General features: G+C 37.3%; 2 protein-coding genes across 4 annotated transcripts; one reads left to right on the top strand and one right to left on the bottom strand.

Annotated features, from left to right (window-relative positions):
- Window positions 1-44,874: 44,874 nt before the first annotated feature.
- LOC107783385 (floral homeotic protein APETALA 2) lies at window positions 44,875-48,459 on the bottom strand. Of its 3 annotated transcripts, XR_012707619.1 has the most exons (7): window positions 47,686-48,459; window positions 47,414-47,439; window positions 47,296-47,326; window positions 47,112-47,199; window positions 46,578-46,723; window positions 45,885-46,100; window positions 44,875-45,431 (listed from the first exon to the last, which is right to left on the bottom strand). XR_012707619.1 is itself a non-coding variant. In XM_075249563.1 (6 exons), the coding sequence occupies exons 1-6, from the start codon at window positions 48,228-48,230 to the stop codon at window positions 45,207-45,209; spliced, it is 1,131 nt and encodes a 376-aa protein (XP_075105664.1). In that variant the 5' UTR covers window positions 48,231-48,459; the 3' UTR covers window positions 44,875-45,206. The 3 variants fall into 3 exon arrangements, 2 of the variants coding, with proteins under 2 accessions (XP_075105664.1, XP_075105665.1); XM_075249563.1 differs by lacking the exon at window positions 46,578-46,723; XM_075249564.1 differs by lacking the exons at window positions 44,875-45,431; window positions 45,885-46,100 and having other exon boundaries at window positions 46,443-46,723.
- Window positions 48,460-53,378: 4,919 nt separating this feature from the next.
- On the top strand, window positions 53,379-56,453 carry LOC142176482 (uncharacterized). Its single transcript, XM_075244356.1, has 8 exons — window positions 53,379-53,567; window positions 53,670-53,878; window positions 53,979-54,345; window positions 54,505-54,571; window positions 54,891-54,921; window positions 55,420-55,540; window positions 55,697-56,234; window positions 56,344-56,453. The coding sequence occupies exons 1-8, from the start codon at window positions 53,379-53,381 to the stop codon at window positions 56,451-56,453; spliced, it is 1,632 nt and encodes a 543-aa protein (XP_075100457.1).
- Window positions 56,454-72,089: the final 15,636 nt, after the last annotated feature.

Below are 72,089 nucleotides of genomic sequence, written 5' to 3'. Positions count from 1 at the left end.
ACATTTGGTCGAGCATGGTTGTCCCTCACTAAATTGCCATTGGCAAGAGTTTCTTTGGCACTGTTGTTGCATGGTACTAACTCCTTGGATATCCCATTACCATTTAAACCAGTTGCATCACCTCCAGCATCTCCATCAGTTACCATTTAAACCTTTCCTTGTCATTATACTGTTATTTAACATATTTAACCATATAAGTTTTTGCCATTTGATGACCTTTGAATCTTCTATTCTAGGTAATTTGGAGCCAAGAAAGGTTCGTGGGCCTACTTTACTAAAAGATATTTGGAAACTTCCTCCGGGGAAGGTAGTTGATGTGCCGTTTAATAATCGTAACCAAGCTATTGGGGAAAAGGTTTAAAGCTTGCTAGCTTTCTAGGAATCATTGCGAGAACTCCAGAACTAACATCTTTACATGTAGATGATTGGAGAAATTTTGACAAGGAGGAAAAGAAGAAATTGGTGGATTTTGTGAGGGTATGGAGTTAATATTATTATTATTATTATTATTATTATTATTATTATTATTATTATTATTATTATTATTATTATTATTATTTTATTTTTGGGAAGAGCGTGCAAAAATTAGGTATTCACAAGTGTTCAATCTTTTATACATGATATTTTTTCTTTATTTTGGCTTTATTTTTTTTTTAAAGAAGTTCTCTATCCCAAGACGAGGAGAAGCCTATGTCCTAAAGTCACTAGAAAAGTAATGGAAAGATTACAAGTGTGTATTAAAAGGTGAGTATTTGCGAAAATATAAGACTAAAGACCTTTTACTGAAAAACAGACCAAGTCGCATACTGAGGGATCTATGGAGTGGTCTTGTCGCTTATTGGCTTTCAGATAAAGCTAAGGTATTAACAAATCTTTAAAACACCTCTAGTTGATTATTTTAAATGTTTTAGGTTTAGTTATGCTCAATTTGTATGTATAATTTATAAGATATCATTTTAATATTTCAACGACAGAGGCGTTCCCAAGCAAATAGAAATAATAGGGCCAATCAAAAGATGCCTCACACAGGAGGATCCAAAAGTATTGCTACCTTGATGGATGAGCAGGTAAACTTGTTCAAATTACTAACTATAATGTTTTAATTTTTTTTTCACGCATATCTTACATCAATTTTATTGTATTAGGCTGTAAATGGGATAGAGCCTACACGAGCACAAGTTTTCATATTAACTCATACAAAACGTAGGGATGGTAAACCACTGGATGATGATTCTATCAAAGCAATGGTAAGATTTCTTTTTTTTTCTTTTTTTTTCTTAATTGGGAAATAGTTAGAAAAAAATATAAAAGCGAATAAATGAATTCCAAATTGGATTTATGTATTTTATGGCCAAGAAATGATAAATGAAAGGACGAACAATAATGAAAGCTCTACTGACCAACCTCCTTGCGCTGTTGCTTGGGAAGGCGATGTATATTCTTAGGTGTTCGAAAATGACAAAAGTGGATATGTTCGTGGTTTAGGACTTGGTCCAACTTCTTCTGTTTTATGGGGTAGTAGATCTTCCTTAGAAAATATTGTTGGAGAAGATTCGTCTAATGAAGCTGTCCAAAGTTTAACACAAGAGATAACCGAGTTAAAAGATAAACACAATGAAGAAATGAATCTGATGAAATAAAATCAGGAGAAGATGTAATCTGAATTAGTCGAAATGCGACAATTGATGTGCAAATATGCTTTCAATGAATCTATGCCTCGAAATATCAATGGCAACTCAATTGAATAGGTAACTCGAAATATTAATGAAGTTTTAATCCTAAAAAAGTATTGTTATCTGATGTGTTAATATTTATCAGGTCTTTGCTGCAAATAGTGGTCATGAACGAGTACCAAAAATATCAAGGATACCTAATGTTGCTGAAAATACTTCAATGTCTTATGGTACTACTCATCTTTATCCTTCGGCAAGCTACTATTTGAGTTTTCTATTGTTTGATCAAACTTCTGCAGTTTTCTTCCTTCTTCAAACCTTATTCATCTTCACCTTTCTTCTTGACTCTAATATTCTTCTTCATCTCTGATTAAGTCATCCCTTGCGCTAGTTAGCTGAATCCGTGCGTGCCAGCTGAAATAGTAATAGTTAGCCTATTTGAAAGTTACTATAGTGTTGCATTCATTCTAGTTGAAAGAGTAGAGTTATAGGATTCTAGCTGAATTATACTTAATCTGATATCATTAGTTATCTGTCTTGATCGAAATAGTGTCTATATAGTGTGCTGAAAATATAGAGTTTAATGGTTTGGAACTTACCAAGGCATCGAGCAACTTTCTGTCCTCCAAAGTGATAGTTGGTGATGTTATGTCCTGCTACTGCTGCTCACCTGTTGTAAGTGTACCTATAGCTCCTGCTGTGATTGTATTCTGCTGCTGGTGTCCGGAATTGTTAGGTGTTATTGCTCGTTGACCATCAACATTAGTACCAGCTATAGTAAGTTGTTGCTGCTGCACATAGTGGCTTGAAACATCACCTTGAGTAATCTGATTATTGGGAGTTGCTGTTGTTTGAAATTTGCTTCCAGCTTCTGCATTTTTTATTGCAAGCAACCACCACAAAAATTGGATCTTGCCCATCTTACTTTGTTATTGTCACTGTCTTTGATCGAGCTTCATTTTTGTTTATTCCATCAAGCTGCTGCCTCGATAAAGGAATGAAATTTGGTGCCTTAGCATTAAGCTTACTGCTTGAACCTACTTTTGACGAGCTGCTAATTCTAGGTAGTGTAGGTGAACCAACTGATAACCTCTCTTCCTCTTCACTTTCTTGATCATCTTCCTCAATTGAATCTCCTGCAAACTCACCAGCCCAGTTTTCTTCACCGTCATCTTCACATTGCTGGGACCAAAGCTTGGATTTAAGTACCATCTCCCTAAAATTTTCCTTGATTATTTCTTTGTTGTTTCCTGTGGACAGAACAAATTGCTCACCACCATGTTCTCCACAAGACTCCAATGACTGTGTTGGAACTTCAAAAACAGAGGTGTTTAATATAACCATAGGTTGTTTCACCATATTATTATTCAACATCATTGCATTTTGAATATCCTTAATAATTTGTTAGACATGAGGAGTAGAAAAATGCAGTGTTGGAACATTAGAGTTGTGAGCATATTTGCCCGTTAGCTCTTCCACCAGAATTTTCTTTGAAACATTTGATTGAGCATGGTTGTCCCTTGCTAAATTGCCACTGTCCAGAGGTTCTTTGGCACTGTTATTGCATGGTACTAAATCCTTGGATATCCCATTACCATTTAAACCAATTGCATCACCTCCAGCATCTCCATCAGTTACCATTTAAACTTTTCCTTGTCATTATACTGTCATACCTGAAGAAATGACTTGAGAATAGCTAAATTTCTAAGCTATAGAGCACTAGATTCATGCAGTAAGATTTGCTTTAGCAGAAAATCTATTGCAATTGAAAATTTTGGGTGAAGAATGCTCAAAAGGCTGATTTGATATGTTTGCTTGTATGATATGCATTTACAGATATACTAAAATACTTCATAGATGACACTATACATACTTTTGGGACATTAATGAAGCAGATTCTTGCAATTTTGCTTGTGTCCCTTTCTGGTTATGGACTTTTAGTTTCATAACCTCGCAAACTATTATCAGTTTTGTCGTTTGGCAACATTTACTTCCTATTGACATAGTTATTTTATAATTTCAGATAGAACTGTCAAAACGGGCTAGCCCAACCCAAGCCTCGTGGGCTTTTAAATTTGGTGAGCTAGGGCGGGCTAACCCTCCATCTATATGGGCCTTAAAATAGTCAGCCCAGCCCTAAGAGGGTCGCGGGCTAGGGCGGGCCGGCCCTTCAATTTTTATAGGAAAAAATATTTCTTCAAATATTTAGATATTTTTTTGTGACATAATCTCTTAATCATATGAACGACTTTTGTTTATGTATAGTGTACAAGAATCTTTATATTTGACAAGGAAACTTGTAATTTAAATGCAAATTCTCTATATCTCTAGCTCTACTTTTTTTAATGTTACATGAATATTTTTTAGTACTTTTCTTTCACATTCCTTGGGTTCACGAATTGCTTCATAAGTTTATATGTTAAGGTTTTATAATTTAGATTTAACATTATATGTTGATTTCATCATTATAGTCCATAAATTTTTTAAAATTTATGAAATTTGTTAGTGTTGTCAATTTTCTTTGGGTATTAAAACTTGACCTTTTATTATACTAAAGAGCAACTTAATAATTAGTAACATATTAAAGTAACCAAACTGATCATGGGCCACTTAAAGTAATATTTTCTTTTGAAAAAAAATATTACTGGCCACTTAAAACTTTCTTAGTTCATTAAGCAAAAGAGAAACTAATCTTGTCATACTACATGCATATCAAAAATATAAATTCTAGTTGAAATGGAAGGATAAATGAGCAATCTAAGGTTGGAAAATGGGGATTATAGTTAATATTTTTTTAGTTTTTACTTTTTTGAAATATTTAAATTTGAATTTAATTAATTTTTGGCCCACAGGCCGGCCCAAGACCAGCCTCGGTCAAGCCTCAAGGGCCAACGGGCTGACTTGGGTCGGGCTTATAAGCCTCACTTTTAAATGGGCTAAAAAAATCCCAACCCAGCCCTATCCAAGTAATAGGCTGGGTTGGGCTGGCTTCATGGGCCAAGCCTATTTTGACGGCTCTAATTTCAGGTTATACAGCCTGATGTTCGATAATTTAGCGAGTGAAAGATTTCAATATGACGAAGAGTTTCAGAGATTATTTGAAGATTGTTATTCGTTATGATTAGTTATATAATGACATTAGCTATTTACTTCAAACAATATGAGTTATTTTTTAAGGTTTTATGATATTAATATTTTGGATTAGTACTTCCTTTTGTTTGTTAAGATTTAACGAGATATACTATAGTTTTATGAATTAATATCAATACGTTTTGTTAATTGCATTATTTTTTGGTCGAATGTAGTAGCTATTATTAATGGTGGCTAAACTTACCGTTATAGCTTGTGAAATTTAGTGCCAGTTTAATAGGATTAAGACGTTTATACAGGGATATTGTAACCATTATATTGCTATTAAAGATGATTTTTAGCGGCAATTTAATTGACTTTACTAGCCATTAAAATGGACGCTAAAGGGGCATACTAATACGTTTTTAGAAGAGATATTGTTTCCACTTTAATTGCCACAAAACAACTACCGCTAAAGGTATAGACTTTTAGCGACAAATATTTTGAATTTAGCGGCTATAAAAATGGACGTTAAAGGAGCATTATTAGTCATTTTTAGAATGGATTTAGCAGCCATAATAATTGCCACAAACAATTGTCGTTAAAACAGATGAGTTTTAGCGCCAATAAGTCATACCTTTTACCAGCTTTTGGCAAAAATACCACTAAAGGCTTTACCGACCCCGGCATCACCGGCTAAAGATCAATTGTCAGTAAATGATATAGCGGCTATTGTTATTGCCGCCAATGCTGTTTTTTATTGGCACTAAAGGTCCTTTTTGTAGTAGTGTAAACATAGTGCCCCTATCTGAAATGATGGAAACTGGGACACCATGTAGACGAACAATCTCCCGGATATAGATCTCTGCCAACCACTCTGAAGAATAGGTAGTACACACAAGAATGAAGTGCGCGGACTTGGTCAGCCTATCCACAATCACCCAAATAGCATCGAACTTCTTCAAAGTCCGTGGAAGCCCAACTACAAAGTCCAAGGTTATTCGCTCCCACTTCCACTATGGAATATCCACCTGCTGAAATAAGCCACCCAGTCTTTGATGCTCATATTTCACCTGCTGGCAATTGAGACACCGAGCTATAAATCCCACAATGTCCTTCTTCATTCTCCTCCACCAATAATGTTGTCTCAGATCCTGATACATTTTTGCAGCACCCGGATGAATGAAATACCGCGAACTGTGGGCCTCCTGTAGAATCAACTCCCGAAGCCCATCTACATTGGGCACACATATCCGGCCATGCATCCTTAATACTCAATCATCACCAATAATCACATCTCTGGCATTATCGTGCTGAATTCTATCCTTTAGGACAAGCAAGTGAGGATCATCATACTGGCGCTCTCTGATGCGATCAAATAAGGAAGACCGAGAAATTAACAAGCCAATACCCGAATAGGCTCCGAAATATCCAACCTCACAAATCGATTGGCCAAGGCCTGAACATCAACTGCAAGAGGTCTCTCCCCAACTGGAATACACGCCAGACTACCCATACTCACCGCCTTCATACTCAAGGCATCAGCCACCACATTGGCCTTTTTTGGATGGTACAAGATAGTGATATCATAGTCCTTTAGCAGCTCCAACCATCTCCGCTACCTCAAATTGAGATCCTTCTGTTTAAACAAGTGCTGGAGGCTACAATGATCAGTAAACACCTTACAAGACACACCATACAAATAATTCCTCCAAATCTTCAACGCGTGAACAATGGCGGCCAACTCCAAATCATGAACAAGGTAGTTCTTCTCATGGAGCTTTAACTGACGAGAAGCATAAGCAATAACTCTACCCTCCTGCATTAACACACACCCAATACCAACCCTCAAAGTATCACAATACACGGTATATGAACCTAAAGTTGATGGCAAAACTAATACTGGAGTTGTGGTCAAGGCAGTCTTGAGCTTCTGAAAGCTCTCCTCACACTCATCCGACCACCTGAATGGAGCACCCTTTTGAGTTAACTTGGTCAAAGGTGACACGATAGATGAAAATCCCTGAACAAACCGGCAGTAATAACCCACCAAACCAAGAAAACTGCAAATCTCTATGGCTGAGGATGGCCTGGGTCATCTCTGAACCGCCTTTTTCTTCTTTTGATCAATCTGAATACCCTCGCTGGACACCACGTGCCCCAAGAATGCCACTGAACTGAGCCAAAACTCACACTTGGAGAACTTTGCATAAAGCTTCTCCTCCCTCAATATCTGCAACACAACTCTCAAATGCTCTGCATGCTCCTCCTGACTACGCGAGTATACCAGAATATCATCAATAAAAACGATGACTGACGAGTCGAGATAAGGCCGAAACACACTGTTCATCAAATGCATGAATGCTGCTGGGGCATTGGTCAGCCCAAAAGACATCACCAGGAACTCATAATGACTATATTGGGTCCTGAAAGTTGTCTTAAGAATATTCGAGTCCCTGATCTTCAACTGGTGATAACCTGAACGAAGATCAATCTTGGAGAACACTCTCGCTCCGTGAAGTTGGTTAAACAAATCATCGATACGAGGTAAAGGATACTTGTTCTTAATTGTTACTTTGTTCAACTGCATGTAATCAATGCACATCCTCATCGTGCCATCCTTCTTCTTCACAAATAGAACAGGCGCACCCCAAGGCGACACACTAGGCCGAATAAATCCCTTATCAAGGAGTTCCTGAAGCTGCTCAATAACTCCTTCAACTCTGCTGGTGCCATACAATACGGTGGAATAGAAATGGGCTGAGTGCCCGGCACCAGATTAATACCAAAATTAATATCCCTGTCCGGTGGTATACCCGACAGGTCTGCAGGAAATACATCGGGAAAATCCCTCACAATAGGAACAGAATCAATACTGGTAGTCTTTGCACTGACATCCGTCATAAAAGCTAAGTTTGAAAGACAACCCTTCCCAACCATCTGTTGGGCCTTCAGAAATGAAATCACCATACTAGGGACAAAATTAGTAGAACCTCGCCACTCAATCCGTGGCACACCCAGCATAGCCAATGTCACTATCTTAGCATGACAACCCAATATAGCACGATACAGAGATAGTCAATCCATGCCCAATATCACATTAAAGTCCACCATACAGAGCAATAATAGGTCCACTCAGGTCTCCAGACCCCCAATAGTCACTACACACGACCGATATATGTGGTCCATAACTATAGTATCGCCTACTGGAGTAGATACATGAATAGACGAAGTAAGAGACTCATGGGATATATCCAAATAACGGGAAAAGTATGATGACACATATGAAAAAATGGAACCAGGATCAAATAATACAGAGACATCTCTATGACAGACTGAGACAATACCTGTAACCACAGCATCATAAGCAACAGCATCTAGTCTAGCTGGGAGTGCATAGAAATGAGCCTGACCACCACCTAATCGACCTCCCCCTCTGGGGCGATCCCTAACTGACTGACCCCCACCCCTAGCTGCCTAAGCGGGTGGTGAAGTAACTAGAGCTGAAGTCAAGGGCTAATCTCTCTGCTGAGACGGACCCTCAAGAAGATGAGGACACTGCCTCCTCATATGCCCCAAACTCTCCACACTCATAACAACTCCCCGGTGTTAGAGACGGTGACTGAAGGGAACCCCTAGCACCAGGATGACTAGCAGATGACCTGGCATAGAAGAGCCTTGAATCGATGAAGCACAGGACGAACTCTGAGCTGAGAGAGCATTGAGTGAGGAATGGCCCTGATGAGAATTGTGAGAACCATGACCCGATGATGGCCCACAATAACTTGGACGAGCTGACTAAGCTTTCCTGAATGGACGGCCTCTGCCGTGCTGAAACTGACCTCTCGAAGGAGCACTACCAAACTTCCAGATCCTCGAGGCCTCTTGGCCTCCCTTTCCTCCCGCTCCTAGTGACGAACTGACTCAATCTTGCGGGCAATGTCAACAACCTCCTCAAAAGTAGCATCTAACACCCTCTCCCAAGTCATGAGAATCCAAAGCTAATATGTGAGGCCGTCAACGAACCTCCTGATCCTCTATCGATCTGTGGGAACCAACCAGACTACATGATGAGCTAACTCAGAGAACCGCATCTCATATTGTGTCACAGTCATGTCTCCCTGACGCAACTACTCGAACTATCTACGCAGCTCCTCTCTGTAAGACTGTGGCACATACTTCTCTAGAAAGAGAACGGAGAACTGCTGCCAGGTAAGGGGCACTGCACCAATATGCCTACACCTCTCATAAGCCTCCCACCAAGTAAAGGCAACTCCAAAAAACTGAAAAAGTAGTAAATGCTACACCACTGATCTCCAGAATACCCATTGTACGAAGAATCCTCTGACACTTGTCCAACAAACCTGGGGCATCCTCACCCTCAGTACCACTGAAAGTCGGAGGCTGAAGTCTACCAAATCTCTCCAATCGACACTACTCGTCGTCAGGCATAATTGGTACCACATACTCCTGAGCTTGTGCAACCGGCTGGGCTAGAGGTGCCCCCGGTGTCTGAAGTCCCTACACAACCTGTCCAGGTATGCGAGCAACGGGGGTATGAGTACCTCCCCTGGCCTGAGAAGTAGCTGCGGCGGTAGTTGTCATTCCCCCTTTTTTCCCTCCCTTTTTTACGGGGAAGAAAGGTGTGGGTTTCGATATTTATGGGGGTAATAACTCATTTCCTATTAGGAATTGGGTATTTTGAAGAGTCGTCACCTAACGGATTATGGTGCGTTAGGGCACCTAGAGCGATTAACTCTTGGATTGGATAGTATTACCAGAGATTTAGGGTAAGGGCTCGAAATAACCTTGAGGGGAAGGTGTTAGGCACCCTAATCGGTCCACAACTGTGGGTCCTGGCCGAACTTATACTTATGAATTAGTCCTTTAATGAATAAGTACTTAAACAAATAATTACAAATAAAGCATGTTGGACATTGTGTGACTCAGACAATAAGACAAAGAATTTGAACAAGTTATAAAGAAAAGTAAAGTTTTAGGCAAAGGGATTTAGGGAAGGAGGGGTCCTAGGTTGGTTAGCCTACAGGATCACCCCACGCAATGCCCGGTAAACTCTCCTCAATGAGGGGCTACACGTGACATTAGCGTGTAGTCATCATATCCATATCTACCCATTCCCACCCCTTAGTGTTTATTAAAGCGAGTGTTGTTTAACGATTTCTATGTGTGTTGTTACACGTCCCTTCTTAATGGTCCTGGAGGAAATTGGGACTTCTACCTGTAAAAAGTTCTAGATAGACCCCTAAGGTTTAAAGGGAGAAAATACTAGGCGACAGGAAACAAATAGGACCTTAGCAAATAAAGCAAGAAAGAGCAAATAAGAGGCTTAGTTTTACCTCCACAGATAAGGCATGTAACAGCACGACTCAAACACAAATAAGGGCAATATTGTTAAACAGTATCCTAAGACACGATGTCTAGGTAAATATCAGAATGCATAATATATGCATTTTTATTTTATAAACTCAGAAGCAGGGGCCCTAATAAGTTTGCCTACTGATTTTAAAGTCTGTTAATCATTAATCAGTAAACACAAAGAGGCATTTTCTAGTTTATAAGGGTTGATTGCCTAAGGCTTGCCTAGGCATTGGATAGTGCACAGTTATTACCAGAACCAATAGAAGTTCAGAAGTCGATTTTGCCTAAGAGCATGATGCTCTAGGTGTTACAAAATACAGGGATTATTACTAGTTTTATTTAAAATAGGATAATAAAAAATGTGAGACTGTTTTTACCTCCTTCATAATCAGTAGTTTACATTAGGTGTGACTGGGCAAGTACAAACGAGATCCTAAACATTGTATCTAATATGCACATATAAGGTTCAAAATGGTTTATATGCAGAATTCCTAAAGCAGGATTTCTAAATGCACAGCAGGTTATAACATGATTTCAAGATATGCATAAGTAACACTTTATTTTAATGTTGTCATTTATCCTAGAAACAGGATTTCTAAGTGATAATAAGGATGTCAAAACGAGATGCTAAAAATAGTATACATGAAACCTAGGAGCATGGTGTCACACCTCCTTTTTCCGCCCCCGCGAAGGGTTGAAGGAGTTTTTTCCAATTAAAGGACAATCGAACAGGGTTTGTTATTTATTTCAGAGTCGCCAATTAGGATATTTAGGGTGTCCCAAGTCACCGGTTTTAATCCCGAATCGAGGAAAAGAATGACTCTAAATTACAGTCTGCGCACCAGATATCCGGATAAGGAATTCTGTTAACCCGGGAGAAGGTGTTAGGCATTCCCGAGTTCCGTGGTTCTAGCATGGTCGCTCAACTGTTATATCCGGCTTATTTATCTGATTTTAACAATTATGTACTTAGTGCAAATTATGATTATTTTACCGCTTCTATTATTATTGTTGTTATTTTTACAAAAGAATTGCAACATCGTGAAAACGTATCTCGAACCTCGTCACAATCAATGTACCCAAGGTAATCGACACGTCTCGACTCCGTTGAGATTTGGACTTGGGTTACATAAATGCACACCCCTATTCAAGGAAATAATCTTATTAAAGACGCGCCCTAGCGACTAACGTAGTGTTATTTTGGGCGAGGCCATGAAATTTTGCTAAACGGCTCGTCCCAGAATCTAAGCAACTTCACAAACACGTATAGAGGGCCCCGCAACTTGTGTATTTTTGTTTGGTGAGGCTCGTCTCATTTTTTGTTTGTGTTTTAAAGAATTGCAATGTCATGGAAATGCATTTTGAACCACGTCACAATCAATGTACTCGTGATTGGTAGACATATTTCGACTTCGTTGGGATTTGGAATTGGGTTACATAAATGCACACCCGTATTTAAGAAGGTAAGATTAATTAAGGTGCGTCCTAAAGAGACTAACGTATTGTTATTTTAGGAAGAGGCCGTAAAAATTCACTAAACGGCCAACTCCGAAGTCTAACCAATTATTGTATATGTTTATTGAGGGCCCTGTAATCTTTGCGTTTTATTCGGCGAGGCTCATCTCGTTTATTTTTAAAAGGACCATCCTAAAGTGGCTACATTCTTCTATTTTTGTCCGTCTCTAAAAATGAAAGAATCCTAATCAATTACTGGCTTAAAACTAAACCTAAGGAAAACCGCATTCGAATCTATTTCAAAAGAATGAAACCGAAACTACGCACTGTATGCCAAATAATGAACCAATGGTACGATATCGAACATGAATTAGGAAATGACCCAACTTCAACTTCTTTATCCTACAGAAGCTCCTATACCCATAGTTACAAATATCTTGAAAACTAATTCGAGTTTCAAATCCCTTACTATTACTCAATTTGTTAAACTGCCGATTTACGAGCTTGAATTGAATATTAACATGGCTATAATGAGAATTGAAAAGTCAAGATCTAGTTACACTAGCCTAAATGAACTGCCTATAATTATCCTTACTAATTGTATCTACTTAACAATAATTCCTGCCTTTCAAACCACAACTTTACTCTAAACTCTCTGAATTCGAGAACTCGAACTTTTATACTAATTCCGGTATCTAAAATTTGCAATGTTGAGAAAAAGTATCATCTTACTTCGATAACTTACATTCTTCCTATTCACATATTGAAAGTGTTTTTGATAATACTGAAAATCAACTTAACCAACGACCATCAATTCAAATCAGTCTCAACTAATACTCAACGGCCAAAATATTTATACATTTATACTTAACAGTTCCTCATTTCATCACAGTCCATCACATATTACAGGTTCACTTGGTCCAAATTACACAAATTATAGCAGATCCAAATTATTCAAATATCTATATTACCATAACCTATCTAACAACACATAAACATTCAAAATGATTAGGAAATAAAACGGCATAGAAACCAATGCCATAACAGTAGTGCTTGCACTTTATTCTTTCTTCCAAATAGGCTTTAATCAACTTGACATTTATACATCATTCAATGTTGAGATCAATACCTGATATTTGGAAAACAAAGAAGTAGAGGAAAATCAGTCAAAGCAGCAGCAGTGTAAGCAGCAACACAGCAAATTCAACAACACAGCAACAACCAGTAATAGACACCCCGTGGCAGATTTAAAGAAAACCAAGCAGAAAACTGAGCAGTAACCCAATGGAACAGTGCTCAACCAATAGAAAACTAGGAAAATACCAAGCTGAAATTCAACAGTACCAAAAGAACACATACAAATGCAAGAAACAGATAGTTTTCTGATTTGTCAAACACTCAAAGAAAAAGACAAGCTCAAGCTCTTTGATGTAAAGCTTAGCCTTATGAGGATCAACCAGCCTCAACACTCTTGTTTTTCTCTGGCTTATGAGGATCAAAAAACCACACCTCTTTTGTTCTAAATGAGCCTATTTATAGGCAAAAATAGGTAAGTATCGGGCTGCCTTGATACCTTTCGACCTTCTCTCTGCCCATACCCCTTAAACATACTAAAACTAATCAGAAAAATGCCCATGATATTCCTAACAGCCCCCCCATACCGCATGCTGTTTTCTTTTTAATCAAAGTTATGGGTATTTTAACCTATTTTAATCAACCTCCCCATGCCATTAAGTCTTGTTCCCCACTATTCTTAAACAATGTATCAGTTTAATGGTATTTTAATACCCTATTGACAGCCATTCAAATTAAGCCATTTTCAGACTCCTTTAAATCCAAAAATACCCTCTTAAAAGTCTCTGAAATTGCTGCCTTACCCCCTGTTTCAATCTGTATTAATCCCTTCAGCTATAACCAATTCAAACTTAGCCAACTAACAATTGGACCCTAACTATCCAACAAACTACAACCTATAACCAGTTCGCAACTGAATTCAGACAAATGGCTTAATCAGAATTAAACAAGGTGGATCAAATTATAACCATTCAAGACTGTAAAATTAATTGACGACATATATCGAATCGACTACGCGAATTACAACACATACAATCGAGAGCAAATAATTAAACTCGAACAAGTACAGAGGTGATTTCATATTGATAGACACGGGGATCCATTGACAAAACTTGAAAGATTACTAAAACCACCTTAAACAAACAACAACAAAAAAACAGATATAAACAAACAAATAGGAAAGGAAAAATTACCTCAGAAGCTTAAGAACAAAAAATGACCCATGCGCAAACTGGACTCGACCTCTTTGAGGTCGAACGGACTTTAATTGAAGTGTCCTCAACTGAGAACACCTCAATTAAGGTCTATTAGACCCCCAACTCTTCCTTTAAACTGGACAAACCCCTATGGTTTTGAGTTCTAGGGTTTACACGGTCCGATTTTGGGTTTGAAGGTCTCTACCTAGATTCGAACCAAACCAAGCTTGGTTTGGTTACGAGTGAGGCCAGGGGAGTGACTGGTGTGAATTTGGGGTCGGTTGGTGTAGATCAGTTTTTGGCTCGAACCTTCAAATGAAGATTCGAGACGTTCGGGGAAGATTCGAGGTAAGCTGAGTGTGGATTTGGAGAGAGAGGATCATGGTGGTTCAGGGGTGTTAGTTTCATGGCCAGCTACGTCGTTGCTGTCGGCTTTCAGGCAAAGGGGTGGGGTGGCGGCTACGGTTTTTTCATAGAAACCTGTCTCTGAGTGTGAGAGAGACGAAGGAGTGAGAGAGGGGGGGTTGGTTTGGGGGGCGTGGGGTGAGAGATTGTGGCTTTTATACGGGGAAGGGAATTGATCTTGGGCCGTTCGATCTGATGAGATCAATGGCCAAGATCAATACACTTAAAGGGAACGGTGTCGTTGGTTTTAGTTGGGGGTCGGTTCGAACCGGGCAACGGGTCGGGTACAGGGAACGGGTATGAAAGATGTGATCTTGGCCGTTGATTCATTTGAGATCAACGGCCCCCCTCAACTGTGCCAGAAACGGTGCCGTTCGGGCACCTCTGAGGAGACGGACCGGTTTAATACATTGGGTCAGCTCGTTTGGGCCTATTTTCATTTTAGTTTTTTGGCCAAAACCGAGTGTTCTTTATTATTTTCAACTCTCTTTCTTTTTCTACTTTTAATTAACAATCAATAAAATTCTAAAAATAATTTTTAAAACCAAAATTAGCCTACAAAAATGTTAATTAAACCTTAACAACAATTAACACACAAGGTCGAACATTTAAAAAAAAATACACAACGGCACACATAAATGACAAAATGCAACAAAATACATATTTTTTGTGATTTTCCTTCTTTTAAAATAAAACATGGTTTAATTAATTCCAAAATATACAATTAAATCTTGAGTGTGCATGCAACATGTATTTTTTGTATTTTTTTAATTAATCACAACAAGGGTAAACATTTACGGACAAAATAATTACCAAAATGTCACGCAAATTCTCAAAATTGTACACAGATGAAATTTGTTTTATTTTTGATTTCTTTTGGAGTAGTTTTCGTGAATCAAAAATCACGTGCTCACAGCTGCCCCTCTTTGTCCGAAAACATAAAGAGTTTTCGTGCAAAGATAAAGTGAGCGGATACGAGCGATTTTTGCCCGTTGGAATACTCCGTGTGAAGCATTTTTGAAAAGATTTAACCGGACCTTTGCTTCAAAGGTTTCCTACATATCCCTGGCTAAAGGGGAATCAGGTTAATGTAGTTCGGGAAGTTTTGGTAGCTGGAACTACCATGGAGCTTTGGATTTATTGTTACTACTATTGATGTTGCTGCCGCTACTTACTGACCTCCTTATTACACCATGCTGAAATAAAACAAGAAGCTAGACTAAACTATAGTCTATGCATTACCAAATCTTATTTAGATCTTCAGTCTTGCTCTTGTGTCTCTCGTTGCCTTGATGTCTCGTTGATTTGTGTTTTCTGCGGCTCGACTTGTGGTCTTCCTTCTGATTTCTGCTGGAATTCATGCTGGGGTATTTTTGTTGTAACCCTCCGCATTACTGGCTTCTGACTTGATCTCGAAATGCATTCCTCTATTATACAGGCGGGCTCCTGACTTCCAACTTGAATGTACTCCTCTATTATATGGGCAGGCTCCCAACTTCAATCACTTAAAATATAAAGACTGAAATGTATTCCTCTGTTCTCCAGGCGGGCTCCTGCAACCAAAGTAAACAAAAACAAACAAAATTTTTGCCCCAGTTTGCACTAGGAATATTTGTGAGTTGTTAGCCAAATTGTAAACCACTTCTACTATTAATGCAATGATAAGAGTAAACTAGAGACTAGACTAGGATGTGTGTCTCCTACGAGTAAAACCAAGACTCTGACTAGCAGATGCGTCTGCTATCCTAAAACCTGAATGAAACAAAGAAGTGCATCTCCTAAAGATGAATTTTAATGGTCAAGACTAGGAAGTGTGTTCCTTATGGGTGAAACTTCAATGACTCAACTTAGGAGGAAATGCGTCTCCTTGGGGTAAAGATAAACTTAGGAGGAAGTGCGTCTCCTATGGGTAAAATAAACTTAGGAGGAACTGCGTCTCCTATGGGTAAAAATAAACTTAGGAGGAAATGCCTCTCCTATGGGTAAAAATAAACTTAGGAGGAAATGCCTCTCCTATAGGTAAAAATAAACTTAGGAGGAAATGCGTCTCATATGGGTAAAAATAAACTTAGGAGGAAATGCGTCTCCTATGGGTAAAAATAAACTTAGGAGGAAATGCTTCTCCTATGGGTAAAACAAACTTATGAAGAAATGTCTCTCCTATATGTAAAAATAAACTTAGGAGGAAATGCCTCTCCTATGGGTAAAAATAAACTTAGGAGGAAATGCCTCTCCTATGGGTAAAATAAACTTAGGAGGAAGTGTCTCTCCTATGAGTAAAACCAAAAACTTATGAGGAAATGTGTCTCCTATGGGTAAAACAAACTTAGGAGGAAATGCCTCTCCTATGGGTAAAAATAAACTTATGAGGAAATGCCTCTCCTATGGGTAGAACAAACTTAGGAGGAAATGCCTCTCCTATGGGTAAAATAAACTTAGGAGGAAATGCCTCTCCTATGGGTAAAACAAACTTAGGAGGAAATGCCTCTCCTATGGGTAAAAATAAACTTAGGAGGAAATGCCTCTCCTATGGGTAAAACAAACTTAGGAGGAAATGCCTCTCCTATGGGTAAAAATAAACTTAGGAGGAAATGCCTCTCCTATGGGGTTATTGTTTTCAAGATTTGCAGTATCTTATGGGTAAAACAAACTTAGGAGGAAATGCCTCTCCTATGGGTAAAGTGTGATCTTCTCAAATAGCCTTTTGCGCAAGCAAAATTGGGGCATTACACCTGCAAAGTTCACCCTTCCAAGCTTTGATATTAACCTAGCTTCCATCCCTGTTTCAAACTTGTGAGATTAAACATGGTGGTTGGTTGCGTTACTCCTGCTGTAGATGTTATCAACCTTTTTCCTTCCGTCCTGAATTATCTTTCTTCAAAACTACTTCACTCAAAACTTGTGTTGTCTTCTATGCGAACTGCTGGGGGGATAACATTTTTCAAAAAATATGTCCTCTTACTCCTTCAAAGACTACTTCCCTTAAAACTGATGTTTCATTCCTCTGCAAACCGTTTCCTTTTGCAAAGCTGGTCTTCCTCTTTTCCCCTTTTTTTCTCTATTTATATTCTTCCTTCGAAGACTGCCTCCTTTAAAACTCGTGTTATCTTCTTCCTGACATTGCTTTCTTTAAAGCTTGTTTTGCCTTCTCCCGAAAAACTGCTGGGGATATCGCTTTTCACCAAACTTGTGTTAGACTTCGCGAAAATTTTCAAAATGAACAAAAATTATCTGCCCCAGTTTGATAATCTTCTTTGTGACCCTGTCTTTCTGCTATCAGTAATATTTCCTTTCCCTGCTTCAAATCAAAGAAAACTTTGTTAGTTTAAAACGGGGCGAGTTGTCGTGCCATTTCTGCTGGGGATGGTTCTTCTTTTCTCTTCCTTGCTTTGCTAAAAAACCTGCTGGGGATGATGTTTTTCGTTGGGGCTGATATTCCTGCTGGGGATGGTTCTTCTTTTCTCTTCCCCGCTCTGTGTTGTCCGATCATTGTGGAGCTTGGTCGAGAATCTATCGGAGTTGTCCCTGTGTCTTGCAAGTCTGCTGGGGATCCTCATAACCTTTTAACTGTTGCTTTTCTGTTTTCTCCAACTTCCCCTGGAAATTTGGTCTTCTTGGGATCTAGACCCATTTATCATTTGGTCTTGAGACCAACCTCTTTTCGCTTTGTCGCCTTATATTTGGGCCTGTCCTATTTGCATTTTGTTTTGCACCATTTTGGCAATTGGTAGTATGCTCTAAAAATTTTCCAAAACAAACTGCTGGGGAGGTAAAGTCTTTAAACCAAAAATGAAAAAGTGATGATTTCAAGAAAAAAAATAGAAAAAGAAGGCTTTCTGAACAAATGTTGGGGAAAAGGAAAGAAAAGAACTTATCTGAATGATATAACCGATTCCAACGATCATGTCGTGCATTCCGGATTAATCAACCCAGTCTATTTATATCAATCAACCCTTCGGACAGCCTCATGTTGCTGGGGATAAACAGGCACTCAACCCTTTGCCAAATGCGTATCCTTTCCGCCAATCTTGTCTTGTCACTTCATAGTGCCCTTCGAGGGGTTTTCACTAATAAGACTCTCTCATTTCTCTCAACTCACGTCGTCTTATGGTAGCTTTGAAGGTTTTCACCAATAAGACTCTCTCATTTTTCTCAACTCGCGTCGTCTTATGGTGCCTGTGAAGGTTTTCACCGATAAGACTCTCTCATTTCCTTTTATTTTTTCAGCTGGGGATTGGAGTGCTACCGATATGACTCTCTCTGCTGGGGATTCTTTTCGGTCATCAATTCATTTCCAGTTTATGATCCTCTTCTCTGCTGGGGATCAGAGTGTTATGCATGACTTGGCACTTCTCGGATACTGATCAAGAGGTCTTTTTTGGACATTAATATGGATTTTTGAGTATGACCAAAAGGAAAAGGGGTATCAAAAGCTCAAAATAATTTTGACGGGTAAAATAGTACAACTCTTGGAATCAAACTTTCTTTCCAAAATTAAAAACTCAACTTATGCCCCAGTTTTCTTGCTTGGGGATTTTTATTTTTTGTTACGCTATGACTGAGCCGTGAGGTGCCTACGTATCCTTCTTTGAGGAATCAGGTTAAACGTAGTTCCCAATTCTTTTATTTTTCTTGTGACTTTCTTTTGTCTTTATTATCATTATTTTCTCTTCTCTTTTTCTTTCATTTTAATTACTGATTCCAAAAGAGGGGTATGAAAGAATAAATAAGGCTCAAAAGGAGAAGCAAAGGTTAAAGTGTTTGGATAGAAAAAAGAATTGCCTCCGTCATTTCATTCTCCGATAAATGTCAAGTACAAACAAACAATGATTACAATTAAAAGAAATCACACATAATACCTCTTAACTGCGTCAGAATTGATAGCCATGTCGACGCATTTCCCTTCGATATCTGTTAAACATAAAGCGCCATTGGACAATACTCTGGTTACAATGAATGGCCCTTGCCAATTCGTGGCGAACTTACCCTTTGCCTCAGCCTGATGTGGGAGGATGCGTTTCAACACTTGCTGGCCCACTTTAAACTTCCGGGGACGTACCTTTTTGTTGTATGCTCTTGCCATTCTCTTTTAATATAACTGGCCATGACACACAGCTGTCAATCTCTTTTCATTGATCAAGTTCAACTGCTCCAACCGGGCTTTGACCCACTCGTCATCATCAATCTCAGCCTTAGCGACAATCCGAAGGGATGGAATTTCAACTTCCGCCTGTATTACTGCTTCAGTTCCATATACCAACAAATAAGGAGTTGCACCTACTGAAGTCCGAACAGTAGTGCGATAACCCAACAATGCAAACGGTAATTTCTCATGCCATTGTTTGGACCCTTCTACCATCTTCCTCAGTATCTTTTTGATGTTTTTGTTGGCTGCCTCAACTGCTCCATTCGCCTTGGGGCGATATGGTGTGGAATTACGGTGTGTAAACTTAAACTATTGACATACCTCTTTCATCAAATTGTTGTTAAGATTAGCACCATTATCCGTGATGATCACTTTTGGGACCCCAAATCTACAGATGATATGGGAGTGAACAAAATCCACTACTGCCTTCTTGGTTATCGACTTGAAAGTTTTAGCTTCAACCCACTTAGTAAAATAGTCGATGGTCACTAGAATGAACCTATGACAGTTGGTAGCTGCTGGCTCAATAGGTCCAATGACATCCATGCCCCATGCAACAAATGGCCATGGCGCTGACATTGTATGCAATTCTGTCGGCGGAGAATGAATCAAATCTCCGTGTATCTGACATTGATGGCATTTCCGCACGAAATTGATACAATCACGCTCCATAGTGAGCCAATAATACCCTTCTCGAAGAATCTTCTTTGCCAGTACATATCCTCTCATATGTGGCCCACAAACTCCAGCATGTACCTCTGTCATAACTGTCGTGGCTTGCCTGGCATCTATACATCTCAGCAATCCCAAATCTGGGGTTCTTTTGTACAGCACTCCTCCACTAAGGAAGAATCCACTTGACAATTGCCGAATGGCTCTTTTTTGATCTCCGGTGGCCTGATCCGGGTATAGCCCCATCCTGAGGTACTCCTTGACGTCATAAAACCATGGCTCGCCATCCACTTCTTCTTCTATCATGTTGCAATAAGCATGCTGATCACGAACCTGGATGTGCAACGGGTCAACATGAATTTTGTCTGGGTGGTGCAACATTGATGCTAAAGTGGCCAATGCATCGGCAACCTCATTGTGAACTCTTGGGATGTGTCTGAACTCCACTGATCAAAATTGCTTGCTCAGATCATACAAACATTGTCGATATGGTATGAGCTTCAAATCCCGTGTTTCCCATTCACCCTGAATCTGATGCACCAGGAGGTCCGAGTCCCCCAAAATCAAAACGTCCTGGACATCCATGTTTGCAGCTAGTCGCAGACCCAAAATGCATGCCTCATACTCAGCCATGTTGTTGGTACAATAGAAACACAGTTGAGCTGTAACAGGATAATGACGGCATGTTTCAGAAATAAGTACCGCTCCTATTCCAACTCCCTTCGCATTTGTGGCTCCATCAAAAAAAAGCTTCCAACTTGGTTCCTCGGGGAATTCCAACTCATCTATATGCATTACTTCCTCGTCAGGAAAATATGTCCTTAATGACTCGTATTTTTCATCAACAGGATTCTCAGCCAAGTGATCGGCCAGTGCTTGGGCTTTCATGGCCGTCCTCGTCACATAGACGATGTCAAATTCTGTGAGTAATATTTGCCATTTTGCTAACCTCCCTGTGGGAATAGGCTTCTGGAAAATATACTTTAGTGGATCCAAGCGTGAAATGAGATAAGTAGTATATGATGACAAATAATGCTTCAATTTCTGGGCCACCCAAGTTAGGGCGCAACATGTCTTCTCGAGTTGAGTGTACTTAACCTCATATGCTGTAAACTTCTTGCTGAGATAATAAATGGCTTGCTCCTTCCTTCCTGTAATGTCGTGTTTCCCTAACACGCAGCCAAACGAATTCTCCAGGACCGTTAGATAAAGAATTAACGGTTTCCCTGGCTCAGGTGGAACCAACATAGGTGGATTTGATAAATATCCTTTGATCTTGTCGAATGCCTCCTGGCATTCTGCCGTCCATTCTATCGCGGCATCTTTCTTCACTAGCCGAAAAATGGGTTCATAAGTTGCTGTGAGTTGAGCAATAAATCTATTGATGTAATTCAACCTTCCAAACAGACTCATTACTTCTGTCTTGTTCTTCGGCGGTGGCAAATCTTGGATAGATCTGATTTTTGACGGGTCCAACTCAATACCTCGCCGACTGACGATGAATCCTAATAGCTTTCCAGATGGAACTCCAAATGCACATTTGGTCGGGTTGAGCTTAATATCGTACTTTCGAAGCCTTTGAAAAAACTTCCTCAAGTCTGCTACGTGGTTTTCTTGATGCTTGGATTTTATGATCACATCGTCCACGTACACCTCAATTTCTTTGTGGATCATGTCATGAAACACAGTAGTCATTGCTCTCATGTACGTTGCCCCAGCATTCTTTAAACCGAATGGCATTACCCGGTAGCAATATGTTCCCCACGGCGTAATGAATGTCGTCTTTTCCGCTTCTTCTTCATCCATCAGAATCTGATGATACCCAGCATAGCAATCAACAAAAGATCCGATCTCATGTCTGGCATAATTGTCGATCAAGATATGGATGTTGGGTAAAGGAAAGTTTTCCTTTGGTCTTGCCCTATTCAGATTGCGGTAATCAACACACACCCTGATCTTCCCATCCTTCTTCGGCACCGGCACCACATTAGCCAACCAGTCAGGATATCGAGTGACACGAATAACCTTTGCTTGCAGCTGCTTGTTTACTTCTTCTTTAATCTTCACACTCATGTCTGTTTTGAACTTCCTCAATTTCTGCTTGACGGGAGGGCATGTCGGGTCAGTGGGCAATTTATGAACCACTAAATCCGTGTTTAATCCCGGCATGTCATCATATGACCATGCAAAAACATCTTTGAACTCAATAAGTGCTTTGATTAAGTCTTCCCTGATATTTGGTGCAATGTGGATGCTTACTTTAGTTTCTCGGATATCATCTGCATCCCCTAAATTGATGGCTTCTGTGTCATTTAGGTTGGGCTTGGATTTTTCTTCAAACTGGCTTAATTCTCTATTTATTTCTTCAAAGGCTTCGTCCTCATCGTATTCCGATTCATCATCATAATCAACTTCTTGTACAATTAGTTCGGAATTAGATTGATTTTTTATACTGAGTTGAAGATCCGTTGTGCATGCCATTTAATTAGAATCAGTATGAAGAGAACTGTTCAGAAAGAGAAAAGAAGAAAACAAAGTTAAAACAAAAAATAAAAAGCTTTTATTAAAATATGGGGTAATAGAGTTTCACACATTGCCGAATACAAAAAATAAAACCAGAAACTAGATTACAACTCTGGAATAATCCAGAAAACAAGAAAGGAAAAATCCAGAGCCTACTACCAAGACTCCTTCCGGGTAGGAAGAGGAGTAGTCGTCCAATTGTTGACATTGGCCCTAGGCCCCACAAACTGTATGTCTGCCTTACTGGAACCCTCTCCAGCTTCTGTCATGTTGACATCGGCGAACAGCCTTTCAAAGCCCTCATTCAAATCTCCATTTGGCCCGATCAGTGGCCCGAGAACTTTCGGGGCCAACAACTTTCTGAAACCTGCTCTGACAAATGATCTGGATAGGCGCGGGATTGGCTTAAGAAGGACCCAGATTCTTTTCTTCAACTTGCGGGCCCACTTTACATCTGCTGCGGTAGGCTTGAATCCCAACCCAAAAGTATCCAGGTTCTTGGGCAACGAAACTGGCTGGACCATTCCCTGCAGATCAATCCCTAAACCTTTTCCTGGTCCAAACCCGTTGTTCAACATCTCTGAGGCTATCATGAAGGTTGCAGCTGTGATTCTGGAAAGTGGAAGGCCCCCACCTTCAGGAATTTTGTCTACTGAGACTGCGTCAAAAACCTGATAAACCCATGGGCCCTTGTCATCGTCGGTTTCTATGAAGGGCACAATAGCATCACTGACGGCATGTGTACTGCCATCCCCGTGTACCACAATCTCTTGTCTATCCCATTCAAATTTGACCATTTGATGCAGCGTAGAAGATACTGCTTTAGCTGCGTGGATCCAGGGTCGTCCCAACAAAAGATTGTACGACACCGCCACATCTATCACTTGAAATTCCATGGTGAACTCGACTGGACCAATGGTTAATTCCAGTACGATATCACCCACTGTGTCAGTACCGCCCCCATCAAAACCTCGGACGCAGACGTTGTTCTTGTGGATCCTATCATCAGCAACCTTTAGTTTGTTCAGAGTGTCCAAAGGACAGATATTTTCACTTGATCCATTATAAATTAGTACTCGAGTGACCACCGAGTCTTCGCACTTCACAGTCAGGTTGAGTGCTCTGTTGTGTTCTGTGCCCTCTACCGGTAACTCATCGTCAGAGAATGTCACTCGGTTTACTTCGAAGATTTTGTGCGCTATTTTCTCCAAATGGTTCACTGAGAGCTTGTCCGGGACATGGGCTTCATTCAGAATCTTCATTAATGCCTGACAATGATCGCTTGAATGGATCAACAAGGATAGCAACGAAATCTGGGCCGGGGTCTTCCTTAACTGCTCTATAATTGAGTAGTCTTGCGCCTTCATCTTCTTCAAAAACTCCTCTGCTTCTTCTTCCATCACTAGCTTCTTTATTGTTACAGGATTGGCCCTTCTCAATTCTGCGGGAGCAAAACACCTTCCTGAACGGGTTAATCCCTTGGCCTCGCATATTTTTTCCACAACTTCCTTCCCCTTATGCATCACTGTCATTTGACTGTAGCTCCATGGCACAGCTTTCTCACTTGTTATCGGCAACTGCATTACTGGCCTGATAACAATTGGTTCTACGCGGGCCCCCTTCACTACCAACACTGGTGTGCTTGATACTCCCAGCAACACTACCCCGACTGACTCTAGCTTCTTCGCGGCAACAGATGAACCTTTCCCCACTACCACAAATGGCTTGTCATCTACCTTTCCCAACTGTACCACTGCCCTTTCATTGGTCAACTTTTCGTTTGGGCTGGCGTGAATCATCATTACCGTTTGTGAGGGCTTTTTGGGTCTCCCTCCTTTGTGCACTAGTTTGATCATGTGGGCCTTATGGTGCACCGGTAACGGGTTTTAATTGATGTTGGGTGCCTCTGGTGCTTGAAACTCGATCCCATTTGTGTCAATAAGATCTTGTATGATAGTCTTCAACTTCCAACACTTCTCAGTATCATGCCCAGGAGCCCCCGAACAATAGTCGCAACTCACTGAGTGGTCCAGATTTCTAGGAAGGGGATTTGGCAATTTGGGTTCAACAGGACTTAATATGCCTATCTACCTCAACTTGTGAATAGAGTAGTATAGGTTTCTCCCAACGGAGTGAATGTTCTCGGCCTCTGCATCCTTTCGTTCCTGAAAGCCTGATTTCCGAGGAAGCTTGGCCCTGAAGGATTCCTGTAGGTCCTTGGTGGTGGATATGTGTGTTGGGAGCCGGTGCACGCCATTGCGGGCGAGCCGGAGGCTGGCTGTAAGTTTGGGCGTGATGGACGGAGAAATGAGGCTCTAGTGGTGGATAATAGGGTTGTGGAGGGTTGTATGGAGTGGGTGGATAATTTGGGTAATGGGTTCTGGGTTGGTAGCGAGGAGAAGGACCTCTTGATCTGGACCAAGTACCTGCTTCGACTATTGCGACCTCCTCTCTCTTTTTTTCCTGAGCACACCCCCCGTGCCGCTTTGGATAGCCTGAGTTGTGGCCTTGATTGCCGAATAACTCATTATCTTGTTGGACCTAAGTCCCTCTTCAACCATGCTGCCCATTTTTACTACTTCATTAAAATATTTACCAACTGACGTCACTAGGTGACCAAAGTAAGTTGGCTCCAAAGTTTGTAAGAAGTAGTCCACTATTTCACCTTCCCTCATTGGCGGATCGACTCTTGCTGCTTGTTCCCTCCAACGGAATCCGAATTCCATGAAGCTCTCTCCAGGATTTTTCTCAAGTATTAACAGTGTGAGACGGTCCGGGATGATCTCAAGGTTATACTGGAAGTGACCTGCAAATGCTTGTGCTAGATCGTCCCAGGTATACCACCTGCTAGGATCCTACCTCGTGTACCATTCGAGTGCGGACCCGCTCAAACTTTGACCAAAATAAGCTATCAGGAGCTCATCCTTTCCACCTACTCCTCTCATCTTACTACAAAAACCTCGTAGATGTGCCATAGGATCACCATGTCCCTCGTACAGATCAAACTTGGGCATCTTAAAACCTGTCGGCAATTGAACATCGGGGAAAGGACACAAATCTTTATAGGCCACACTAACTTGGCTGCCCAATCTATGCATACTCCTGAAAGATTGCTCCAGGCTTTTCATTTTACGAAGCACTTCATCCTGCTCCGTATTCTTAGCCAGCCTCTTAGTTTCTGCCGGGAGTTGGAGGTGAGGGGTGTAAGTGTATGGCTCGGGTGCTTTAAAGGTTGGTTCAGGGGGATAATACTGGTTATCGTGAGCTTGAAACAACGGCTCGCGGAGGATCTTTGCAGTGTGGCTGGTGGAGGTGCCCCGAAAACAGGGACGATTGGCGGAGGGGGGTTTTGTTTGGGTGGTGGAGCTTGGGGATTATAGGAAGTTTCCCCTTGATAGTATTGGGCAATGGGGAAGCTCGTTGATGGACCAGTGGGAGGGTGTTCCGGAGTCCGAGCCGGCAAGAGGGTAGGAGTAGGGGGAAGGGTTGGTGACGTTTGTCCCCTAGCCCAGGCTAGGTGCATCCCTGCTATCTCCTATCGCAACATGTCTACCTCTTCTTTCATTACTTGCATCTCTGTCTTTTCCTCCTCAACACTTTTTTCTGAACCAGACATACTTTTCAGAATGGACCCTTTAGATCTTGTGTGGTAATGGTACTCTGCCAGAACGTTCTAACGAGCTAACTGTTTCGAAACCGGATAAACAACAAACTTGTTAGCGTTAGAGTTTAACACATATTGCAACTTCACGTTGGGGGATGCAATGTTCCTGGCAGTTTAACCATTTCTAACATGTCTTTGCTTCGACCGCATGCGTCATTCCGGCTTACTTTGTTTGTGCCTCGTTTAAGCGTTCCTGAAACTTCCTTTATTTCTCTTTTTATTTCTTTCTTTTCCTTTCTTTTATTCACTTTGCCTTTTCCTCTTTTTCTTTTTAGTGGTGGTCGAATATTATGTGGATTGCCTACGTATCATGTCCCCACATGAATCAGACCGTGTGTAGTTCTGCCACATAACTGTGAAAGCAAATTTTGGGAATCTTCCATTTTCTTTACTGACATATTATAATACAAACTAAACATTTTTTGGAAAGAACAAACCTAAGGTAAAACCAGATAATAATAAAAAAAGTAGTAACATGTTTTGATGAAAAGAGAATATACAGACAGACAACAGACTCTAAAACAAAATACTGACTCGAACTATAAATACATTAAGGCTCCAAAAGTTGGTGCCCGCGAGGCATCGTTCGGCCTTGCCGCGGGCTTAGGTGCGAGATCCCTTTCAAGTTGCTCCAGCTCGTACATTGTCCGCTTGACAAAAATCATTACTGCTGACATGAAAGTAAAGCGGGTCATTTCTTCACACTCTCGACATCTCCTGGTGATAGCACGCGCAATAATCAGAATCTTGTTTCTGGTTTGATATTTCTCTAGGTGTAGGCGTTCTATCTGATCCCTTCTAACCTTCAAAGCCCGAGAATCATGCAGATGTTGTTTCTGTAACTGTTGTATTTCACCTTCCATTGAGGCCATCAGATTACAGCAATGTTTACTCTCGGTTTCAAAAGCCTTGGCTTGTTTAGCCGCCTTGCTCTCTAGGGTGGCCACCTTCCTTTTTAGACCGACAATGGTTTTTTCATAATCTTTCCTTGCCTGTTACGGGTACTGTGTGCGCTCTTTCGTTCTCTTTGCCCATTGTACCTGGAGTTGTGATATGGTACCCTTAGATTTCTTTACATCATCCCGGCACTCACTGATTTCTTTTTTTTAGTCCGTAAATCAATCTTTCATCCGACCGACTCCTTTGCTGATTGTCAGCATCTATCCTCATTTGTAGGATCTGAGCCTTGAGAGCCTCATTTTCTTGGGCTAACCTGTTCTTCTCTCCCTCATCGGCAGCAGCTTGCACCTTGTTCTCAAATTTCAGATCCTTGATCTGTTGTTTCAGTTTGCCTAGCTCGGCTCGGTATTTGCGCTCTTTGGCCAACCAGTCTCACGGTTCTTGTGACGCCTCAACGAACTCTTGAATGTGAGGTTTTTTGGTCGGCCTTTCGTGCTCAAGTTCTCTCGTGTACCAAGCAAGGTATCCTGGCGCCACTTCGCCATTGGCCCAATCCTGCACGCAAGTATCTGCTTTTAAATATTGGCATTCACTCCAGATCTGACGAACTCTTGCTTCAGGGAATTGTCCGTCAAGGCTAATCTCGATTACTTGAGCACTAAGATCTTCTTGCTGAGGCACTATTTGGCACCTTTCGAGTTGTCTCAACACCCGATATGGCGCGTAAGGCTGAATGCTTTTGAGCCCCATCAATAGAAAATGGGCCTTAGCTGTCGGCATATGGATGACCTCATCCACGGGCAACCATCCTAGTGTCCACTGTATTTGGCTGGCAATGAGGGTCCGAAAGAATAATGTCCATGTTGTAACTCCCTCGGGTAGACTGGCCCCCTGGATTCTTGTGTAGAACTCTTCTATGTAAGTTTTCTTTGAGGAACCATAACTCAAGAGCTGGGAACGGTGGCAGAGATGCTCAGTCATCCATATTTGTAGCAACAAGTTACACCCCTCGAAGAAACTTTCTCTAGCTTTGCAGGCCGTGAGAGCTCTGAAGATATCAGATACTATCATAGGCGCAAGAGTGCTTTTGTCTTGAATGAGCAAAGTACTAACAACCCCGACTGTTTTCAGATCAATGTTTCCGTCTTTCCTTGGGAATACAAAAACGCCCAAAAGGGTTACCATAAAAGCCACTCGTCTATGCTCGTCCCACTTTTGACGGTTACCCTTGCTGCATAACTTGTTGTCCAGGTTGTTGAATCCCCCGACATGACCGTATCTGTCGTATATGAAGCGCGGATTACAAAAACCTGCGGCCAAATCTGGGTTGTGGACCATCCTAGGTATTTTTAACGAATCTAAGAAACGATGCACAGTGACAGCTCTTGGAGCAACCAGGTATTTTTGCCTCAACGGAACTTCAGCATTTCCGATGTACCCGGCTATTTCCTCCAAAGTCGGGGTGAGTTCAAAATCGGAGAAGTGGAAGACATTGTGCGCCAGGTCCCAATAAGTGATCAAAGCTCTTATGATATCCCCCCGAGGCTGGATTTCCAATAAACCCGTAAGACCTTTCAGATATTTCTTGACATCATCTTGCCCTTCCCCACCTAAATCATCCCACCATAATCGCAACTTGAAAGGGATTTTGGTCATTATTGAAAAAGGTTCATTTTGGATCGTGCTCATCCTGCACATTTATTAGGGTGATTAAGAAATAAAATTTATTTGACCCAATCAAATTGGCTATTTTTTTAATTTTTCACAGATTAAAAGAAAGATCTGGCTCCTTACACGGCTTTTCAGCACTTTGGGGATGAAGATTTTAAAGCTGGGTGAGTCAACCGGTCCAAAATCCAAAAATGACTAAAAGTGGCCGTTTATGCAAAGTCAGCCTTCCGGCGTCCCTTTCGGGAACATTCGGCTATTCTTGCCAAAAATGGCATCACCCGACTTATTTATGTTGACAATCAAAATTTGACATTTTTTGTCTATTTTTGTAAAAGGGGAGGTTGGACCCGATGAGGGTTGCCTACGTATCTCACACCCTGTGAGAATCAAACCGGCGTAGTTCGGGCCGATAAAACAAACTTCTTTTGAAAACAAGACTCTTTTTCATTGGCAGATAAGACTATTTTTCATAATTAAAACCCCTTTTTTCTCTCTCTTTTTTTTTCTTTTCTTTCTTTTTCTTTTCATTTTCTCAAAAATTCGGAGTTTCTGCACTATTTGGACACTAGTTTTCAAAGCAGGCGCTTTAACTCTTTTTAACCCTCGTACCTCTATCTCTCTTTCCTCAAAATATTCAAAAGCCAGTCAGCATGCAAGTCCGAAGCAAATAAATGCACAAGTAGAAGCAAGTAAGATGCATCAAGACGGTCTTTTGTCATTTTGGTACACTTGTCCTAGACAGACTCAACCCCTGTATTGAGCCTCCAAAGTCAAATGCACGTGATGCAAACAAACATTCCTACTAGGGATCCGGTATGAAGCTGAGTTATTCTAGGTTCATAACCTGGGTATTTGTTCTAGACTGTGTACCCGAGCGGACAACTCGAGTCGAGGAGGGGGATACGTACCGGGGACCCGCAGGATCGTCCGACTTTGTAACTTGTCCGGCCTCTTTCTTATTTGAGGTATTGACACTAACATAATAGGGAGTCTCTACCAGCAAGCTCCTCCCCGGAGGTAAGAAGAGAAGGGTTTCGGCACAGTTTATATACAGTTCACATAATATCAAATAGGTAAAAGTAGCATTTAGCACCTTAGGCCCAAACATGTAAAAATCAGATAATAATCAAAGCCACATATAACAATTCATCTAAGCTAGAATTCTAAACCCTGAACCAGAGATTCTGGGTTGCCTCCCCAGCAGAGTCGCCAGAGCTGTCACACCTCCTTTTTCCGCCCCTGCGAAGGGTTGAAGGAGTTTTTTCCAATTAAAGGACAATCGAACAGGGTTTGTTATTTATTTCAGAGTCGCCACTTGGGAGATTTAGGGTGTCCCAAGTCACCGGTTTTAATCCCGAATCGAGAAAAAGAATGACTCTAAATTACAGTCTGCGCACCAGATATCCGGATAAGGAATTTTGTTAACCCGGGAGAAGGTGTTAGGCATTCCCGAGTTCCGTGGTTCTAGCACGATCACTCAACTGTTATATCCAGCTTATTTATCTGATTTTAACAATTATGTACTTAGTGAAAATTATGATTCTTTTACCGCTTCTATTATTATTGTTATTATTTTTACAAAAGAATTGCAACATCGTGAAAACGTATCTCGAACCTCATCACAATAAATGTACCCGAGGCTATCGACACGTCTCGACTCCGTTGAGATTTGGACTTGGGTTACATAAATGCACACCCCTATTCAAGGAAATAATCTTATTAAAGACGCGCCCTAGCGACTAACGTAGTGTTATTTTAGGTGATGCCATGAAATTTTGCTAAACGGCTCGTCCCGGAATCTAAGCAACTTCACAAACACGTATAGAGAGCCCCGCAGCTTATGCATTTTTGTTTGGCTCATCTCATCTCATTTGTTATTTTTGTTTTAAAGAATTGCAATGTCATGGAAATGCATTTCGAACCACGTCACAATAAATGTACCCATGATTGGTCGACGCATTTCGACTTCGTTGGGATTTGGATTTGGGTTACATAAATGCACACTCGTATTTAAGAAGGTAAGATTAATTAAGGCGCGTCCTAAAGAGACTAACGTATTGTTATTTTAGGAAGAGGCCGTGAAAATTCACTAAACGGCCAACTCCGAAGTCTAACCAATTATTGTATATTATTTAGGGCCCTGCAATCTTTGCGTTTTATTCGGCGAGTCTCATCTTGTTTATTTTTAAAAGGACCATCCTAAAGTGGCTACATTCTTCTATTTTTGTCCGTCTCTAAAAATGATAGAATCCTAATCAATTACTGGCTTAAAACTAAACCTAAGGAAAACCGCATTCGAATCTATTTCAAAAGAATGAAACCGAAACTACGCACTGTATGCCAAATAATGAACCAATGGTACGATATCGAACATGAATTAGGAAATGACCCAACTTCAACTTCTTTATCCTACAGAAGCTCCTATACCCATAGTTACAAATATCTTGAAAACTAATTCGAGTTTCAAATCCCTTACTATTACTCAATTTGTTAAAGTGACGATTTACGAGCTTGAATTGAATATTAACATGGCTACAATGAGAATTGAAAAGTCAAGATCTAGTGACACTAGCCTAAAATGAACTGCCTATAATTATCCTTACTAATTGTATCTACTTAACAATAATTCCTGCCTTTCAAACCACAACTTTACTCTAAACTCTCTGAATTCGAGAACTCGAACTTTTATACTAATTCCGGTATCTAAAATTTGCCATGTTGAGAAAAAGTATCATCTTACTTCGATAACTTACATTCTTCCTATTCACATATTGAAAGTGTTTTTGATAATACTGGAAATCAACTTAACCAACGACCATCAATTCAAATCAGTCTCAACTAATACTCAACGGCCAAAATATTTATACATTTATACTTAACAGTTCCTCATTTCATCACAGTCCAACACATATTACAGGTTCACTTGGTCCAAATTACACAAATTATAGCAGATCCTAATTATTCAAATCTCTATATTACCATTACCTATCTAACAGCACTTAAACATTCAAAATGATTAGGAAATAAAACGGCATAGAAACCAATGCCATAACAGTAGTGCTTGCACTTCATTCTTTCTTCCAAATAGGCTTTAATCACCTTGACATTTATACATCATTCAATGTTGAGATCAATACCTGATATTTGGAAAACAAAGAAGTAGAGGAAAATCAGTCAAAGCAACAGCAGTGTAAGCAGCAACATAGCAAATTCAACAACACAGCAACAACCAGTAATAGACACCCCGTGGCAGATTTAAAGAAAACCAAGAAGAAAACCAAGCAGTAACCCAATGGAACAGTACTCAACCAATAGAAAACTAGGAAAATACCAAGTTGAAATCCAACAGTACCAAAAGAACACAGACAGATGCAAGAAACAGATAGTTTTCTGATTTGTCAAACACTCAAAGAAAAAGACAAGCTCAAGCTCTTTGATGTAAAGCTTAGCCTTATGAGGATCAACCAGCCTCAACACTCTTGTTTTTCTCTAGCTTATAAGGATCAAAAAACCACACCACTTTTGTTCTAAATGAGCCTATTTATAGGCAAAAATAGGCAAGCACCAGGCTGCCTTGATACCTTTCGACCTTCTCTCTGCCCATACCCCTTAAACATACTAAAACTAATCAGAAAAATGCCCATGATATTCCTAACAGCCCCCCCATACCGCATGCTGTTTTCTTTTTAATCAAAGTTATGGGTATTTTAACCTATTTTAATCAACCTCCCCATGCCATTAAGTCTTGTTCCCCACTATTCTTAAACAATATATCAGTTTAATGGTATTTTAATACCCTATTGACAGCCATTCAAATTAAGCCATTTTCATACTTCTTTAAATCCAAAAATACCCTCTTAAAAGTCTCTGAAATTGCTGCCTTACCCCCTGTTTCAATCTGTATTAATCCCTTCATCTATAACCAATTCAACCTTAGCCAACTAACAATTGGACCCTAACTATCCAACAAACTACAACCTATAACCAGTTCGCAACTGAATTCAGACAAATGGCTTAATCAGAATTAAACAAGATGGATCAAATTATTACCATTCAAGACTGTAAAATTAATCGACGATATATATCGAATCGACTACGCGAATTACAATACATACAATCGATAGCAAATAATTAAACTCGAACAAGTACAGAGGTGATTTCATATTGATAGACACAGGGATCCATTGACAAAACTTGAAAGATTACTAAAACCACCTTAAACAAACAACAACAAAAAACAGATATAAACAAACAAATAGGAAAGGAAAAATTACCTCAGAAGCTTAAGAACAAAAAATGACCCATGCTCGAACTGGACTCAACCTCTTTGAGGTCGAACGGACTTTAATTGAAGTATCCTCAACTGAGAACACCTCAATTAAGGTCTATTAGACCCCAACTAGTCCTTTAAACTGGACAGACCCCCATGGTTTTGAGTTATAGGGTTCACACGGTACGATTTGGGGCTCGAAGGTCTATACCTAGATTCGAACCAAACCAAGCTTGGTTTGGTTATGAGTGAGGCCAGGGGAGTGACTGGTATGAATTTGGGGTCGGTTGGTGTAGATCAGGTTTTGGCTCGAACCTTCAAATGAAGATTCGAGACGTTCGGGGAAGATTCGAGGTAAGCTGAGCATGGATTTGGAGAGAGGGGATCATGGTGGTTCAGGAGTGTTAGTTTCATGGCCAGCGGCGCCGTTGCCGCCGGCTTTCAGGCGAAGGGGTGGGGTGGCGGCTAGGGTTTTTTCATAGAAACTTGTCTCTGAGTGTGAGAGAGACGAAGGAGTGAGAGAGCGGGGGTTTGGTTTGGGGGGCGTGGGGTGAGAGATTGTGGCTTTTATACGGGGGAGGGAATTGATCCTGGGCTGTTCGATCTGATGAGATCAATGGCCCGGATCAATAAACTTAAAGGGAACAGTATCGTTTGGTTTTAGTTGGGGGTCGGTTCGAACCGGGCAACGGGTCGGGTACAGGGACGGGTATGAAAGATGTGATCTTGGCCGTTGATCCATTTGAGATCAACGGCGCCGCTCAATTGTGCCAGAAACGGTGCCGTTCGGGCACCTCTGAGGAGACGGACCAGTTTAATACATTGGGTCAGCTCGTTTGGGCCTATTTTCATTTTACTTTTTTTGCCCCAACCGAGTGTTCTTTATTATTTTCAACTCTTTTTCTTTTTCTACTTTTAATTAACAATCAATAAAATTCTAAAAATAATTTGTAAAACCAAAATTAGCCTACAAAAATGTTAATTAAACCTTAACAACAATTAACACACAAGGTCAAACATTTAAAACAAAAATTATACAACGGCACACATAAATGACAAAATGCAACAAAATACATATTTTTTGTGATTTTCCTTCTTTTAAAATAAAACATGGTTTAATTAATTCCAAAATTTACAATTAAATCTTGAGTGTGCATGCAACATGTATTTTTTGTAATTTTTAATTAATCACAGCAAGGGTAAACATTTTCGGACAAAATAATTACCAAAATGTCACGCAAATTCTCAAAATTGTACACAGATGAAATTTCTTTTATTTTTGATTTCTTTTGGGGTAGTTTTCGTGAAGCAAAAATCATGTGCTCACACATGGTATCTAATGCATTATATGCTTTGCATGTATTGATCCTACACACGAATTATAATGCACATAAAAAAATATGAACCTAAAGCATGGTTCCTACCCTTGATATTTATAGCATGTATAACTACCCCTCACCCCTTTTCACTATCCATCCCCAGTATCTGTTTACAACAAATTATTACAGACCAATATTGCATGAAGTACATAAGTAGATAAGAAAAATAAGAAGTTACTCTATAAGGAGCCTGAAAGTAGGCTCGGATTTCCAAAGTTTCCAATGCCAGATTGCCTCACAGCCTTTCATATAATCTGGGTGTGTCAAAGTTCCCTAAGGACCTCAAGGGATCCCGGGCAGTTCTCACACCCAGATTTCATAATCATAGTTGAGTAAGTGCTGTGTGGAAGGGCCAACTCTAATGTATCAGAGTTTAGAGGGATCTCATAGGGATCCCTAAGCAGTCATGCATTAGAGGGGCAGAACTTAAATGTCTAAGAGTAGAATGAGAGTGCTTGACATAGTTTTGAAAGGGTTTTAGTAAGAAAACAATGTTAAAAGATACTTGTTTGAAATAGTTTTGTAAAAACAATATAGGGAGTTATTCAATAAGACAATTTTGAAAAGGGTCAAGCGACCAACAAACAACAAACCAAACACAGAACCAGAAGAGGTTCATCAGCACTCCAAGACATAGAATCAAACAGGTACAAACATTCACTCAAAGGTAATAGGGGGATTTGGGGCAAGTATAGAGCACATAGTAGGCAAAGATGCACATAGTTACCAAATCAGAGAAGTCCTAAAAGGGTTCAAGGGATTAAGGTACATCATGAACTTCAGAATTAATACAAAATCAGATAAACTTAGGATAGCAAACTACTTTGCACAGGAAGATTCATGCCAGAAATCAGAGAAACATAAGTAAGGAAGAGTCACATTGGGGTATACTAGAAAGGGGTTCATGAGCAAGCTAATCCTAAAGGGTTGGACATATTCAGAAGCATGCAGAAAGAAGACAGTGAAGTAGACGTGTTAGTTGTAGGTTGAACTTCTACTACTTCAGTTTGTCATGTTTCTAAGGGGTTGGACATATTCAGAAGCATGCAGTAAAGAAGACAGTGAAGTAGACATATTAGTTGCAGGTTGAATAACAAAACCATAGATAGAAACATATTAGAAACATGAAAAACTGAAGTAGTAGAAGAAGCGTATTGTTTTTAAAACTTGAATCGAAATCAGCACATACCAGTGAAGAAGACAGCAAGCACAAAGTGAAGGAGAACACAATAGTTAGCCTTGGCTTGCAGCCGGCTAACTTAGAACAGTAGTAAGTAACACAGAAAGAGAGCAGAAAGTTTTGAGTGTGAGACAGAGCTTTGAACCAATGTATTCGTGTGTTTTGTGTGTTAATGAGAGAGCATATATATAGTTTGAAACTAGGTAGAATAATAAGGTAAGAATCAAAGTCGTGCAGTAATTATAGAACTAGGTATCAATTAGTACAAAATTAGTATAAGTACTCCCTTAATTAAGGGAGTTAACTTCAAACGGTGGAGACAAATAACAAATAAGGGAAGAATCAATGTGAGGCTGAACATGACACATAAGGAAATAAGCATAGTACAGAGCACGTAATAGAGGCTAGGTTCGACAAATTCTAATTAAGAAAAATGTCTAAAAATCAATTTGACAGCATAATCAACCATAAAATAAGGCAAGAAAATATTTAGAGATTGAAATTAGTAGGGAACAGAGTATACCAATCATAGGGAATCAGGGATTCCATTAGAAGGTAACACTGACCAAAGGAAAGTATCACAAATGAATGAAGCAAACATAACACAAACAAGAATAGGGTAAAAGAATCACATAAATCCAGGATTCAAAGTAAAGGATGGTACTGATGAGAGGAAATAACCATAAATTTTTTGGGAATAAACACATAATAGGCAGGAATAGTCGACGTCAAAAACCTAACAAGCAAACATAGGGTAAGGATCACAGAATCACGGAATGTTCATGAGAAATATACAGATTAGTTGAACATATTATCAAAAACAAACTCAGAAACTCAGGATTAGAACTAGGAAATTAGAGTTTTCAACATAGTGAAACAGATAAAAGCAAAAACTTAAATAAACCGTTTAAACATAGTAGAAATCATAGAATAATACTGAAAATCAAAGGAGAAGTCATTTTGAAAAGGGGTTAAGAAACCCTAGTTTTGAAGACGAAGAGGCATTTTTGAAAAATCGGAAAGATTAACAAGAAAACAGTAAAGATAATTCAAAATATACTCAGATCTATTACAGATCTAAGAAATCAAGAGCTAGTAGTTAGGTTTTCATAGAGACAACCCAGAGAGAAAGAGAACCGGCCTAGAAACCATAGGTTCTAGCCGGAGATGGTAGAATCTTACTCGGACGGCCATGGACGGCCTGAGAATGGCATAGAAACCATGGGAGGTGAGTGAACCGCCTTCTGGTTCCTTTGAGGACCTCAGGGCAGAAACAAACGGCATAGAAAGATAGCCATGGGGCTGGGGATGGTGGTGAGACCACCATGGTTACCGCCGAACCAACGGCCGTTGAGAGGAGCCATGGTTTAGCAGAGAGAGTCTTGAGAGAGATGAGAGATGTAATGGCGGAGAGTGATGAGAGAATGAAGTTTGGGGGGAGGGGTAGACTATTAGGTTAATTATGGTAAGAGTGAATCTGGGTCGTTGATCAAAATTGATCGACGGCCAAGATTAAATCAAGTTTGGGCCGAGTAGACTTAGGGATTGGGTCGGGTAATTTTGATGGATTGGGCTTGGGGTTTGGGCTGTTTTAATTGGGTTGGGATCTGATTCAATTAGGCTAGAATTGAATTAGAATTGACTATTTGTTAAATACCCAATTAAATTAAATAAAACAATTTATAAAAATAGCTAATAATTGTACAAAAATGAATTTTATGTATGGAAATAGTTAAAAATGATTACTTAGTATTTTAAAATACAAATGATTAATTTTCGGTCAAAAATAGTATAAAATCTTGTGCTTGGGCTATAATTGCAAAGTTATTGCAATTGTAGCCAAACGATGCCAATTTGGCTAATTATGGAATAATTTGGTTTAAATAGGGCCATAAATAATAAATTAAATCAAGAAATGCTTTTGAAATCACTTATGATGCAATTTTGTAATTAATTTTTAGAAATAAAATGCTGGATAAATTAATAAAAATATAGGAAAATTTGACAAAATACCAATTGCTATTAATGCATGACTTTGAAGGTATATATGCAATTTTAAAATATTTTGGAAAAAAATTGGATATCAACAGTAGTAACTGAGACCGCCTAAGCCAAACCAGTGCACACTAATAGAATTTGAGCTAGCCTCCTGAAAGCCTGGAATCACAATAGGCATAGCTGGTGCTTGAGTTGGTGCTGCTGGAGCGTCCACAACTGGGACCTGATCCTGAACTGGGGCGGTGGGTGGATCTGCAGGTGCTGCCCTAGTTGTTGTGCGGGCTACACTCATGCCCCTACCACGGCCTCGACCACGTCCTCAGCCTCTAGTGGCCCCAACTGGTGGTACTGGTGGTCGTCCATCCTGACCGGTCGCACGTGTCCTCACCATCTATGAGAGAATAGAAAAATAGAAGTTTAGTACTAGAATCAATTTATTCGCACGACAAGAATTCAAGATTGAGAAGTTTTTCTAAAAGGTTCTGTAGCCTCCCGAGGATAAATACAGACATCACCGTACCGATCCGCGAGACTCTACTAAACCGGCTTATGACCCACAAGACCTATGTAACGTAGGCTCTCATACCAACTTGTCACGACCCCAAATACCCCGATCGTGATGGCGCCTATCACAATACTAGGCAAACCAACCCAACAAGTAACCACAATAAGTTCTTTTTATAAAACCATTTTCTAAAACTGATTAAGTCTCAAACTTTCATAAGAAATATATAAACACTGAAATATGCCAAAAATAGTACAAAATATACCAACACAGCGCAGCAATCCGGTATCACCAGTCAAGAGTCTTTAAATACAACCCAATCTGACTGACTAATACATAATAAGTCTAAAATGCAGAAAACTAAGATAGGAAGGAGGAAAGCAGGGCTGTGGACACCGTGTAGCTACCTTGCAGTCTTCGGTAAGCTCTGAAAATGCTGGGGACCCTCACTCTGCCACTCGGGCACCTGTATCTGCACACAAGGTGCAGGGAGTAACGTGAGTATGCCAACTTAGTAAGTAACTAGAGTAAATAAGGTCTGAGTGCAGTGACGAGCAGTTAAGAAACTCATATATAAGAGTATACAACAGAATATCAAGTCAAACTCAACAGTTTAAAAGCCAGTTACTTCGTAAAACATCAATTTCAATTGAAATACTTTGAAATCATTTACTTAGCAGTTTTCAACAGAGGCTTATTATAAAAGAAGAGTGAAATCAACAAAAAATATTGCAAAATGGGCCCCTTGGGCAATGTATCACTCATAAATATAGCCTCTCGGGCAAGCCTCTCAGTCACTCGTGACTCTGCTCTCATCACACAATACTCACACTCAGCACTCCTGCTCAATAATATCTCATAATAGTAATAATCATAATAATCGATGTGGCGTGCAGCCCGATCCATAGTTTATAGTCGACTATGCTCACTGGGGGTGTATAGACTCTGGAGGGGCTCCTACAACCCAAGCGTCATATCACTGCGGCGCGCAGCCTGATCCAACATATATATCACTGCGGCATGCAGCCCGATCCATATAAGTATCACTGTGGCGTGCAACCCGATCCATAATATATACATATAATATATTGCTGCGTGCAGCCCGATCCATAATATATATATATATATATATATATATATATATATATATATATATATATATATAATCCTCACCATTAGGTCCTCAACCTCCCTCAGTCATTAACCTCATAGCCACTCGGGCATAACAGTGGAAATCAAGGAAACTCAGCCCAAACAGTTTTCACATTTTAAGAAGTACAGTGATAAAAACCAGGTTTAACAATAAACAGGTAGAACATGATTGAGAATATGCTTTCAAACAAATAAAGTGAGGAAAATAGTAAAAATGCCCCTAAGGGTCTCAACAGGTCGGCACAAGGTCCCAAACATTGCATACATCCCATAATATAGTATCAATCTCTAAAATACGTGATATCATAAGATTCCAAATCAAATACGCGGCTTAATAGTCGCTACGGTACGGACTAAGTCACAATCCCTACATGTGCACGCCCACACGCCCGTCACCTAGCATGTGTGTCACCTCATTTATCAAAACAATACGAAATATCGGGGTGTTATACCCTTAGTTCCAGATTTACAATGGTTACTTACCTCAAATTGGATAAAATACTACTCTGCGGTGCCTTTTCCTCTCGCATCGGCCTCAACTCGTGCCGAATACCCAAAATCAGAATCATAATATTAGAATATGCTAAGGGAACGAAGCCCATGCGAAAATAATCAAATTATACGAAAAATAACGAAATTGATCCAACCCGACCCCCGGGCACACATTTTGAAATTCGATAAAAGTCACATCAATGGAATCTTTATCCTCTCACAAGTCTATTCATACCAAAAGCATCGAAATCGGGCCTCAAATGGCCCCTCAAATCACTAGATTAAGATCTCGAATTTCCAAGCCCTAACTCCCCAATTTTAGGCTTCAAATCCCCCAAATTTTATGTTTAATTAGGTAGAAATAACAATAGGATTGAGTATTAAGTCCATAATTCTTACCTCCAAGAAGTTCTCTTTGATTCTCTCTTCAATCTCCCTCAAGAAGCTCCAAAACCGAGTTAAAAATGGTGAACTTAGGCCAAAAATCGCGAAAATGGCCTTTTAAACATTCTGCCTAGCGATTTGAAATCCTTCTTCGCGAACGCGGTCAAAGCCTCGCGTTTGCGAAGCACAAAAATACCAATGACCAAAAATCCTCTTATGCGAACGCGATGCCTCAGCAACTCAAACCTTCGCGAATGTGACATCACCATCGCGAACGCGTTGAACACAGACCCAACCATTTGCGAACGCGGGACCTTCATCGTGAATGCAAAGGCCGACACTCTTGTCTCACATCCTAATCCTTCGCGAACGTGAAACACAACTGTCTGCAACACTAACAACAGATTTTTCTACAACCTTTTCAATTTGAAATGATCCGCTCAACCACCCGAAACTCACCTGAGGCCCTCGGGACCTCAACCAAACATGACAATATATTTCATAACCTCATTCAAACTTGTTACAACCTTCGGAACGCTCAAAATGACATCAAAACACCAAATTTACATCGGATTCAAGCCTAAGAATTCCAAAAACTTCCAAATTCCACTTTAGATCAAAAAGTCTATCAAACCTCGTCCGAATGACCTGAAATTTTGCACACACATCACAAATGACACAACTGACCTACTCCAACTTCCGGAATTCCATTCCGACCCCTATATCAAAATCTCACCTATCAAACGGAAAATGCCAAAATTCCAATTTCGCCAATTCAAGCCTAAATCTACTCCGGACCTCCAAAACACATTCTGATCACGCTCCTAAGTTCTAAATCACCTCCCGAAGCTATTCGAACCATCGGAATTCACATCCGAGCCCTTTTTCACATAAGTCAATATCCAGTTAACTTTTCCAACTTAAGCTTACTCAAAAGAGACTAAGTGTCTCAAAACTTACCCAAAACCTCTTTGAATCCAAGCCAACCAACCCGGATAACACATAATACAGCTGAACAAGACAATAAGAAGCAGAAATGGGGGAAACAGAGTGATAACTCATAAAACAACCGATCGGATCGTTACAATATTCTGATCGATCACTTCGATTTGTGACTCTAGCTAAGTAAACTTTTGAATTCTTTTTGTAGTGCAATCAGGAACTTCAAATGTGTAAGTAGTGGCCAAACCATTGTCACTATCAAGAGATTATCCTTCTCTCTCAAATATATATACTTCACTTATTATCTACTTCACTTATTATCTTTATACATTAATGTTTATTATATATATAAATCCCTAGCGAGAAAAGAAATTGTATTTTTTTTTTTTTGGAAAATCCTTTTTGCTATCAATAATTGATGAATCGGAGTAAGAGAAAAAGAGTTATTACATACGAAATACCTATATACCACTATATAATTTTATGCAAACACTTAGGTGTGTAAGTGTCATCCAATCAATATGTATGTTTCACTAAAATGACAAAACTATCTAACATGTACAAAAATTCTCCATGAATACTTTTCCAATAATTCAAATTCACAATAACTTATCTTAGAAATACTTAATTTAGGTACTTGAAAACTAAAGCAAAATTTAAGTTAAACTTCATCTTCAAAACCGTTCGTGGGACCCAAGGCGAGTAGAGAGAAAGAAAGAGATTCATGAATAGAATAAAAATAATAAATTGTCAATCAACAATTAAGGAAGCAGCTCAGTACATTTTTAATGAAGCTATATTTTTGAGGAGTCCGGAACCAATTGTTGTTTTTTTGGACTCAAAGTACATTAATAAGTATAAAAACAAAAGTTACATTTCTATATATAACGTCCAAATACAAGACGTTATACTTTAACGGTAACTTTTGCCGTTAAGATATAACGTCTTGTATTTGGACGCTATATATTCTGACAATTTGACTGACATATATAGCGTTCTTAATTTATACGCTATACATATAGAGTACAAAACAAAAACGCTATACCTGACTGCAATTTTTAGTAAGGAAGTAAGTGTAAAAGTTGTGGTTTTTAGTAAGGAAGTAAGTGTAAAAGTTGTGGTAAAAAAACTGTTCTCTAGATTCTTTCTGATGCAGTTTTTATTTTATATTTTGGGATGGGAGTTGGGGAGATCTTTTAAGTGAAATTATTATTGCACGAAGATGAAGAGGTAACAGAAAAAGTTTTAGGGTGTCAGTTTGAAAAGAAGATTTGCACCCAACTCAAGTAATAGCTGCTTGTTAGATAAATTATGGTCCTACTTTTAGACCTTACTCATTTTACGTATGATCCATGGGATGGTTTTGGATTTCTTTTCCTGGATGCATCTCTTCGGTTTCTGGCATAGGAGTTTTTTTGAAATAGGGGTAGAAAGAAAAAAAGAGGAACTCCTACTATGTTCTTATCGCGAGGACCGCTGGTTGGTTGCCTGTTTTGCTGGTATATGCAGTCTAACAGCTCAATGGTTCATCTTACATCCAGCTTTACCAGTAAAATATGGAACAAAGGACTAAGAGGAAATTAGTCCCAAGAGGGCTATTTAAATTCCATTACACGACAGACTGCTAGTTTTATTTGATTGTCCCACTTCCAAGTGATGATTTTTCTTTAGTTTCGTTTTATTGTCTCTTCCCAGATATTTGTATGACCTTAAAAATCATTCCTATTTACTCACTACTAATATTTCTGTCGTCAATGTTTGTCTTCTGCAAGTTATTAAAACAGTCTTCCATTCAGGTTTACCAATTGCTGACGCACCCAAGAAAATGAGTGGTGTACATAAGAGGTGCTGGAAGTACATTGCAAATTTCAAGAAAGCCGAAGGAAGTCTTGATCAAATAAAGAAAGCTGAAGAAATAGCGTCTTCCAGTCAGGTATAGCGTTTTTTGTTTTGTACGCTATGTATAGCGTATAAATTAAGAACGTTATATATGTCAGTCAAATCGTCAGGTTATATAGCATCTTGTATTTGGACGTTATATATAGAAAGGTAACTTTTTTTTTTACACTTATTAATGTATTTTGAGTCCAATAACAATTGGGTTCTGGACTCTATTTTTGAGCACGTAAGGTCAAAAAGCACAGCAAAAAAGCTAGTATATTGTTTATGCCCTATTGGCTTTATCATATGTAGACGTTCTAACGAGACAACGTTATACAATTTAACTAATACTCCTTAGTTGATTATGTGAATACATCCTTAACAGGAATATACAAAGATGGAAGGTTAGCTATATTTATTATAATCGATGATGACGAGCTAGATGATGAAAGCACTCATTTTTTTAACTTGATCTACTACCCCAACTAGAATATCAAATTAGAAGTTGGATAGTCTTAGTATATCCGGATTGATTAATTTAGCCTTTTATTACTACTTAGAGATAAGGGCAAAGGTTGGTCAGATTTATAGTTTTTAAATACGCCATCCTCGGCAACATACAATCATCAAATTAAATTATTACAATCAGTCCCTGGTCGGTGGCTCAGCAACAACGACGCCCAGTATAATCCTACCTAGTGAGGTCTGGAGAGAGTAGTGTGTACGCAGACTTTACCCTTACCTTGGGATAGAGAGACTGTTTCCAAATAGACCTACGACATCCTTCCCTCCAAGAACTTCTCTCCTTGCTGAAACTCGAACTCACAACCTCTTGGTTGGAAATGGAGGTTGCTTACCATCAAAGCAACCCCTCTAAGAATCGAACCTGGATCATTTGACCCAGCATTTTACGATTTACATTTTAATATAAAGTTTTTTTGAAGTTTCGGAGTTTAGGTTATGTCCCTTTCATCATAATAGCCATTTCTTCCTTTATGTGTCATGAAAACTGATGAAGATGGTGACAATTCATCGCCATTAATTGGGTGATATATCTCAAAATGAAATAATGGAAAAATAGGCAAATAAGCAGCATTCGTACTTTCACGGATTTTTGTTTTTCGTCCTTCAACTTCACGAATTTCATCCATGTTCAAATTGCGCTCTTTTCACCGCCTTGAACTTTTTTCTCTAGTTCTACATTTTTTATATCACCAGCTTTTCTATTATTGATTTTAAGTTTTATGCATTGAGGATGTTATAATTAAGTTATTTATAAATTGATTACAACTATTTTTTTTATAAGCATTGATTGATAACCTAATAAAATAATAATTAATATTGTAATATGTTATACAATAAACTATATTGATAGAGTAAAAGTATTACTATTGTTGTATATAACTTAAATCATCTATATTAGGTAGGATGATTAGACGTTCACCACATTTTAAACACACACATATATATATATATATGTGTGTGTGTGTGCGCGCGCTAATTATACAAATTTGTCAAGTGTTGCTCTCACAAATTTTACAATTTCAGTTTCATAGGTTCAATATTTCGAATAGAAACTGTAAAAAATTGGGTCATGATACTAATATGAATTCATTTGATTATTCGACTTGATAAGGCTGTATGACTATATGTTGTCTAGGGTATTTTCCTTAATTATATGCAAAATGTGGGGTACATCGTACCATCTTCCAGACAAACTCAATCATTTTCGTCTAAAATAAATGAACAAAAATCTGACTTTACTGCCTTTCTCATTTAGGAAACAAGGGTTCCATTGCTAGTAAATTTAGCTACAGGTCAAAAGAATGAAGACAAAAATAAGCGAATAAAATAAGAATCTGCATTGGTAAATAACAACAGCAAAAATATTACTATTTGTGGATGGTATAGATTTGCAGCTTATAGTCAGAACTCATAAATATCCAAAAGAAATCTAGTGAAAATCTGTCCTTGAGTTAATTTTGGACCAATATATAACGAGATCAAATTTCCAAAGAGTTGGAATCTCCCAAAAAATTTCCACCCTTTTTTTACCCTATGGTTCCCATCAAGAACCCTGGTGAATATATATATATATATTTATTATATATACTACTAGTAATAATTTGTATATATCTAGAGTATTAAGAACCTTAACGCATTAAGTACTTTTTACAAATTGAGCCTATAAAAATGTCAAGAAGGTCTCATGAGAGAGTAATGGTAGCCATTTTTGTGAGACCAGTTTTGATGTCTTAATATCTGCTGAGGGAATCCTGATGATGCTGCAGCAGTTGCAAGTTGCTGAGGATGAGGGAGATTATTGGATTGCCATTGTTGACTATCACTTGATGAAAACGAAACCTCTCTTCTATTTGTAGCTCCAATTCGGCCCCCATTGCTGCTGCTTGGAAATTGAATCTAATAATTTGAACAAGCTTTAGAAGTATGACAAAATAAATATTCATAGAGGAATTACACTAATGTATTATAATTTTATACTATTTGTGTAACTTAACTTGTTATAGCAGGCAGTTTGATTATTTCTAGGTAACTCGTTCCATTTAATTATGGACGGTGAATATTATTTATCTTTTAAAATGATCTGATTTGTGTAGATATTTTTTTACTCTATTAGTTAGTATATAAAAATTAAAGTCTAGTGAAAATAGAATTCAACTTATATGCTCTTAATAGTGTAAAAAATTATTATTTATTATCAGTGTAATTTAACTTGTTGAATTAAATTGTTTGCTTTATTTTCCGATTACTAATTTTCTTCTTATAAGTATTGCCCTTTAATTATTTTTTAAGTGATCTAACAATGAAATAATTAGTAATAGAAGTTAAAATCAAGTTAAAATGGATACTGACATGATAATTTGACGAGTTGAAATGTGGTGGAAACGTCATTTGAATCATTTGGGATTCACCAGCTCTCATATATTGGTCAAACCTTTGCATTTCATTGTTGTTTGGCTTGAAGGAGCTAGGAGAATGTAGGTGCGTTTTACTCAAGAGCTGCAAGGTTTCCGACTCCTTGTACCCATCTCTTCTTCGGGCATCAACATCAATTGGACTAGTTTGATGCTGAAATTGAAACATGTTTAATGTTGAGTGAAAAAATACTACTACTAATAGTTGTTAAAAATGTAATGCTCAAGGTGTCCCCACTGTAATTGTTCAATGTTGAGAGTGCAACGTATGATTTTGTCCCTAATAACAATCTCTTATATGGAAGACATGACATGTTTGAAACCACAGAATTCAAAACTTATTTATGGTATATTATATTCGTCTATGTTCTTGTAACACTTAGTGATGGTATTGATATACTGTCTATTTTCATCTTCTTCAACCAAGGGTCTATCGAAAACAGCTTTCAATAGCAAACCAAAAAACAAAAACTGTCCCATTCTAGCTTGAAAAACAAAAAAAAATAGACAATGGGAAGTCAATAGCAAGCTAAGCAAGGAATGGTAGTGAGTAGTGACAACAAAAGGATTATTCCTTGAAAATGGATTCAATTCAGGAGAATAAGATTAAGATAAGATTTTTCTTCTTTACTTTTTGCCCAATAACTGTCCCATTCTAGCTTCCCATCTACCACACTTGTGCAAAGTCACCCCTCTATACTTGGAACTTCCCCTCGGAAGACCTGTACTTTGTCTCCGTAATACATGCACAAATTCTTCCTTAGTCAGATTCTTCATCTGCTTCATATAGCAAACCAAAAAGAATATTTACAACATAAAATAAAATAAAATAAACCTTTTGCGTTTAATTTCATATGTTTCGTGTTGAGAATAACAGTGTAACACAGAATATAGGCAAATTGTGCATATAAACCGTTTGGTTCAACTGCAGCATTTATTTTTTACGAAACATAGATATATGGAATAAAAATCACTTACAATCTTATAATTTCAAATGAGTAATGGATTCAGTGATAAAAATATCAAAAAATGAAGTGTAAAAAAAAAAAAGTAAACTCACTGTTGAGGATAAGGGAGTCACTATTTAGGATTTGGAGAGAGTGAAATTAAAGTAGAAAAGCACATTCTTTCACAGTCTGTCACTTTGATCTGATGATGAACCTACCTGTTTTAAGTCATCCTCATAATCCTCCAGGTTAAAGTTTATGTCCGCCTCCACTCCCCGGAACTTAATTGCTGCCCTATCATATGCACTGAAACCACATTTTTTCTATTTAATCTTCTTTTTCAACTTCATCTCCCATTTTACAAGTAAATAAATTTTAAAGTTCAAGAATCAAAGAGCTCACCGAGCTGCTGCATGTGCTGTATCAAATCCACCTACAAAAATTGATCCTTTTTACATTAGTTTTCAAGGATAAGAAGATATAACTAAACATAGAGAAGAATGAAGGAAAAAAACAGTACCTAAATAAACTTGCTTCCCGCAATCCCTGAGAGATATATAATATAAGTGAATGAGAAAAACAAGTATGACTAAATTCTTGTTCAAAGAATCAAGAACTGCTTGAGAAAGAAAAAAAAGCCCAAGGGGAAGATATAGGGAAGTTAGCAAAGGTTGTTTCTTCTTATTTGTCTCAATTTTGATGGCATAATTATCCTAACTTGTATTGGCGGAAAGTATAATAGGAAATAATCAAAAGGTCAATATATATATAAGTTGTTTATTAAGGGCTAACCATATGTGTGACTCCCACCGGCCAGTTCTCCGGTAAAAGGTGACACCACGATACTGCGAACTCCTAGACCTTGGACCACGCCGGCTTTTTTTCATAGGCTGCACTTGCTGCGACAACTCAGTGCCTTTTCCCAGTGGCAAATTACCAGATGTCTCCGAAGGATAAAATTTTACTCCAGCCCACTGGGCCCTTGGAAATCTAGAGGATCTATCATCAAAATCGGAAGCAGCTCCAATTTCCAACTCATCAACCGGAAAAAACTGCCGGGTAACCGGCGGTTCACTCTCCGATGACAAGTTGTCGTCGTTACCCGGAGCTACCATACAGAAACCGAAGATTTTACTCGGATTAGTTGTTCTCTTTTTCTTACCTTTTTGTCCATTATCTTCCTCTTCTTCTTCCTCGGAACCATATTCCTCAATATTATTATCGACTGCTGATGAACTTGAATTAGAAACGGATCCAACACCTTTACCTTTCTCGTCATCATTTTCTTCTGGTTCATCGCCCCTTAAATTATGTGGAGAGTCGTTTAGATTCCACATTTCTCTCTATGATTGATGTCTTCAGTTTCCTAACCTATATATATAAATGTTTTCTTTTCTTTTCTTGTTGCCTTTTTCTTTCCTATCTGTCTAAATAGATGTGTGGAGTTTAATATATGACTAATAATGGTAAGATGGAGCTTTTTGCTGAGTCTTCAAAGAACACAAGAAACCTACGACTTAAAGAGAGAGGTTAAGTTGTTGCAAGAAAAGGTTTTGAGAGAGAGAGAGTGAGTGTGTACTTTTGATAGGCTTGGCTAATAAATACGAGTATATGTTCACTACTAACTAGTTGTATTTTCACTGGATCTTGTGGCATTCCTCTCTTGGCTGGCCGAAAAATTTAAAAATAGCCGGATTTACAATGGATCATTCAAAAATAGCTCAATTTCAAAAGTTATCGAAATTTAATCACTTTTCATGTAAAGATAAATTTGAGCGAAAACACTATTCAAAATTCGGAAAATACGCTCGTATATTATACTGGACTTTCAGCATAAGTATGCTTGAACTCCAGCATATTATACGGGAGTTCCAGGATAACTATGCTGGAACTCCAGCATAAGTACACTAGAACTCCAGCATAATATACTGGAGTTCCAGCAAGTATAAATGTCCAGTATAATATACTGGAGTTTGGAGCACCGGTGCTCCAGTCTCCCGTATATTATACAAGAGTCAGCAAAGTATACTGGTCCAGCATAATATGCTAGAGTTCGTACACAGATGCACCGAACTCTCGTATATTATGCGGGACCGGTCTTTATTGCAGCAAAATAGTGGCTATTTTTTATTGACTTCGTAAACGATGGCTATTTTTAAATGACCAGTCCGAAATTGGTTATACCATGCTATTTTAACAATACAGCATAGACTAGGCCCGACTTAGAACCTCTACACGAAAGTAGCCAACCACAACCATAATTCCAAGCCCACCCACTCCGAGATTTTACTATTCAATATGCTGTACCAAGAGCATTTTTATTGCTCATCTTGTTACTCTGATTTTTAAGGATGTTTGATTGTAATTATATATTAGGTGATCTGATATTACAAAAAATATTTTGCAGCACTGTTGATATATATGCTATAAAACTTAAACTCCACCCACCCGGGGCAGATTTAGGGGATGAAACGGTGTTTACTTGAATCCCTTTCGCAGAAAAATTACACTGAATATATAAGGTAAAATCTGTTTTTTATCACTATATATTATGTTTTGAATCTCCTTGACATAGCCCAAAAGCGTAGCTTAGTAGTTAAGGGGTCTCAAAGCCTTTGTTAGGTCATTAGTTCTATTCCCTTTTCAACTTTTTTCTTTTTTTAATCCTTTTAGCGAAAATTCGGTCTCCGCTAATGTACCCACCCCGCTCATCCTTTTTCATTTTTCTGTCTACCGACTAGCCAACCATATAGTGGAGTATCTCTTATTCCCAATGACTGGTGAAGAACACCACTTTTTCCCTCTTGTTTTGTCATTCATAAATACTTTTGCTCTCCTTTTGTTTATTAAACTCACTTTTTCTGTTTTCTGTAAATATATATGCTCCAGTTTTCAAGTGTTGTCCCCTTTAGGGCTCTTCGTTTAATCACTCTCTTTACACTCTTTAATGAAATGAAAAGTGTGTGCCAGTGACTTTTACTGATCTCAATATCTATCTGATATATTTTCTTATTGGCTAGCTGTAAGTTAAGTAGAAAAAAGAAAGAACCATTCTTAACCACTCGAACAGCATTCCTCCATCTGTGATATTCTCTCTCTCTTTCTCTCTCTAGTAGATCTCTCTAGTAAACTTGTACTATATACTTTTGTATTATTGTATATGTATGTGTATTTTACCCATTAATGGAAATGGACAGTACCAAGATTAGAAGGAAGACTTAATTACTTTTATTAGCTGTACTTAGTTATCATTTCGCTGTCATTTGTACTCTCACGTCAGACAAACCATTTAAACATTTACTGCTTGCATTCAGCGCTTTTGTTTTTACCTTGTTTTTACCTTTTGGGATGCGAAATGTAACAAATGAAGTTTATGAGAAGTTTTATTTTGTGTCTCGTCCAATTTATACTAGTTATATGAGGCTTCTTTTTATCTCATAAATTTGTGAACCTCAATCTTATACTTCTGGGTCCACAGAAATCTGGATCCACAAAATTGTGAGATAAAAAAATTGTCTCATACAATTAGTGTCAATTGTATGAGACAAAATAAAATTTCCTGAAGTTTCATTATGGTTACCGAGTGTAAGCTAGCGTTTGTCTATAGATTTCTAAATTTGTTTTGAAAAATCTGATTTGGGTAAAGTTTGGTTTGAAGATGAAAATATGTTTGGACATACGTTTTCAAAACATATTTACCAAATTTATTTTGGAAAAACATATATATTATTAGTGTTTGTAGGCTAGCGTTTTACCAAATTTATTTTGAAAAATCTGATTTAGGTAAAGTTTGATTTGAAGATGAAAATGTGTTTGGACATATATTTTCAAAACATATTTCCCAAATTTATTTTGGAAAAATATGTATATTATTAGTGTTTGTAAAGATTTTGGCCCAAAACCATCTATTGAGCTGGTTTTGGGATTTGGAATTTTGCCAAAATATGGGTAAAATCTATGGCCAAACATGTGTTTGCCAAATAAAACTCAAATTTATTTTGGCAAAATCTATGGCCAAACGGGTCCTTAAATAATTTGACCCAAAACTAGCTATTGAGCTGGTTTTGGGATTTGGGAATTTGCCAAAATATAGGCTAAATCTATGGCCAAACGTGTGTTTGCCAAATAACCCAAATTTATTTTGGCAAAATCTATGACCAAACGGGTCCTAAGTCAAGAGGTTTGAGGTCATTCAGTTTATAACTAAATTAAGTATTGGTTTCTGTTTTTTTTATTATTATTACATTAGATCTGAGAGGGATTTCAACCTTATGGGTTCTCATTTTAGAACGACGATTTGAAGTGTTAGTGACTGAGTTTAAACTTTATATTTTTATATATTTAATGAATTTTAAACATCAAATACACTGTTTAAGCAAAAGTTACTAAGTTCAACCGAACGCATAATTAACTTGGCTTGTGCCTCCGCCCCTGCATAAGGGTAGGGGAAGAAAATGTGGAGGAAATTACAAAGCGGAGAATGAAATCCTCACGATTAAGGTGAAAATTCAAATAGTCAATCAACTAAGTTCCTAAGCTAGCGTTTTGTTGATTGGAGTTAGTAAAATAAGCTGATAAGTTAATTATGGTTAGAAATGTAACTATAGATTGTGGTTAGGAGTAAGTTAGTTAGTAGAGTGTTAGAAGTCAGTTATACTGTAGGTTTACAAATACACAACACACTCGTGTATAGAGATACGGTTGTATCAGTTCTTTTGAATAACATATTTAATTTCTCATTCTTTAAGTGTTGCCTTCTCTTGCATGTCTTCTTCCTCAAGTTCAACCTTTAGATCCATGGCAGCTAACATGATATCAGAGCCACCGGAGAAGATCGAAGGCAGTTCTCAAGCTAGTCCTTACTCTCGTTACTTCAATTTCACAACTCTATGGTAAATTGTCCAATTTTAGCGTGATCAGGGCCAACCCTGTACTACTACAAAGTAGAGAGAGTGGTCGAAGCAGCTTTTACCCGAGAGGGTCGGGATTGATTTCCACAGGGAGCTAGAAATGGGAATTGGATTCCTATCTAAACTAGAGATGCATAATTGCTCTTAATTGCACTTCTAACCATAGTTGATCTTTTGATTACTACTAATATTATGCTAATAAGATGCTAAATTAAGCTAAGAGTAAGATACTTGAAAGGTTGTCTAAACAGTTAAGAAGGGCACTAGGGAAGTGACTTTCTCCTAGGTGGATACTTGACGGGTTCTCGAGTCTAAGGCAAGGTTGTCATGTTGGGGATTACGATATAACCAATGCACTAAACTTCTCACTCTATACCTCTCGGTAGTTTGAGCGATTTTTCCCTAATTGACTTTCTCAATATCAATTGGGTATGATAATTTGTGCAAGAAATTTAGGTTCAAATAGGGTATTACTATCTCTAGGTTTAACCCTTTAATTGGGGCTATCAATCTCTTGAATACACCCCAATTCCTTATTGGGCTAATTTTTTTAGACTCAAGTCCTCTTTCTCAAGAAGAACCCAAGTCAAATAGGCACAATTAGTGTTTGCAACCACTAATTAAACATGGAAACCACAAATTAGTCCAAATATCAAACACCCATAGACATTCAAGCCTTAAAACTCAAGACCCATCAAATACTCACACTAGGGTTGAGCCACAACCCTAACTAGTGGGTTTAGCTACTCATGATAATAGAAGAAAACAAAGAAATAGATGAAGAAAAACCCATAAGATTTAATTACAAGCTAATACTTGAAGATTCAATGATAAAACTACTCTAAAATTACTCAAAATGGTTAAGAAACCCTGTTCACGAGTGCAGCTCAACGTCAGAATACAACTGGTGACCTAAAAATGGGAAAAGAAACTATTTATACTAGGCCAAATTTTCTGGACAAAAATACCCCTGTGGGGGTAGTGCGGTCCGCACAAAATCGATTGCAGACGCAGTGAGGCTTCTTTCCTTTCAACTCTACTCTCTGAACTTGGCCACCGCGGGCCGCACAAAATGCACCGCGGCCGCGGTGGCTTCTATTGCGGTCCGTACAAAAAGGACTATGGACCGCATTGGCATTGATTCTCCAAAGTCCCACCTCTCTGAACTCCTGCTATGCGGACTGCACAATATCGAGTGCGGCCGCGATAAGGCCATTGCGGTCCGCACAAAATGCTTTGCGGATGCAATGCTTGATTTTCCAAAATTTTCACTCTCTGAATCTCTTCATTGCGTACCGCACCAAATGTAATGCGGCCACAGTGGACTTGTTGCACTATGCTTGGACTTGTTCTTGGTACTTGTGCATGTTTTACTCCTTTTTGAGCTGGTATTGACTAGTTGTCACCTTTTTGACCAAACCCTGCAAACAAGTACAACATGTAAGCCTTTGGAACTATTTTGTACACATTTTTAATAAAAGCTCAAGTAAGAAGGAGTGTAAAATGAACCATAATCCCTAGTTATGATAGCGTGTAGCTGAAAGGCTAGAGTTTACTCTTGAGAAGCAGCTGAAAATGGAAATTGGAGAAGAAATGTTAGGTGAAATTTCATTTCCAGCAACTACAACCTCTGGTAATGTCAATCCTGCCGCCGGCACAACTGTATTTCCATTAATTGACCACAATCATCCACTCTTCCTTCAACTAACAGACACTCCTGGTAGAACTCTGATTTCTCTTCAACTAACTAGTTCAAATAACTATGTGATATGAAGTATGTCTATGAGGATTGGTCTGTTAGGGAAGAGCAAGTTAGGTTTTGTAAATGGCCGATTTCCTAAGTCTAAATTTGAACCTGATCAATAGGAGAAAGTGAATGTTGTAGTCCTCTCATGGATAATGAATGCAGTAAAGACATCTTTACTTAGTAGTGTAGTATATGCCTCTAATGCTCATAAGGTTTGGGAGGACTTAAAGGAGAGATTCGATAAGATAAATGGATCTAGGGTTCTGTATCTTCATAGAGAGACTAACCTCACTCAAGGTACCATGTCTATTGCTGAATACTTCTCCAAGTTAAGAGATCTTTGGGATGAATTTGATGCATTAATTCCCTGTCCTGGTTGTCCATGTCTTGAATCAAAAAAAATATTCCTAACACTTTGAATATCACAGGATACTACAGTTTCTGAAGGGATTGAATGAGTCCTACTCACAGTCAAGGAGCCAGACTATGATGATGTCTCCAATTCCTAGTATTAACAAAGCCTACTCTCTATTGATTGATCAAGGGAGCCAAAGAAGTCTGGCTAATTTCACTCAGACTAGTCACATTGTTGAAAGCATAGAAGAAGTTGTATTCTATAGTATTAAGAACCCAACAAATGTAGGTGGAAACTTCAAGTTTAGAAAGAATCAGGTTCAGTATGAATATTGTCACTATAAGGGACACACAATGGAGAACTGCTTCAAACTCCATGGCTATCCATCAAACTTCAAAGGAAAGAAAAAGAGGCAGAGTTCTGGAGCCTATGCAAAAAGTGTGAGTAGTAAATGTTGTAGAAGTAAGCAATCAGCAAGCTTCCTATGAAACTCAAACAGGCTTGCAGCAAGTCCAGCAAGCTTACATGCCTCAATTTACACAACAACTCCTATCAACACTCCTGCAGTTCCTTTCTTTACCAAAGAATAGTACCAACAGATTCTTCAGATGCTGTCCAAAGGGGATGGAGAGGGTCCAGAATCATCCACCAAGTTAGCTGCTATAGGTACTCTAATTACTCTAATGTCCAATTATCTCAAGCATAATTGGATTATAAACACAGGAGCCTCAAATTATATAACATCACAACTTGATGCTCTTACCTCTTGTTAAGCAATCCCCAGTTTAGAGAGGTGCACTAGTCAATTACCTTATGGGAATATAGTCTTTATATCACATAAAGGAACCTCCTCAGTACTTAGAAATAACAATATCTCTATGTACTATATATTCCAGACTTTAGATACAACTTACTCTCAGTGTCTCAACTGACCAAAGAACTCCAATGCGTGGTTGCATTCTTCCCTGACTTTTGCATTTTGCAGGATCTCTTCATTTGTTAGGTGAAGGGGATTGGTAAGGAGGATCATGGTTTGTACATACTTCAAGGAGGATCATCACAATATTCTGTAGCAACACTAGAAAATAAGTGTGCTCACACAACCAACTTACTTGATTCTGAAGTAGTATGGAATGGGAGATTAAGACATGCTCCTATTGATGTAATAAGGAAGTTAGATGCTCTTAGTACCTTAAAGACAGGAACTCATCACTGTCATGTATGCCTAGTTGCTAAACAGTCTAGATTGCCATTTTCTCTAAGTACATCAGTATCTCAATCTGCATTTGACCTAGTTCATTATGATATCTGAGGGCCATATAGAGTTCCCTCTCATAGTGGTAAGAGGTATTCTATCACAATAGTTGATGACTATACCAGATACACTTGGATTTTCTACTTAACTTCAAGTCAGAAGTTATAGTTGTAATAAGAGACTTTCTAACTCAAATAAAGAACATGTTTTCAGCTTCCATAAATGTTTTAAGAACTGATAATGGTATTGAATTTTTCAGTAATGAGTTCGAACAGTTGCTCTCCAGTCTTGGCATCTTTCATCAGAGTACATGTGTTTACACTCCTCAACAAAATGGAATTATTGAGAGGAAACACAGAACCATCTTAGACATGGTTCAGGTCTCTCAGGTTTCATGTTGTTGTTCATCTAAGGTTTTGGGGTGAATGTGTCACCAATGCAGTCTACCTCATCAACAAGCTGCCATCTAGAACACTTGGGTAAAATCACAATTTGAGTTGCTTTACTTGCATCCTCCTTCTCTGCAACACTTAAAGGTCTTTGATTGTGTATGTTATGCAGCATATCCCGGAATTGTTTACAAGTTTTCACCAAGAGCCATTCTTGTTGTCTTCCTGGGCTATTCTTCATCTCAAAAGGGTTATGTTCTATATGAATTGAACTCTAAGTCCCTATTTGTTAACAGAAATGTTGTGTTTCAGGAAGACATTTTCCCTTTTAAGAATATGTTATCTTCTGGTAGTACTATTTTTCCTATAATGGATCTGATTTCACCAATCAGTGCAGATCCTAGATTACCTACCACTGATTCATCCCCTGATGCTGATGTTTCTCCATATGAAGTTGGTGCTACATCTGAGGGGGAGACTCCTATCTCTCCTCTTGCTAATCCTCACCACATTCCAGACCAGTCTGCGCTTCCTGTAGGTGATATACATGATAATACAACACATGTTGATACTCCTGATGAGGCTCACACTAATTTTGCAGAAGCTGTTGATGCTGCAGCTCCTAGTGTAGTAGTTAATCTACCTAATGTTATACCTACTCAAGTTAGAAAATCCTCCAAGCCAAGTAAGCCTCCCTTATAGATGCAAGATTATGTGGTGAAATCCAATTCTACTAGGTGTTCTTATCCTATCTCAGTTTATGTGAGTTATACTCATATTACTCCCTCATACAGTCAGGTGTTGTCAGCTTATTCAGCATGTTCTGAGAGCTACTAATCCTCAGTGGGTAGAAACTATGAAGCTTGAGATTGCAGCCTTAGAGGAAAACAAAACTGGATCATAGTTGATATGCCTTTTGGAAAAACACCAATAGGGTGCAGGTGGATCTTCAAAATCAAGTACAAGGCCTAAGGAGAGGTTGAAAGATATAAGGCCAGGCTTGTAGCCAAATTCTATAGTCAAAATGAAGGGATGGACTACATGGAAACCTTCTCCCCTGTAGCTAAAATGGTAACAGTTAGGTCCATTGTAGCTCTTGCTGCCTCCCAGCACTAGATAATTTACTGGATGGATGTTCATAATGCATTCCCTAATGGTGAATTGGTTGAAGAGGTGTACATGCATATTCCATAGGGGTTTGCTAGATAGAGGGAGACTAAGAAGGTCTGCAAACTCCACAAGTCCCTATATGGTCTTAAACAAGCACCAAGGTAGTGGAATACAAAGTTAACAGAGGTACTTTTGCAGATAAAATTCAAACAGAGTCACTATAATTATTCACTGTTCATCAGAGGAAACAATAGTAAAACAGTTATCATCCTTGTGTATGTAGATGACTTGTTGATCACATGGAACAATGATAAGTTACTTTGTGACACCAAAATAGAGTTACAGAAGAAGTTCAATATGAAGGACCTAGGGGAATTGAAATTCTTTCTGTGAATTGAATTTGCTAGATCAAAGAAAGGAATCCTTATGTGTCAAAGAAAGTATGCAGTGGAATTGATATCTGTAGCAGGTTTGAGTATAGCAAAGCCTTCTGGTACACCATTAGAGTTGAATCAAAAACTCACATCTGTAGAGTATGACAAATGCATTCAAAACTGCAAACAAGAAGGTGATCAGGAACTCAAGAATTCTAGTTATTATTATAGACTTGTAGGAAGGCTGCTGTATCTCACCATGACAAGACCTGATATTGCCTTTGCTGTTCATGTCTTAAGTTAGTATATGCACTGTCCCAAAGTGTCACACATGGAAACTGTTCTTAGAGTAGTGAGAATATATCAAAGAAGCACCAGGCTTGGGGTTACTTATGCCTGCAGAAAGTAAAGACAAGTTGGTTGCCTACTGTGATTCAAATTGGGGATCATGTATAGAGTCAAAGAGGTCAGTTATTTGGTACCTGGTCAAGTTTGGAAATGCATTAGTGTCTTGGAAGTCGACGAAATAAATAATTATGTCCCGAAGTTCAGCTGAGACCGTGTTCAAAAGTATGACTTCATGTGCAGCAGAAGTCACTTAGATGGTAGGGCTGTTTAAAGAACTTGGAGTTAGAATTCAGCTGCCTATAAGTTTGATATGTGACAGCAAGACTGCTATACAAATAGCTGTTAATCCTATTTTCCATGAAAGGACCAAACATATTGACATTGATTGTCATTTTGTTAGAGAGAAAATATGTCAAGGATTGCTAAAGGCAGAGTACATACATACTAAAGATCAGCTAGCAGATTTATTGACAAAGAGCTTGTGGAAGTTTCAACATGATCATTTACTAAACAAACTAGGAGTGAAGAATGTATATCAACCATCAGCTTGAGGGGGAGTATTGGCTAGAGTTAGTAAAACAAGCTGATAAGTTAACTATGGTTAGAAATGTAACTATTGACTGTGGTTAGGAGTAAGTTAGTTAGTACAGTGTTAGAAGTCAGTTATACTGTAGGTTTATAAATACACAACACACTCATGTACAGAGATACAATTGTATCAGTTCTTCTAAATAACAGATTTGATTTCTCATTCTCTAAGTGTTGCCTTCTCTTGCATATCTTTTTCCTCAAGCTCAACCTGATTCATGGCAGCTAACACGTTTGAACATAGATTTGATTGAAATTTGAAAAAAGAGTTTTTGAAGTTGTGTTGAAAAAGAATTTTTGAAAGTTGAAGTTGTATTTTAGACATACATTTTATTTGAAGAAAAGTTTAATTTTTGTGAGTGGAAAAAATATTTCACCCAAAAACTGATTTGGGAACTTGGAAATTTTTGGATTTTTTTCTCCCAAATCATATTTTATAAACAATTAGTGTTTTTTTTTTTTTTTGTAAAAATAAAGCCAAAATCTAAAGTCAAATGGAGCTAAAAATCCTTTAAGCATTGTAATTTACTTCATTAGTACTGGTGGAATAATATATTTGTTAAAAGATGTTGATTTGCACCCGTTCTGCTGTATGTTCTGTCTTGATTTATGTGCTACTAATTATGAACTAGTGGGGCAATTTTTTGCCTTTGATGATGAACATTTTCAGAAAAATTCCAAATATCTTTATGAATAAAATTATGATTTACAAAGAATGGTTTTCATTGATAGTATTATAGTAATCGTGCTTAATAATAATAATAATAATAATAATAATAATAATAATAATAATAATAATAATAATAATAATAATAATAATAATAATAATAATAATAATAATAGTAAATGAGAGAGTACAGGAGGTTATTTTGGGAATAAGATGGAGGGGAATTATTGTGAGTCAGGGCGATGGCAGAGGGGGTGGAGGGGTTTGGTTACAGAAAAAGGAAAGTAGAATAATAGCAAAAACTGGAAATACTTTCCAGAAAAGTCCAATCCAAGAGTACTAAAAGGGGCCACTCTTTGCCTCATTTTGCTCTTCAAGTAACCAATGGCCAATGCCAACATCTGACTTGTGTACCTCGTATTTAATATGCCCTTCCCCTCTTCACCACTCTCACGTTATCAGCGTCTGCCTTTCACTTTCCTTACCCCAATATTGTCACTCACAAACCCCCCCCCAACCAAAAAAAAAAAGGGGATTTAATGAATAGAAGCACCAAGGCGTCAGATGTGGTTATTTTATTAAAATAAAACAAAATAAGTAAATATTTTGTTTATTCGTTTATTTTACTTTTAGGGTAAGCAAACGTGTCACTTAGTTGTCAAGGAGGAGATCAAATGAAAAAAATTACGTAACTAAAATTCTTTGTCGAAGTTTGATAAATATTCTGTGTAGGAGTCTAGGATCGAGAGTTTAGAAAAAAATTATTTTATATATTATATAACTGACACTAGTTGTATGAGATATTTTTTTATCTTACAATTTTGTAAACTCAAAAGTATAAAAGTTAGGGTCCACGACTTATATTAGTTGTGTGAATCACACAATAGAACTTCTCGGGAGTCTAGGCTTCTTGTTAATGATGATTGATCCTATTCTTTTTCACCTTATATATTCATTTTCAATTATGTGTGAGGCAAGGAAACTCTTACATTTGGTTAAGTGAAGCTTAATTATTGTCTTATTTACATATCCCAATTCACAATAAGGTATATTTTGACCTTTGACACATTTCATATGAAAAATATATATTTTGACTAAATTACTCTTAATTAAAATTTACATATCATTAACTTGATACATTGTGATATGTAAATAAGGACAAATTTAAAAAAATTAAAGTTTTTGATTATATAAAAAATACTTATTTGGACCAAAATAAAAAAGTTTAAAAGTCATTTATTATGAACCAGAGAGTACTGAATAAAACGGTATCATAAGCCTAATAAAGATTTCAAAATTCCTATATAGATATAAAGAAGTCGCGAATGAAGAGCCTTGAAGATTAACCCAAATTGCCATGGCATTTGATGCTCATGTGCAGAGGTAGTAAATGAAAGTTTAAACAAATTAAGAAGTTCTTTTCTGCTTGGTAGGAATTCTTAGAAATGCATAGATAAAAAGGGTAATTTGATGCCTCAAGGACATTTCATGGTATTTAGCAGGAAAATGGACCCTTTAATGGTTTGTGTTTCACTTCCAAAATTAGTTATCAACCTAAAAAAGTTGTTCCCCGTAGCTTGGGGGAACTAACTTTACATATTGTAGTTTTTTTTTTTTTTTCAAATCTATCCTTGCTCTAATAAATGGTCCGTACTTTCTTTTAAAAAAAGTTTTTCATCAATAATTACACACATCACGAGGAGAGATAAAGTAAATTTAGTCAAAAAAAACTTTATGATCATTATAATGGAGTTTTTCATCTGTGAAATTTGCAACTCCAAGAAATTACAAGACTAAAATGTGGTTAGCCGTGCTATTATTACAATGAAGAGGTGCACCATTAGGTCAGCCCAATTTGCTTAAAATGGAAGGTCTAATTCACCGTTCGATAGCCACCACACAAATTAAATTCCCTAGTCGAATACGTCCATGAGACAATTGTTGGACTTGGAGTGGGGTTCCAAAGACGAAGGGCATCCTACAATAGAAAAGGGGGAAGTGGGTTCTGAACTTTTGTTAGTATTCATCATGAGCTCATTTTCCTAAAGTGGAAACAGTTTAGATGGGCCTTCCCCTACCCCAACCTCACATGGCCCAAGCAAACTTCCTAGACCCTTGTGCCTTATATTTGGGTAGGGGTATTCATAAAAATCCGAAAAATCGAACTAAATCGAAAATCAAATCAAACCAAACCGATTAAAATAACCGATACTTTTTGGTTTTGAAATTTAAAAACCGATCAAATTTAGTTTGGTTTTGGTTTAATTAAAAAAATTTGGTTTTAATAAAAAAAACGAACCAAATCGAATATAGGAGTAGCTATTTTAAATTCATTATTACACCTATATATATGTATACTTTTATACAAAGTTTCAAAATTTTTATAGTAAATGTTAATCGTTTGCACTTTTAGTACAATTCTTTACCCTTACATTCTAGTTTGATTGGTAGTTTTCTTTTGTTAAGTGTAAGAATCTATTTCATGTTAAAAATAATATATTTTTAATTGAGTCCTTAAATTATTCATCACTATTTTATTCAATTATCATCAATATATCTTGGTAAATAATAGATTTCTCAAAGGACAATTGATTTGATAGTGTTACGTTAAAAATGTGGTCGCCGAATTATGTGTTTGGTAGTGTATATATTGTATTTAAGAAAAAAACCAACAAATAACCGAAAAAATCGAAAAACCAACATAAACCGAATCGAGAAAAAACCGACTTAATTGGTTAGGTTTGGTTCTAATATTTGAAAAATCGACTTATTTAGTTTGGTTTCTTTTTAGGGAAAAACCGATCCAAACCAAACCATGAACACCCCTATTTAGGGGTTTATATTTGGGGGAAGTGCACAGTTAGTCACTAATTAGAGTTATATTTACTTTTAAGTCACTACTTAAAATATATTTACTTTTTAATTAGTTTTACCGCCCGAACAGATATACTCCTGTGCTAAACATAATGTCCTTACCTTCATGAGTGTTGTGTAAATATTAAGGACAAAGTATCTTAAATTAACACCTTCTGTTTTAAACTTTAGGACATCTTGTTCTTAAATTCATATGTGCAGTGTAAATGTTAATGACATGGTGTCCATAACTTCATGAGTGTTGTGTAAATATTAAGGATAAAGTGTCATATATTGCACCTTTTGTTGTTAAACTTTAGGACATCATGTCCTTAACTTTAGATGTGCAGTGTAATGTTAGAGACATTGTGTCCTTAATTTCATGTATGTAGTGTATATATTAAGGACATAGTATCCTTGACTTCATGAGTGTTGTTTATTAAGGACATGGTGTCCTTAACTTCATGAGTGATGTGTAAATATTAAGGACAAAGTATCATGTATTTGCACCTTCTGTTGTTAAACTTTAGGACATCATATGCTTTATATGTGCAGTGTAAATGTTAAGGACATGATATCCTTAACTTCATATATGCAGTGTAAATATTAAGGACATAGTGTCCTTGACTTCATGAGTGTTGTTTATTAAGGACACGCTGTTCTTAACTTCATGAGCATTGTGTAAATATTAAGGACAAAGTCGTGTATTTCAACTTGTTGGTGTGATGGAGTTGCACCTGATTCAGCTGGTTGTTGTCGTTAACGGTTGACATATTTGACTAAAGATCGAAAAGTGAACAGATTATCAAATTCCTGACAACAAGACCAATTTGCTTAACCCAAAAATAAGTTTTTCGATCAAAGTCAATATCTAGAAGAAATCGGGTTATTGATAACCAAAATTTACTTCACTTTCCAAACAATTTGAAAGAATAAATCAAGGAATGAAAATGGTTGACAAAGAAAGTAAGAAATTAACCAATAATCATTCCTAAAATTATGGCTTAAGGCTCTGAGAGTAAAGCAAAGAGTAACGGTATGAATTTCAATGATAATCGTTTCTTGCATTACAAATGAGATTTCAGTCCTTATATAAGAGCGATATAATTATAACGGTTCCCTTACTTAATTTGGGCTCACTAAAGGTATTAATTGCCCTAATTGCCCGCCACCATGTACAACTGTAATAGAAGCATTTATGACTGAATATTCCTTGTAACTGCTCCGATTTTTCTTCCTTATTTATGACAGATTCATATATCTTTCCTTCTTTACAGCCTTTATTCATATCATTCATCAGTGTAATCCCGTTGGTATTTCTTCCATACCTTTTTCGTATTCTTTGACTTATTTTAATTGAGAACACTACTTGTCCTTACATCGATGTTCCACGTATCATGCCACGTCAATTTATTGGTAGCCATGTGCCATGTCTTTTTCCATCAATACAAACCTCATAATTGCGCGAGGGTGGGAGGTGGGGGTGGAAGAAGACCACCAAATTTCCCTATACATAGGGGTATTCATAAAAATTCGAAAATTCGAACCAAACCGACCAAAGAAAATCGATACTTTTTGGTTTGGTTTGGTTTTGAAATTTAAAAACTGATCAAATTTGGTTTGGTTTTGGTTTTAATTAAAAAAAAACCCGAACTAAATCGAATATAGGAGTAGCTATTTTAAATTTATTATTACACCTATATATATGTATACTTTTATACAAAGTTTTAAAATTTTTATAGTAAATATTAATCATTTGCACTTTTAGTACAGTTCTTTACCTTTATATTCTAGTTTAATTGGTAGTTTTCTTTTGTTAAATGTAAGAATCTATTTCATGTTAAAAATAATATATTTTTAATTGAGTCTTTAAATTATTCATCACTATTTGATTCAATTATCATCAATATATGTTGGTAAATAATAGATTTCTCAAAGGGCAATTGATTTGATAGTGTTACGTTGAAAATGTGGTCGCCGAAATGTGTGTTTGGTAGTGTATGTTTTATATTTAAGAAAAAATTGACAAATAACCGAAAAAATCGAAAAATCGACATAAACCGCTCGAGAAAAAACCAACTTAATTGGTTTGGTTTGGTTCTAATATTTGAAAAACCGACTTACTTGGTTTGGTTTCTTTTTAGGGAAAAACCGATCGAAACCGAACCATGAACACCCCTGCCTTTTTGGTCGAGAATGATATGATTATTTGTGCGACCAACTTGATTATTTTTTCTTCTGATCATTACGGGTTGCTTCTTCCCCCTCATAACATAATTGCTTATGAGAAATTTATTTGCATCTTCTATAAAATCAGGGCGGTCCGACGAATTTTATGGCCTAAAATCAAATATTATAAGGGGCCTTAATTTTTTTTAAATTTTTATTTATTTATTTATTGAAGTATATTTTTCTAGATTTTCTTACATACAAAGTTAGTAATAATTTTTTTATAATCAGTAACTCCTAATAAGTATTTATCAATCGACAATATAACTAATCCACTTAACCTTTTTTGAGACATTATTAATCTTAGGTAAGATTTTATCAATTTTAATTTTTGAAAATTTTTTCCACTAAAGCAACGGTAACATGAGTTATTAACATTATTTCATAAGCAATATAGACATTTGGAAAAGAATCAAATCTTTTTATTTGATTGAGTGTATCAATTAAACTACTATCTTCTAATTGTACTATTTTTCTTAATACTTTTAATTCGAAAATAAATCTAAACCATCAATACTGAATTGATTATTATGCTTTAAGGAACATTCAAGATTAAAGGCAATATTTTTTTAAATTTCCATCTAGTGATCTTAGTTTTTACCGCTAGATAGAATACCAAAAATATTTTCATATGCTTCGAATTGTTCAAATATATTATTGAAGTGAAAAAATAGCCTCGTCTACTATATAAAAGTAATCAATAGGTAAAGTAGGAGACATCTATATTTTTTCTCCGGGGAATCCATCAAATGAAATGTAAATAACCTGTTCTCTAAAGGACTCTTCGAAAGATCTTGAGATTTCATTATCAACATCCTCATCAAATTATTACTTCCTATATATCACACATTTTTTTACAAAATACGGGTTCAATATTCATTTCAAGTGTAATTTTCTTGGCAAAAATTATAGCAGTTGCAAATCCTTCTTCTCTATATTTGTTAAAGAAAGAAATCAAACTTTTTCACTTCATAGATTTTTTCTTAAACTTATACATAACCTATTAGGTGTAATAAAAAATGAGGTCTCCACAAATATGGTGCCTAAAGCAGTTGCTTTACTTGTTTTATGGGAGGACCGTTCCTGTATAAAATAAATAGTGTGGTTGGTGGTGCTTAATATTATATTACTATTTTAGCCTAGCAACTCGGCTGGTTGGTTGTTCGGCATTTGCTAATTTTTGCCTATTTTTATTGGAAATGACGTGTAACAATAACTATATTAATGGGATACTTCCCAAATTAGGGGCCTGTAGGCACTACATTCTCACACCATAAGTATAGCTGGTGATCAAATTTTGTGCAAAAATTTAAGAACTACCCGAGTAGCCGTTTGTAGGAATTTAAGATTCCTTTTTCTTGTTACATCTTTGTGTATCTTTAAAGTGAGAATAAGTAACTTTCTTGTGATCAAAATGATTCTTGGAAAACAATATTTTCAATAAATATAATCTAGAATATCCATCCCCCCTCCCCCCCTTTTAAAATTCTTCTATTAAATTTTTTTTAATTCTCAAACACATTAAACATGTTCATGAGGAGACTTTTGGGTGGTAGAAAAAAAAAAGACGATTTAATCCAGAATTCAGCTCTAATGGACTCCCCATAGCCGGGAATTTCGTATACCATAGTCCATATATATATATATATATATATATATATATATATAAATGTTTTAATTATTTTGTTTCATTTTATTTGATACTCTTTATTTTTTGATTCGTCCCAATATAATAGAAAAGGAACAAAAAGGGGAATAAGACATAAAAGTTCCCTTTCAAAATTAGAGAGGAAAAATAAGTAGAATAAAGCTGGTTGAACTACACCAGCCCTTCAAATCTTTATTTGGAAGTGCATACCAAACCAAAAACCTCGTTGACCCTCTTGCTTTCTTCGTTTTCCTTTAATTTATATATTAAAGTATAGCAACAGAATACAAGGGACTTGGATCATTTACGGCAATTAGAACAATTTGTTTGGTCATTCAGGAATTATCAGATAAGAAGATTCTTAGCCAAAACGTTAGTAATTCTAAAATACAATAAATTATGTTCTCCAAATTTAACAACCCTTAAATTGAACCAGTAGACCAAATTAGGAAGTGGTCCTCTACTGTATAGTCAATTACCTAAATGGTCCCTAAAACCTCGAGCTCATGACTTTCCTTTCTCATATATTAACTCTGCAAGTGGATGAATTTTTTGGTTATGTTTGTGCATATCTAGAAGAAATAATTTACTGATATTTATGCAATAAAATTGGAAGTGTACTATCAAAAAAGAGTTCCCCTAGAGATCTAACAAGCATGGAGATCTATAATACGATCCAAGAAAAACGCCAGAGATCTAAGTTAAATGTTGCTTGTTTTTTTCCCCCCTTTCTTGCAACTCTTTATTCTTGTTTCGTCAACTCACGAACTAAAAGTGAAACAAATGGAAATTAAAGAGAGGGAGGGAGGTGGGGGACCAATATAATGCCCCTGCATATATATGATGAAGAAAGCAATCAAGTATTAATGCCCATCCCCACCTAAAACCCCCTTTTGTATATGTAGAAAAACCAAGTGCTTTCCGTAGTTCAGAACTTGTTTCACATGGGCATGCTTTGAGTTCTTTTAGCTATGGAGTACACGTTGATAATTGTTGGTAATGTGTCAAAAGACTTTTTTTTACATGTGGCATTAGTTTAGAAGATTGTGTGACAAATGGCTCTACTAAGCCAAGTGGCTATGAATACCTACCATATGACATTTTACATGAAGACATGTAGCCAAATGTTTGAGCCATAAACAAGTAGCAATCATCTTTCATGCAATCAAACATTTGACAATTTAAGAAGACTTCAAGTACCTATATAAATAGTCTTCTTGTCATCCCTATGATAGCAACAAAAACTTAGTCTTCTTTACACTTTCTTAGCTTATCATTGCTTTCTTCTTTAGCTAATTATTTCCGTAATTATTATTCCCACTATTGACCAAATCATTATCTCTTGTTATAATTTCTTCCCTCCAATTTATTCTAACTTGCTGGATTTATTATGTAATTTTGCTGATTCCTGTATCCTCTAAATAAATAGAAATGAGCTTGTTTACTCCTGGGGAAACATTTCACATTGCTGAAATAGTTTCTTAGGACAGTGCCTAGCACGACTCAAGCCAATTCGTATATCCTCTTACAAATAATATTGAAGCAGTATTATTATTGTTATTTTTCGATGTCATTTCCCTAATATCTAAGAAACTATGGCAAGTAATACTACTGTAAAATTTTTTGATGGTGCTACCGATTTTGGTGATGTCTCCGCTACTACTGTTCCAGCCGTCCTGCCAGATATCCATGATGTTGCAAATACGTTATTGCATCCATAACTTTGGCAGACACTAATGTCCAAACACAGGTATGTGAATAAACATGGTTGCATATCCAATGATAATATTAAAACCTTCAAGAAAAATGCACCTCAATGCAAGAGAAGAGTTGAGATAAATGATAATCTCGCTAAGTCAAAATTAAATTTGACTAAAGCGAATAATATAATTGTTGCGGTCATTTCTCAAATAAATAATGTGGCCAATGTGAGAAATTGGGTGATAGACTCTGGTGCTACTAGACACACTTGTGTAGACAAAAATAAATTTTTGTCTTACACCCAAATTGAAGAAGGAGAAGAATTTATTTATCTTGGTGACTCAAGAACAACTCGCGTTCTTGGGAAAGGAAAAATTCTTCTCAAACTCACATATGGTAAAACTTAAGCATTGAGTGATGTATTGCATGTTCCTAATATCCAAACCAATTTGGTGTATGTGGGATTATTAGGAAAAGTTGGATTAAAGGTTTCATTTGAAAATAATGAGGTTGTATTGACCAAAAATAAAATTTTTGTGGGCAATGGATATTGTAACCATGGTTTATTTGTGCTTAATATTTCCGATACTAATAATAAAAATACATCTTCTTCTGCTTATATGGCTGAGTCAATTTCTTTGTGGCATGCTAGATTAGGACATGTTAATGTCGCGTATATAAAGAAAATGCAGTCGCTAGGATTAATATCTGGTTTAGACTCAAGTAATATTAATAAGTGTGAAATATGTGCTGAAGCTAAAAGTACTAGAAATACCTATTTTTCCGTAAATAGAGAAACGAAATTGTTATCTTTAATTCACACTGATTTAGGTGACTTGAAGCAGACTATGAGTAGAGGTGGTAAAAGGTATTATGTTACTTTTTTTATTGATGATTTTTCTAGATATACTAAGTTGTATTTGCTTAGAAATAAAGATGACACTTTTAATGCTTTTGTTTCTTATAAAACTGAGGTTGAAAATCAACTTAGTAGAAAATTCAAGAGAATTAGATCAGATAGGGGTGGAGAATATTTATCTTTAAATGAATTTTGTAAAAATAATGAAATTATTCATGAAGTAACCCCGCCTTATTCATCTGAGTCAAATGGAGTAGCTGAAAGAATAAATAGAACATTGAAAGAGATGATGAACTCTATGTTAGTTAGTTCTAATGCTCCTGATAATTTGTGGGGTGAAACTATTTTATCTACATGTCACTTAGAAAATAGAATACAACATAGAAGAACAAACAAAACTCCTTATGAATTGTGGAAGGGTTATAAACCTAATTTAAAATATTTAAAAGCATAGGGGTGCCTTGCAAAAGTTCTTTGCCTGAACCTAAAAGAGAAAAATAGGTTCTAAAACTGCTGATTGCATGCTAATTGGATATGCTGAACATAGTGATGCATATAGATTTCTTATTTTAAAAAGTGATGTACTTGATTGCAATATTATAATTGAGACAAAAAATGCTGAGGACAAGAGGGGTTGCTCTGATGGTAAGCAACCCCCACTTCCAACCGAGAGGTTGTGAGTTCGAGTCTCCCCAAAAGCAAGGTGGGAAGTTCTTGGAGGGAAGGATGCCGGGGGTCTATTTGGAAACAGTCTCTCTACCCTAGGGTAGGGGTAAGGTCTACGTACACACTACCCTCCCCAGCATGAAATTATCTCTAATGAGGAATTGAGAAGGAGCGAAAGGCCTAGGAAAGAATATTTTTCTTATGGAAATGATTTTCAAACTTTTCTTGTCGATAATGAACCATCAAATTATTTTGAAGCTTTTTCTTCTTCAGATGCTAAATATTTGAAATAGGTAATAAAAGTTGAAATTGATTCTATTATGAAAAATAATACATGAATTTTAACTAACTTACCTTCTGTTGCAAAACCTATTGGTTGTAATGAATTTTCAAAAAGAAATTTAATCCTGATGGATCTTTAGATAAATATAAAGCTCGGTTAGCAGCAAAAGGATTTTCTCAAAAGCAAAATATAGATTATTTTGATACATTTGCACCAAAGACTAGAATTTTTTCTATTCGAGTTTTAATTGCCTTAGCTTCAATTCATAAGCTTTTTATCTACCAAATGGATGTCAAAACTGCTTTTCTAAAAAGTGATATAGAAGAAGAAATTTATATGGTTCAACCTGAAGGCTGAGTCATTTCTGGACAAGAAAAATAAAGTTTGAAAATTAATTAAATCTCTTTATGGACTTAAACAAGCTCCTAAGCAGTGGTATGAGAAATTTGAACAAGTCTTACTGAGAGACAATTTTTCTTCAGTTGAGGTGGATAAATGTGTTTATACTAAAGTGGTAGACGATGATAATGTAATACTGTATTTGTATGTTGATGACATACTTATATTTAGTACAAATTTAAATATTGTGCAAAGTACTAAATTATTTTTATCTGCTGATTTTGATATGAACGATCTGGGTGAAGTAAATACAATATTGGGAGTTAAAGTTATAAGGAATGAAGATAGAATAATATTGTCTCAAGAACATTATGTTGAGAGACTTCTTAAGAAGTTTGAATATTTTAATGTCACATCTGTGAGCACTCCTTTTGATGCTAACTCTCAGTTGAAAAAGAATAATGGTGACCTAGTTGCTCAGTCTAAATATGCTCAGATTATTGGGAATCTGACGCATTTAATGAATTTTACAAGGCCTGATATAGCCTATGCAGTGTGTAGACTGAGTAGATATAATCATAATCCCAACAGAGAGCATTGGTCTGGATTAGATAGACTAATGAAATATTTGAGAGGAACCATGAATTATGGTATCCTATATAGTGGATTTCCTTCTACTTTAGAAGGGTACAGTGATGCAAACTGGATCTCTGATTCAGATGAGACAAAATTCACTAGTGGTTATGTATTCACCCTTGGTGGTGGTGCAATATGGTGGAAATCAGCTAAACGGACGATCATTGCTAGATCGACTATGGAATTAGAGTTTGTAGCTCTGGAGTTAGCTGGTTCTGAGGCTGAGTGGCTAAGAAACTTCTTAGCTAATATCCCTTTAATAAAGAACGTATTACCTCCTGTGTCTATACACTGTGATTGCCAAGCGACAATAGCTATAGCAAAGAATAATTCTTATAATTGTAAAAGTAGACACATGAAACTGAGACATGATGTTATAAAATAGCTGTTGAGAGATGGAATAATTTCCATTGACTATGTGAAGTCAGAGATAAATTTGGCCGATCCTCTGACTAAACCTGTGGGAAGAAAATTAATTCTTCAAACCTCAAAAGAGATGGGGTTAAGGCCGAAATGTTGTCAGTAGCGAGGGTAACCCAACCTATGTGATTGGAGATCCCATGAAGTAGGTTCATATGGGTAATAACAAGTCAATATTTGCACTGATGCACTAAAAAAGAGTGCTTGACTGCTACTAATTGAGAGACTGAGTTATAACTCTTAATGAAATTCATAGTCCTTATGGATGGTGTATTTAAAAGCAATATACACTTGATGAATTTACCTATATGAGAGTGGAGTGGGCCGCTCCTATGAGATTTTGGCCTAGTCTCTAGAGCTCTCATGAATAACCAGGCACGCGCATGGCCTATTGGGCGCAAAACCGCGTTGAACAGCGAAATTACCAGGGGGTCAAAATGTGATTGATAAAATCTCTGGCTTACAATAAGAATTATTGGTTCATAGAAATATTATATTTCACCAGTAATTCTGCGAGTTACGTTTTATTGGTCTAAGTTTGGTTCATAGTCCTTAAGACACCAAATCTATTACATTTAGACCATGCAAATCCAGCAAGTCTTACTCTTTCCTACTCTGTATTCCTAAACAAAAAAAGGTCTTTTGATGTGGGGGATTGTTGATAATTGTTGGTAATGTGTCAAAAGACTTTTTTACATGTGGCATTGGTTTAGAAGATTGTGTGACAAATAGCTCTACTAAGCCAAGTGGCTATGAATACCTACCATATGGCATATTGCATAAAGATATGTAGCCAAATGTTTGAGCCATAAACAAGTGGCAATCATCATTCATGCAATCAAACATTTGACAATTTAAGAAGACCCCAAGTACCTCTATAAATAGCCTTCTTGTCATCCGTATGATATCAACAAAAAAATGGTCTTCTTTAAACTTTCTTAGTGAATCATTACTTTCTTCTTTAGCTAATCATTTCAGTAATTATTATTCCTACTGTTGAACAAATCATTATCTTTTGTTATAATTTCTTCCCTCCAATTTATTCTAACTTGCTAGATTTATTATTTAATTTTGCTGATCCCTGTATCCTCTAAATAAATAGAGATGGACTTGTTTAATCTTGGAAAACATTTCACATTGCTAAAATAGTTTCTTAGGACAGTGCCTAGCATGACTCAAGCCAATTCGTGTATCCTATTACAAATAATATTAAAGCAGTATTATTATTGTTATTTTTCGGTCTCATTTCCCTACAGTACACACCCGTGGCCGCTGTGAGTTTGAGCAAATTTATTGCATCTAACACCGACTATATATATACAACAACAATAACGACAATTATAATATACTCAGTGTGTTCCTACAAATAGAATGTAGAAAAAGTGGGACATATATGCAGACCTTATCGTATCTTGTGAGACATAGAAAGACTATTTTCGATAAACCCCCGGCTCATGAAAAATGCTTTCAAAAAACTATGTGGATGAAAAATTAGCACACACATACAAAACAAAACCTATTGATTTTAAATTCTAGACTCTCTATTGGTTCACTGTGGTGGATCTTGAGTATAATTTAGGGGTATATATGAATTGAGTAGCTTTTGCCTAGACAATGTATGTGTTATGAATCTCACTAAATATATGTGAATATTTGACTGTGAAATTAGTTATTATTATACATTAATTTGATGTTATTACAAGAACCTATAAACTTTGTGAATCCGATTTGGTTCCATAGTTTCTTTAATTATGATTGAAGTTCATACTCGTACTTGATCTATACGAGGATTTGAGCCATTTTCTTTGTATACGGTTAA

This window comes from Nicotiana tabacum, chromosome 3, assembly GCF_000715075.1.
Source record: "Nicotiana tabacum cultivar K326 chromosome 3, ASM71507v2, whole genome shotgun sequence".
In the NCBI taxonomy this organism is placed as follows: Eukaryota; Viridiplantae; Streptophyta; class Magnoliopsida; order Solanales; family Solanaceae; genus Nicotiana; species Nicotiana tabacum.
Note: the sequence above shows the minus strand (reverse complement) of the source record. Positions and strands in the feature narration are given on the sequence as shown.

Coding starts and splice junctions, on each gene's coding strand:
- LOC107783385 (XM_075249563.1), bottom strand. CDS start 48,230: ATGTGGAATCTAAACGACTCTCCACATAATTTAAGGGGCGATGAACCA. Junction 47,440..47,685: donor CGGTGGGAGTCACACATATG/GTTAGCCCTTAA, acceptor TATATCTCTCAG/GGATTGCGGGAAGCAAGTTT. Junction 45,432..45,884: donor TCAACTCGTCAAATTATCAT/GTCAGTATCCAT, acceptor TCAAATTATTAG/ATTCAATTTCCAAGCAGCAG.
- LOC142176482 (XM_075244356.1), top strand. CDS start 53,379: ATGGAAATTGGAGAAGAAATGTTAGGTGAAATTTCATTTCCAGCAACT. Junction 53,879..53,978: donor ATTGCTGAATACTTCTCCAA/GTTAAGAGATCT, acceptor TGAATATCACAG/GATACTACAGTTTCTGAAGG. Junction 55,541..55,696: donor CCATCTTAGACATGGTTCAG/GTCTCTCAGGTT, acceptor CAACACTTAAAG/GTCTTTGATTGTGTATGTTA.